This window comes from Loxodonta africana, chromosome 27, assembly GCF_030014295.1.
Source record: "Loxodonta africana isolate mLoxAfr1 chromosome 27, mLoxAfr1.hap2, whole genome shotgun sequence".
Lineage (NCBI taxonomy): Eukaryota > Metazoa > Chordata > Mammalia > Proboscidea > Elephantidae > Loxodonta > Loxodonta africana.
The window spans coordinates 5,234,551-5,306,639 of NC_087368.1; the positions used below are offsets into that span (position 1 = coordinate 5,234,551).

The following is a 72,089-nucleotide window of genomic DNA, read 5'->3' on the forward strand; positions in this document are numbered from 1 at the left end:
CAAAGAAGACATTAAGGCAGCTAACAGATACATCAGGAAATGCTCACAGTCATTAGCCATTAGAGAAATCCAAATCAAAACTACAATGAGATACCATCTCACCCAAACAATGCTGGCATTAATCCAAAAAATACAAAATGATAAATGTACGAGAGCTTGTGGAGAGACTGGAACACTTATACACTGCTGATGGGAATGTAAAATGGTACCACCACTTTGGAAATTGAGTTGGCGCTTGCTTAAAAAGCTAGAAATAGAACTACCATACAATCCAGCAATCCCACATCTTGGAATCTATCTTAGAGAAATAAAAGCCCTCATATGAACAGATACATGCACACGCATGTTCACTGCAGCACTGTTTATAACAGCAAAAAAGGGAAGCAACCAAGGTGCCCATCCACGGATGAATAGATAAATGATGGTATATTCACAAAACGGAATACTACACAATGGTTAATAACAATGATGAATCCGTGAAACATCTATAGTACGAAGGAATCTGGAAGGCATTATGCTGAGTGAAATTAGTCAGCTGCAAAAGGACGAATATTGTACAAGACCACTATTATAAGAATTCAAGAAAAAATTTAAACACAGAAGAAAATACTCTTTCATGCTTACGTGCGTGAGGAGGGAGGGAATGGGTATTCACTAATTAGATAGCAGACAAGAACTATTTTAGGTGAAGGGAAAGACAGTACACAATACAGGAGAGCTCAGCACAACTGGACTAAACTAAAAGAAAGGAAGTTTCCTGAACACAACTGAACACTTTGAAGGCCAGAGTAGCAGGGGTGGAGGTTTGAGGACCATGCTTTCAGGGGACATCCAGGTCATTTGCATAACAAAATATTCTGCATCCCACATTGGTGAGTGGCATCTGGGGTCTTAGATGCTAGCAGGCAGCCATCTAAGATGCATCAATTGCTCTCAACCCACCTGGAGCAAGGGAAAATGAAGAATAACAAAGACATAACGTAAAGAGGAGCCCAAGAGACAGAAAGGGCCACATAAACCAGAGACTACATCAGTCTGAGACCAGAAGAGCTAGACAGTGCCCAGCGACAACCGATGACCACCCTGACAGGGAACACAATAGAGAATCCCTGATGGAGCAGGAGAACAGTGGGATGCAGACCTCAAATTCTTATAAAAAGACTAGGCTTAATGATCTGACTGAGACTAGAGGTAACCTGCAAGTCATGATCCCCCGACCCTTTGTTACCCCAAGACTGGTACCATTCCCAAAGCCAATTCTTCAGACAGGGATTGGACTGCACAATAAGACAGAAAATGATACTGGTGAGGACTGAGACTTTTGGCTCAAGCAGACACATGAGACTATATGCGCAACTGCTGTTTAGAGATGAGATGAGAAAGCAGAGGGGTATAAGAGCTGGTTGAATGGACACCAGGAATGCAGGTTGGAGATGAGGAGTGTGCTGTCTCATTAGGGGGAGAGCAGCTAGAAGTACAGAGCAAGGTGTTCATAAGTTTTTGTATGAGAAACTGACTTGATTTGTAGCTTTTCACTTATACCACAATAAATAATAAGAAATATTTTTTTACCCAGAAATGGAGCTACCATATGACCGAGAAATTCCACTGCTAGGTATATACCTGAAAGGCTTGAAAGCAAAGACTCAGATAGGGATTTGTACAAGAATGTCCATTGCAGCCTATTCACAACAGTCAAAAGGTGGAAACAACCTAAATGCCCATCTACAAATGAATGCGTAAACAAAATGTGGTACATACATACAATGGAATACTATCATCCAGTAGGAGAAATAAAGTCTTGATACATGTGATAGTATGCTGAGTGAAATAAACCAATCATAAAAGGAAAAATATTATATGACCTCCATTATATAAAAAGACAAGAAAAGGCAAATGTACAGAGCCCAAAGTTTATTAGTGGTTACCTGAGGCAGGGAAGGAGGAGGAATGGGGTGTTGACGGTGTTGGAAAAATCACATTGATTAAACAAGGGTTGCACAGCTAAGTATTGAAATTGCTGTCAATTATACACCTGTAAAAAGCTGAATTGGCAAAAGTTGTGTGATAGATATATTTATAACTACAAAAAAAAAAAAAAAAAAAGAGGAGCTGTTGAGGCTGCTTATGTATAACCAAACACCTCATGGGATTTGGTTCCTTGGCTTGGAGGTTTACAGTTATGATTTCATGGACCATCCCAGTTAACTGACCTAATAATGTATTTCGTGCTTAGTTTGTTTTGTAGTGACTGAGGTCTTAAAACGCTTGCAGGCAGCTGTCCAAGGCACAATTGGTCTCTATTCACCTGGAGCAATACGGGAAAAAAGAGGGTCAGGAATAAGAGGAGGATATGGAATGTGTAGCTAATTGCCTCCATGAACAACCGCCTCCTTTGCCATAAGACCAGAAGAACTGGATGGTGTCTGTCTACCATTACTAAACATTTTGATCAAAAAGTCCATAGAAGAATCCTGATTGCAGAACTTCAAATTCTCATGGAATCCATACTTGCTGGACCATACAGACTAGATTAACCACTGAAACTATTGCCCTGAAAGGATTTTTAAACATTAAACCAAAAATATTCCCTGAAGTCATCTCAAAATCAGCCAAGAGTATAGCAATATGCTCTTTTAAGAACCATCTATATAGGGTGAGTCTATGTTAATGAGGAAGGAACAACTCAGAAAAGGAGGGTGAGAATGGTTGCACAACATGAAGAATGCAATCAGTGTCACTAAATTGTACATGCAGAAAATGTTGAATTGGTGTATGTTTTGTTCTGTATATTCTCAACAACAAAAAAACTAATAAAATTCAGGAAAAAAAATCTGTTGACCATAAAAAAAAAAAAAAAAGACAAAATGACCAATAAGGCTCTCCATAATTGTCCCCTATTACTCCTCTCTTATCATCTTCCCCTGGCTCACTCTGCTCCGGACTCACTGGTTTCCTTGCTCTTTCTAGAAAACCCCACACACCCTGCTGCATTAGTGCTTTTCAACTTGCTGTTCATTCATCTTGGAGCACTACCCTTCTCCCCATATCTGTGTCTCATTTCCCAATTCCTTCACCTTAACAAGGTCATCTCTCATCACCTATCTAAAACAACAAACCTCATGCCCTGAAACTCCAGGTTCCTCTTACTGGTTTTATTTCTCTCCAGAGTACTTATTGTCCCCAAAATTAAATGAATAAGTAAATGAACATGTTTGTTCATTTATCTATTACCATATTCTCCATTGAGAATTTAAGCTCTATTAGAGCACAGACTTTTTTTTTTTAATCTATTTTGCTTATTGCTGAATTTTCAGTGGGCAGAATGGTTTCTGAACTATAGTAGTCACATATATGACCAAAATAACACACCTGTTGAGTGAAAGAATGCACAAAGGAACCATTGGGCCATAGTCAATTCATAGCCAAGCACCATTTAAGTAGGGGAAGGGAGACAAGTGGATAGCTTAGGGGACTGAATACACTCATCTTCCCTGACTACTCCTGGGTCCACAAGTTGTGTCTGGAAACTCTCCTGGGTACAGATTGACTGACAGCAAGACTTGAGAGTCTTGGGTCACCATCTATTTCCATTCCAGGGGATACAATCTTGCCGTATGAAAAGTACAAGTTGTGGTTCCAGAAGGTTTAGTTTTAAAATTCATTAATTATTTGGAAGGTTTGAGAAAGTAACTTAACTACATCGAGTCTCAGTTTCCTCATCTGTAAAACAAGAGAACATATCAGCTATTTTCCATATGGGATGCAATGAAGATTAAAAGAGGTAACATGAAAACAACGTTCTGTAAACTGTTAAAAAAAAAAAAAGCAATAAATATAGATTGTGATGGTAGAAGAGAACAATACTGATTTGGACGTACTTAGCAACTTAGGATTGGAGGAAGATTCATTAACAACCTAAGACATGCAGATGACACAACCTTGCTTGCTGAAAGAGGACTTGAAGCACTTACTGATAAAGATCAAAGACCGCAGCCTTTAGTACGGATTACACTTCAACATGAAGAAAACAAAAATCCTGACAACTGGACCAATAAACAACATCACGATAAACGGAGAAAAGATTGAAGTTGTCAAGGACATCATTCTACTTGGATCCACAATCAACATCCATGGAAATGGCAGTAAAGAAATCAGATGACACATTGCATTTGGCAAATGTCTGCAAGTATTTCTTTGAAGTGTTAGAAAGCAAAGATGTCACTTTAACAACTAAGGTGCGCCTGACTCAAGCCATGATGTTTTCAATTGCCTCATATGCCCATGAAAGTTGGACAATAATTAAGGAAGACTGAAGAAGAATTGGTACATTTGAATTATACTGTTAGTGAAGAATATTGAAAATACCATGAATTGCGGAAGCACAAACAAATCTGTCTTACAAGGAGTACAGAGAGAATGCTCAATAGAAGCAAGGTTGGTGAGACTTTGTCTCACATAATTTGGACATGTTATCAGGAGGGACCTGTCCGTGGAGAAGGGCAACATAAAGTAAAGGGTCAGCGAAAAAGAGGAAAACCCTTGGCAAGATGGATTGACACAGTGGCTGCAACAATGGGCTTAAGCATAACACCGACTGTGAGGATGGCGCAGGACCTGCCAGTGTTTCGTTCTGTTGTACACAGGGTTGCTATGAGTCAGGATCAACTCAGTGGCACCTAAAAACAACAGCAACCAACAGGGTCATTGTAATTACAATTACATTGTAATTGACGGATACCTGATTAGTCATACAAACACACAAAATATTTGTTGGTTGCTGCTATTAGCCTTGTTGGCCTAAAAGGAGAATGATGATTTTTTAGTACTCACAAGTGGTGAGTACTTTTTATGCATTATTTCATTTTATTCTAATAAAAAACTCTTGTGAGGTAAATATTACAACAACTATTTTAAAAGCGATAAGTGGCTTACAGAGGAGGTGGGGGCCAAGACGGCTGACTAGGTAGAAGCTACCTCGGATCCCTCTTGTAACAAAGCCTCGCAAAAACAAGTGAATCGATCACATACATGACAATCTACGAACCCTGACCATCAAACACAGATCTAAAGAGTTGACCTGAGTGACAGAGACTGACAACGAACAACCACAGGGAAGCAACAACTCCTTTCGGAGCCTGCAGCCAGCGTCCCAGTCAGGAAACTTTGGCGCCGGGCTTTGGACTGGGCGCAGGGGACCTGAGCACGGCATCCTGAGGCAGCGCAAACACGGGACGCGGCACTAGCCCCCAGAAGTGACCTCGGGGGAAGCCCAGCCAGTGCACACAGGCAGCGCAGCCACGTGGCTGACAGGAGGAGAAGCCACCAGTAGGCATCGACTGGTTTTGGAGCCTGGAGTGCGGCGTCCCAGCCAGGGAACATTGGCGCTGGGCTTTGGACTGGGAGCGGAGGAACTGACCATGGCTTCTGAGACAGTGCAAGCACAGGACACGGGCCTGACCCTCGGGGGCAATCTCTACCCACCCAGCACACACAGTCAACATGCCCCTTGGGAATCTCAGATAAAACAGTAATCCCAAGCAAAATAAGTAACTTTGTCTATATTCCGGGGTGCTACTCTCTCCTATTTACCTGAACCCTCCCCTCCCCTCCCCTTCCCAGGCGGCTTCATTAACATTTGAAATTTCCTGAGCCAGAGAGTGAAGTGTGCTGCGGTTTTTGTTTGTTTCTTTCTTTTTCTTCTAGTCTTTTCCTAACCCGTTCTCCTGGCCTGAGAGAAGCAGCTACAAAAAAACACAGGGACCAAAAATCCTTCCCTAATTGGACTAAAGACACATAACCAGCTCCAGCCAAACATATGTGATCCACAGTCTTGGGCTTTCATCCCTACAGGGAACAAGGTGGCTAGTATAATGCAAAGGCAATTCTGATAGGGATCTGACTGTAATTGTTTTAGCCCATTACTGGAAAGACAAGTTTCCCAGGTCTAATATCTTTACCTTTGAACAGAGCCCTCACTTACCCACAACAGGGAACTGAGGGCTGAAGCTCCCCCAAGACCACCTAGCCTCCTGCCTTAGGGGTCTAAGGAGGGTGATACCTACCAATCTGTAGAGGTGCATGCATTGGGGGCCTAAGGTACAGCTGCAGAGCCCACCCACTAAAGTGCATTAGGAATAGAGACACACCTACCTCACTGGCACTTGGGGGAAGACTGTCAGTATCCTTTCCCCACTGGAGTGTGAAACCCTGCTGCGACTAGAATCTGGTGCACACAAATATCACCACTACTTCTCTAGGTGGATAGGTGACAGTCTGCACCAAACACTTGATGAACCAAAATCAGATTCTACTCAAGAATAGTGAATGGACTCTTAGGCTTATATATCTGGTAACAGCCCAAACCAGCTGGAACTAGGACATAAGTGATTCAAGGGCGACAAGAATCAAAACAGAACAATCTAGTAGCCCATCTACTTATATTGAAAGAAAACAAAAGAGACTGGAACGAGAGAGCGGGCTGACTCATTAGGGGGACAGTAAGGGGGAGTATGGAGTAAGGTGTATACAAGCTTATATGTGACAGACTGACTAGATTTGTAAACTTTCACTTAAAGCACAATAAAAATTATTAAAAAAAAAAAAAAGTGATGAGTGATGTTCAGAGAGGTTAACTGCCAAAACTCAGATGGTCATGTAACTAGTAAGTACATTTCCAAAATTCCAAGCCATTCTCTGACTTTTAAAGTTAGGCCTCTCTTTACCCATGATATTTAAACATGTTCAAGACAGGTTGCTCCACATGAAATGTGCAGGGAAGGGTAGCACCATAGAAAGTGAAAAGTTTAATTTAAATTCATAGAAGGTAGGAAATGCCTGATATAAAAGACGACATGCTGCGTGATTCCATTCCTATGAAATTCTACAGCAGACAAAAATAAGCTATGGTAATTATCTTGTGGGGAGGGGGAGTAGAATTAACTCGAAAGGGGCAAATTGAAATTACTGATGTGACAGAAATAGCCTTATTTTCATAGTGGGTTACATGCTGTTTACATTTTTCAAAGCTCATCAGACTGTATACTGATGATCTGTGCATTTTACTGTACCTAAGTCATAATTCCATTTGAAAAGTTTAAGCTCATAGAAATAGAGATGAATTGTAGACTTGGGAACCAAATGAAACATAGTAACGCTAGAATGATATCACCACGATGGTAAAGGAAAAAGCTCCAAGCTCCTGACTACCAAGTAAACACAAAAAGCAAGTAGAATCTGTCAGAATTAACCTTGTCAGAACTCTGGTACACAGTCAGAGGCGCATGGCAATCAAACGAACACTGAATCAAGAAGGGGGTAACGTCAAGAAAATGGTAGGAAAATTGTGTGGCTTTCTGTTACTGGCCTGTGCCTCTCCCCTGCCCTGGCTCAGTAGCCAGCTTGAAGGGGCAACCCATATTTTCAGCTTGGGACTCTGGTCCTGGATTCTGAAAGGAGTAAACCAAACCTCATGCACAAAGTACTATGTTTGTCTGTTTGAACCTGTCAGTGGCTACCTAAAGGGCTGAAGCAAAACGCATGTCTCTGTATCATCTATCTTAGACGTAGTACAGGTGGAGGAGTAGCGGGCTCACTGAAAGTCCTGGGCTAAGAGAGGAAGATTCAGACACACATTCGAAAGCTGTGGGGTAAGGTCAGGGGCCAAAAAGAGAGCTTCTTTGGGAAGCTGGGGCATTCAGAAACACCCAGGTATACTGAGGAATTTAAAAAGACATACGAACGCCTAGGTTAAGATGCTCACCCAGAAAAGACCTGAGAACACCTTTAACGTTCACTTGGGGTTGATCTCTAGGTCAGCGTAAACCTTCCTAAGTATTGACGGAGTGTTGCAGGACAGACCCAATCTGCAAAGACCACAGAGGACTTTTCCTCTCATTGCTTACCTTTTCTTTGCTTCTTTTTCCTGTTTTCTTTCATTTTTTTTCTTTTTCTTTTCAACTCCTAGTGTTCATGGAAGTCTCAGTCAGAACAATAGCTGAGCATAACCTAAAGAAACAGAGACTTCAGTGAACACACATATCAAGTAATTCAGACTTTGCAAAAATTATTTCTGAAAGTCACTAAACCAATGGACTTCAACAACAAAACAAAGAGAGAGACAGAGAGGAATGGAGGAAGAAAGGAAAGTCCGGTAGAAGGGGGAGAATCTCATTTCAAGAGTTAAAATATTACTCAAATATCTGATTCTCAATTAAAAAAATCACAACGTATACAGAGAAACAAGGGAGAATGGTCCATTCAAAGGAACAAAGTGACAGAAATCATCCCCAAGAAAGCCAAGTTACTGGACTTACTAGATAAAGACTTTTAAACAACTGTTTTAAATATGCTCAAAGAGCTAAAAGAAAATACAAAGAACTAAAGGAAATCAGAAAAACAATCTATAAACAAAGCGAGAATATCACTAGAAATATAAATTATATATATACACAAAACAGAAGCAAACAGAAAAGTACAATAACTGAAATGAAAAATTCACTAGAGGGGCAGATTTGAGCTGGCAGAAGGAAGAATCAGTGAACCTGAAGATAGGACAACTGAAATAATTCGATCTGAGAAACCGATAGAAAAAAGAATTTCAAAACAATGTACACAGTCTAACAGACCTGTAGGACACCATCATGCAGAAAATATACACATTATGGAAATCCCAGAATGAGGAGAAAGTAAGAAAGGGACAGAAAGAATATTTGAAGAAATAATGGCTGAAAACTTACCAAATTTGATGAAAGTCATGAATCTATGCATGCAAGAAGCTCAATGAACTCCAAGGATAAACCTAAAGAGATCCACAGTGAGACACATTATAATCAAGCTGATGAACACCAAAGATAAAGAGTTCTGAAAGCAGTAAGAGAGAAGCAAATCATCCCATGAAAAGAATCCTCAAAAAGATTAAGTATCAATTTCTCCTCAGAAACCATGAAGGCCAGAAAGCAGTGGGGTGACATACTTGTAACGATGAAAGAAAAAAAAAAACTGCCAACTAATAATTCTGTATCTGACAAAACTGTCCTTCAAAACTGAGGGCAAAAAATAGAATATTCCCAGAGAAACAAAACCTAAGGAAGTAGGAAATGACCCAAGATGGCAGCTTAGTCACACACACCATGCTGTCCCCCTACAGCACAGAACCAAGAAACCAAGTGAAACAGATAAAGATGATGTCATGGATAGAACTGTGTCCCCCCAAAATATCTCTGACCTTGGCTAGGCCATGATTTCCAGTATAGTGTGATTGTCTACCATTTTGTCATTTCATGATATTTTTCTATGTGTTGTAAATCCTATCACTATGATGTAATGAGATGGAGTAGAGGCAGTTATACTGATGAGATCTGCAAGATTAGATAGAGTCTTAAGCCAATCTATTTTGAGATATGAGAGAGAGGAGCGAGCAGAGAGACATGGGAACCTCACACCACCATGAATGCAGTGCTAGGAACAGGGTGTGTCCTTTGGATATGACATTTCTGCACTCAGATGCTCCCAGACCAAGGGAAGACTGATGACAAGGACCTTCCTCCAGAGCTGACAAAGACAGAAAGCCTTCCCCTGGACCTGGCGCAATGAATTCAGACTTCTGACCTACTGGACTTGGACAGAACAAACTTCTCTTTGTTAAAGCCATCCACTAGTGGTATTTCTATTACAGTAGCACTAGATGACTAAGACAGATGACAATCTGGGAACCCAGAACAGCAAATGAGTCAAACACCGAAGGAAAGGAGAACTGAATGAAAACAGCAAACAAGACGTAGAGACTGTAGACGTCCTGCCAGACAGCCCAGCACCATGTGGCCATCTTAAGATAAAGTGAGTTACATTCCTGGGTGAGGAGCTCAGGAAGGCAACTTCACAGAACCCCCATTAAGAGATAGAGATACTGTGTAGACAAACGTGGAACAAAACGAGGTGAGCAAAACATGAACCATATCTAAGGAAGCAAAGTGCAGGAAGGCAGGCGAGAGCCCTAGGGATCCAGGCAAACACAGAGTAGAGACTCACCTAGAAAACAGGGCAGAAGTACTCACAAGCAGCAGTTTCTGGTTATTAGGGCAGCTGGCACTGCCAGAGTGGAGGATCCTTGAAGTGGCAACTAGAGATCCCTCACATGACCAGACTCTGAACAGCCCACTCCTAGCATCTGGTCAGAGCTGGTCCTGATCACTGGTTGCACTCTGTGGGGAGTGCCTCAGCTCCCTCTCTATGCTCCCCGCTTCCCTCCCAGTTCCCAGGAGTGTGCCTCTCTTCCCTTCGCCACTTGGCAATCCACATAACACAACCCCGTGCTCTCAGACTTGCAACCCGAGGTTTTCATCTGCCCCGTCCATTCTCATGCCAACTTCCACACCTGGCAATCCACAGCACACAGTCGTACACTGTCGGACCTGCAACCAGAGGCTCATGCACGCTCCATCCACCCCTGCGCTACCCAGCCCACCACTCCCACCACCAGACTGGCAATCGGAGGAGTAAAACTCCCCTCTCCGGCCCACCATTCCACCCACCTGGCGCAAGTTCCTGTGCTACCTACCCAGTGACACGTGACCCATGCACTCTCAACCCAACCACTGGGAAACCAGCAGTGCACACACATAGTGCCCAACCCAGAGATCAGTAAGAATGCTCCCTACACCCATGCTCCAGTAACCAGCTGGAAAGACACATCACCTCAGCAGCAATGGCAATATATCCTGACAGGTGCCAACTAAACCTCTGCCAAATGATGATCAGGAGATCCTAGTGCCCTCAGCCTACATCTCACCATCTGCAATGCCACACATCCCACATCCAAAGAGTTCTTGCAGGCTGTCTACACTTGTGCTGAAACCCCTTGATACCCTAACACCTAATGAGATAGCAATTTGTGCATGTACAGTGGGCCTACCCCATCTATTTGGGTAGCACTCTCTCATGGTGGATGTGCAAACATCCTGCCCTGACCTCCAGAAAACACACTAACTCTATCACTAACCCAGAAGGATCCCATGGTCCCATAAGTGCTATGGAAGGATCCTGAACACCCAACACTTGTCACCAAATATCAGGAGAAGAACCAGCTCTCCCACCTCCACTCAATCCAGTAAGGGAAGACAAACGAGCCTACCCAAAGAAGATTCACACATGAGTCTGACCCACCATACCCCATAGTGAGAAGAAATCATGCTCAGCCAAAATATACCACCAAAGTAACAATAAGCCAGAACCACAAAATAAATAATACAAAGGAATAAAGGCATTCTAAAGAGAAAGAAAAGAAACAAGGCTCTGGATACATCAAAACAAAACAAATTAGCATGCATCAGGAGCAAGGTAGAATGAAGAAAACTAAAGACACAAGGGAGAGATTAATCCAAAGGACTAATGGACCAAAACTACCACAGCCTCCACCAGATTGAGTCCAGTGTAACTAGATGGTGCCTGGCTACCACCACTGACTGCTCTGACAGGGATCACAGTAGAGGGCCCCGGACAGAGATGGAGAAAAATGTAGAACAAAATTCTAACTCACATAAAAAGACCAGACTTATTGGCTTGACAGACTACAGAAACCCAAAGAGTATGGCCCCCGACCACACTTTTAGCTCAGTAATGAAGTCACTCCTGAGGCTCACCCTTCAGCCAAAGATTCAACAAGCCCATAAAACAAAAGACTAAAGGGGCACACTAGCCCAGGGGCAAGGATGAGAAGGCAGGTGGGGACAGGAAAGCTGGTAACAGGGAACCCAAGGTCAAGGAAGGAAGAGTGTTGACATGTTTTGGGGTTGATATCCAATGTCACAAAACAGTATGTATACCAACTATTTAGTGAGAAGCTAGTTTGTACTGTAAACCCTCATCTAAAGTATAATAAAAAAATATCAGCACAAAACATACAATCAAGAAAGAAATATATAAATAAATTAACACCTTAATACCTCAGAGATAGTAGACAATAACAAATCATAGGAAGAAACAGGATAAGACAGTTCAAACAAGTGAGCAAAATAAAGGAGCAGAAAACCTTACTGAGGAAGAAACAGTAATAGAACCACCTGATGAGGGATTCAAAAGACATATATAGGACCATCAAAGAGATCAAGGAAAACACAGACAAAACCCTAGAAGAATTCAGGAAAACAATACAAGAACAAAATCACAAGATAGACAATTAGAAACCATACAAAAACAACAACTAGAAATTCAGAAGATTAACAATAAAATATCAGAAGTAAATAATGCAATGGAGCACACAGAAGTAGAATTTCATCAATGAGAGAAGGAACCAGCAAAATAGAGAACAAATTCCTTGTTACTAAGTTGTTTGAGGAACAATCACAAAAAAGAATGACAAAAAATGAAGAAAGCTTAAAAGTTATATGGGACACTATCAAGAATAATAATTTACACATAATAGAAATTCCAGAAGAGGAAGAGAAAAAAAAAAGTATAGAGAGAATTTTCAAAGATTTATTGCCAGAAAATTTCCCTAATGTCATCAAAGACAAGAAGGTTTCCATCCAAGAAGCTCAACAAACCCCATACAGGATAAACCAAACAAACCAAACTCAGCGCCGTTGAGTCAATGCCAGACCCCACAAAAAGTCACTAAGACATATCACAATCAAACTTTTCAAAACCAAAGAAAGAATTCTAAGAGCAGCTCAACAAAAACAAAATATCACCTACAAGGGGGCACCAATAAGACTAAGCACTGATTTCTCAGCAGAAAACATGCAGCAAGAAGGTAATGGGATGACATATATAAAGCACTCAAAGAAAAGAACTGCCAACCAAGAATCTTATATTCAGCAAAACTGTCTTTCAAATAGAATGACAAAACTAGAACATTTTCAGATAAAAGAAAAATAAGGGAATTTGTAAAAATCAGACCAACCTTTCAAAAAAACATTAAAGGGAGTCCTTAACACAGAGAACCAACAATATCAGAGAACAATCTGAAACTAAGACACATAACAACATCACACAGATACCAACACAGATAAAGAATTCTCAAAAGTAAAATAAAGTGCAAAACTGAAAACAGGGTACCAGAGCTGTCAGTCTGTAAACAATGACAACTTCTAAACAAAAAGGGGGAATAAATGGAGAGGAAGTCAAGGTGGTATCAAGCTATAACAGACTGTTTTAAACTTAGGAAGATACAGGTAAATTTCAGAGTAACCACAGGCAAAATTAATAAATCTACTCACCAAACAAAAAGAAAATCAAAAAGAATCAGTAAGCACAAAGTCAACAACAATTGAGGTTATGGAAAGAAAATCCATAAACAGAAAGAACTTAGCAAAAAAATTTAAGTGGAACAAAGAAATCATTAACACCACCAAAAAAAAAAAAAAAAAGGCATAACAAAATAACAGTAAATTCATACCTATCAATAATCACACACAAAAGAGACAGAGAGTAGCAGAATGGATTAAAAAAAATCCATGATCCATCAATATGTTGCCTACAACAGACACACTTCAGACATGAGGACATAAATGGTTAAAAATCAAAGGATGGAAAAAAAATCAAACAAATAGTAACCAAAAGAGAGTAGGAGTGGCAATAATAATCTCTGATAAAACAGACTTAAAGTCAACATCCATTATAAGAGACAGAAGGGCATCATTAACTATTAAAGGGTTCATCCACCAAAAGGACATAATCATAATAAATATTTATGTACCTAATAACAGAGCTCCAAAATACATAAAGCAAACTCCAACAGAATTGGAGTTCTACAATAGTAAAACAGAAAGTTCTACAACAGTAGTAGAAAACTTTAACACATCACTTTCGATGAAGGACAGAACAACTTGAAAGAAACTCAACAAAGATACAGCAGGTCTAACCAACAGACTGGGAAAAAGTTTTTGGCTACGAAAAATCCGATCAGCACCTCATCTCTAAAATCTACACGATACAGCAAAAACTCAACAACAAAAAGACAAATAACCCAATTAAAAAATGGGCAAAGGACATGAACAGGCTCTTCACCAAAGACATTCAGGGGCTAACAGATACATGAGGAAATGCTCACGATCATCAGCTATTACAGAAATGTAAATCAAAACTACAATGAGGTACCATCTCACCCAAACAAGGCTACTGTTAATCCAAAAAACACAAAATAATAAATGTTAAAGAAAATGTAGAGAGACTGGAACACTTATACACTGCTAGTGGGAACGTAAAATGGTACTACTTTGGAAATCAATTTGGCGCTTCCTTAGAAAGCTAGACATAGAACTACCAAATGATCCAGCAATCCCACTCCTTGGAATATATACTTGAGAAATAAGAGCCTTCACATAAACAGTATATACACATCCATGTTCACTGAGGCACCGTTTACAGCAGGAAAAAAGATGGAAGCAACCGAGGTGCCCATTAACGGATGAATGGATAAATAATGGTATATTCCCATAATGGAGTACTACCTAACAATGAAGAACAATGAAGAATCCATGAAGTATCTCATAACATGGAGGAATCTGGAAGGCATAATGCTGAGTGAAATCAGTCAGTTACCAAAGGACAAACATTATATGAGACCACTATTGTAAGAACTCAGGAAAAAGCTTAAACATGGAAGAAAATATTATTTTTATGGTTATGAGAGTGGGGAGGAACTGAGAGGGGTATTCACTAATTAGATAGTAGACAAGAACCATTTTAGGCGAAGGGAAAGATAACACACAATACAGGGGAGCTCAGCACAACTGGACTAAACAAAAAGCTAAGAACTTTCCTGAATACAACCAAACACTTCAAAGGCCAGAGTAGCAGGACTGGGGTCTGGGAACCATGACTTCAGGGAACATCTAGGTCAATTGGTATAACAAAGTATATTAAGAAAAAGTTCTGCATTTCACTTTGGTGGGTGGCATCTGGGGTCATAAATGCTAGCAAGCAGCCACCTAAGAGCATCAGTTGGTCTCAGAAAGGGCCACATAAACCAGACACTGCATCAGCCTGAGACCAGAAGAACCAGATGATGCCCAGCTACCACCGACGACTGCCCTGGCAGGGGGCACAAAAGAAAATCCCTGATGGAGCAGGAGGACAGTGGGATGCAGACCTCAAATTCTCCTCAAAAGACGACTTAATGCTCTGACTGAGACTACAGGGACCCAGGAGGTCATGGTCCCTGGAACCTCTGTCAGCCCAAGACTGGATCTATTCCAAAAGCCAACTCTTCAGACATGGATGGGACTGGACTATAAGACACAAAGTGATACTGGTGAGAAGTGACCTTCTTGACTCAAGTAGACACATGAGACTATGTGGGCAGCTCCTGTCCAGAGATGAGATGAGAAAGCAGAAAGGGATAGAAGCTGGTTGAATGGACACAGGGAAAACAGGGTGGAGAGGAGGAGTGCGCTGTCTCATTAGGGGGAGAGCAGCTAGGAGTACATAGCAAGATATGCAGAGTTCTTGTATGAGAGACTGACTTGATTTGTAAACTTTCATTTCAACCACAATAAACTTTAAAAAAAAAAAGATACAGAAGATCTAAATTAACACAATCAATCAACTCGACCTTCTAGATATATACAGAACACACCACCCAACAGCAGCACAGTACACATTCTTCTCCAACGCGCATGTATCATTCTCCAGAATAGGCCACATTTTAGGCCACAAACCAAGCCTCAATAAATTAAAAAACATCAAAGTACAGGTATGTACCACTTAATGTCCACAATACATTCTGTGAAATATGACATTACGTGATTAGGACGTTGTGTGAACACCACAGTATATACAGGAGAGAGGTACACAGGATGGTCACCAGCCACACCAAGGGAATGTGCAAAAATTTGGCTCTGTCGTAGTCGGTCCTGCATGGCTACTAGCCCGTCTCCAGGAGCCGCACCTGGCCCCCAACCTGCTGTGGCACGCACTTGCTGTCCAGCCAGCTGCCAGCTCCATTCCCTTCATTCCTCCCTGCCTTCCCCATCCCCCATAATGGCTTTAAACTCTTCCAGTCCTGCCCACCCTCCTTTACATCATATCTCCACATGCCTTTCCTATTCTTTCTCCTACCACCCCCTCGAGCCAAATAATTAGGTGACCAACCACAATGGGAGGAGCTGCAGCCTCAGGCCTGAGCTTCAAGTGTAGGGCGCCCAGGCTGACTGGAGCTGTGGCCTCAGCAGGGCATACCCCTCAGCAGCTCTGGCAGCATCACCCTGCCTGAGGTGAATATAGCAGGACAGGCAGCCACACATGGGCACCGAAACCCTCTGCCCCTCTGCCCCCGGGGCCAGGGCAGATGTGGGACCCAGACAGCTAGTGAGAGAGGGATCAGATTCCCAGCAAAGTACATCTGCTACATCCTGTTCTGTGATTGGGATTTCTAAACTCTATTATAACTTTATGGAACCACAGACATGTATGCACTTGGATATTACCCGAAAGAATGTTAACTGATGTATACCTGTAATGCAGAACATCTTCTTTGATCATAACGCTATAAAACTAGAAATCAATAATAGAAAGAACAGTAAAAAAAAAATACATGGAAACTGACTAACAACTTACTTAAAAACTATTGGGTAATAGAAGAAATTAAAAATGAAATTGAAAAATTCTTAAAATCCAATGAGAAAGAGGTGGAGCCAACATGAAGCTATAGACAGAAGCGCCATGCCATCCTTCTGCAGCAAAGACCAGAAAAACTAAGTAAAACAGATACGAATGTCAATCCTGGAAGCCGAAGCATCAAATGAAAGAATAAAGAACTCAATCAAGCACCAAATGGAATAAGAAACTGACAGAGAACAAAGAGAACTACAGAGTGGAGGTCCCCTACCAGCTAAGGCAGCACGCATTTCCCATCTTGGACCACAGCCACAAAGGAACACAAACGAGGAGTACAAGAAGGGAATTTCACAGAGCTCCCAACAGGAGACAGAGCACCCAGTAACCAGGGATACATGCTTTCCCACCCTCACCCTTTTCCCCTGTATGTGGCCTCCACTGCTTTCCAATGGGCCATGGTTACTCAGCTGGAGAGACACCAGCTCACTGCTGGCTGATTTGCCATCTTGGAACTTAGCCACCAAGGACTGCAGATAAGGAGGACGGGAAGGCAAACTTCATGGTGCTCCCAACAGGAAACAGAGTACCCAATAACTGGGGGTACACATTTTCCCAACTCCCACCCTTGTTCCCTCGACACAGCCTCCAATAAAAAAAGAATAATATAAAATAAGAAGAGAGAAAAAAAAAAGTGACCAATAAAAGTTCTTTCTAGTGGAACAGGGAAAGCTATTGATAGCTAGGAGAATCATGCTCCCCTTTGCCTGCTTTCTTCTTTCTGATGCTCCCTCTAAGGAGTAAAGAGCAAATATTTTAGAGGCAGTCCACTCAATTATGTGGGAGACAGACCCACGGCACTTTATATACCAGGCAGATGCCAACACAAGGTAGAAAGTTCACCAGGATACAACTACAGACTGAAACTCTCCCCAGAGTACAGAAGTCCAAAACTCAATTCTGTTTTCAACGACTTGACGTATTCACTTAACTAGAACACACCATCACTACAAGTGGGGGTTTCCAGCCTGCATGAGTCAAACAGGGGTCATTACAGGCTGAAACAGTGCTGGCCAATAGAACTTTCTGTGGTGATGAACACGCTCTACATCTGTGCTCTCCAATAAGGCAGCACTAAGCACATGTGGCTACTAAGCACTTGAAAGGTGGCTAGTTCAACTGAATAACTAAGTTTTTTTTTTAATTGTAATTAATTTAAGTATAAATAGCCACCTGTGGCCTGTGGCTATTGTACTGGACAGCATAGTTAAAGGCTTAGACCATGCCCTGGGAAAATGATCCCAAAGTATATCACAAGACAGTCTTACTCATCCTCCGACTACCTCATAAAGCACTTCCTTAACCCTTGCCCTCCATACACATGCAGACACTACGCATAAAATTTCAGCATCTCACGCATGACTAGACCAGCACTCTCAAATTTTAGCACACTTAAGAATCATGGAGGGCTTGTTAAAACACAGATTATTGAGCTCCAACCCCAAGTTTCTGATTCAGGAGGTCTGGGTTGAGCCCCTATCATTTACATCTCTAACAAGTTCCCAGGTAATGCTGATACTGCTAGGATCATACTCTGAGTAGTACTAAAATAAAAACTTCAACCATTCAAACACCAACTGTCATAGATTGAATTGTGTCCCCCTCAAAATGTAAGTCAACATGGCTAGGCCAGGATTCCCAGTATTGTATGACTGTCCACCACTTGGTCATCTGATGTAATTTCTTATGCATTGTAAATCCTACCTCTAGAATGTTAATGAGGTGGGATTGGTGGCAGTTATGTTAATGAGGCAGGAGTCAATCTACAAAATTAGTTTTTATTTTAAATCAATCTCTTTGAAGATATAAAAGAGAGAAGTGAGGACAGACACATGGGGACCTCCTAACACCAAAAACACAGACCCAGGAGGGGAGCGCTTCCTTTGGACCCAAGGCCCCTGCACTTAGAAGCTTCTAGGATGGGAAGATTGCTGACAAGGACCTCCCCCGAGAGCTCACACAGAGAAAGAGCCTTCCCCTGGAGCTAGCATCATGAATTTGGACTTCTAGCCTCCTAAACTGTGAAAGAACAAATTTCTCTTTGTTAAAGCCATCCATTTGTGGCATTTCTGTTACAGCAGCATTAGACGACTAAGACACCAACCTATCTACAAGAACAGCTTCTCTCACTGTCCCCTTTCTGCTACACAGAAGTCTCCCTTTCTTCTAGTAAACACTTAACACCTCGGGACCAAGATGGCTGACTAGGTAGAAGCTACCTCGGATCCCTCTTGCAACAAAGACTCAGAAAAACAAGTGAATCGATCACATACGTGACAATCTACAAACCCTGACCATCAAACACAAATCTAAAGAGTTGACCTGAGTGACAGAGACTCAGCCAGTGGAAGCAGGCTGCACACGGATGCAGCTAACCAGAGAACGAGCAATCACAGGGAAGCAGCAACTGTTTTCGGAGCCTGGAGCCACCATCCCAGTCAGAAAACCTTGGCGCCAGGCTTTGGACTGGGCACAGGGGAGCTGAGGACGGCATCCTGAGACGAAACAAACACAGGAAACAGCACTAGCCCCCAGAAGTGACCTCGGGGGAAGCCCAGCCAGTGCACGCAGGCAGCGCAGCGACACGGCTGACAGGAGGAGAAGTCACCAGTAGGCAGCGACTGGTTTTGGTGCCTGAAGTGCGGCGTTCCAGCTGGGGAACCTTGGCGCCGGGCTTTGTACTGGGAGCGGAGGAACTGACCACGGCCTCTCAGACGGCACAAATCACGGGACACAGCCCTAGCCCCAAGAAGTGACCTCAGGGGAAGCCCAGCTAGTGCACGCAGGCAGCGCAGCAGTGCGGCTGACAGGAGGAGAAGTCACCAGTAGGCAGTGACAGGTTTTGGAGCCTGAAGTGCGGCGTCCCAGCCGGGGAACCTTGGAGCTGGGCTTTGGACTGGGAGCGGAGGAACTGACCATGGCTTCTGAGACGGCAATAGCACGGGACACGGGCCTGACCCTCGGGGGCAATCTCGACCCAGCCAGAGCACACAGGCTACACGCCCCTCGGGAATCTCAGAAAAAACAGTCATCACCAAGCAAGGTAAGTAATTTTGTCTATATTCCTGGGTGCTACTCTCTCCTATCTATCTGATCCCTCCCCTCCCCTTCCCAGGCGGCTTCATTAATATGGGAATTTTCTGCGCCAGAGAGTGAAGTACTCTGCGGTTTTTCTTTGTTTGTTTGTTTTTTGTCTTTTCCTAACCCATTCTCCTGGCCTGAAAGAAGCAGTTACAAAAAACCCAGGGACCAAAAATCCTTCCCTGACTTCCCAAAATTGGACTGAAAATACAGAACCAGCTCCAGCCAAGCATATGAGATCCACAGTCTTGGGCTTTCATCCCTACAGGCCACAAGGTGGCTATTATAATGCAAAGGCAAGTCTGATAGGGACCTGACTGTAATTGTTTTAGCGGAACACTGGAAAGACAGATTGCCCAGGTCTGATATCTCTACCTATTAAACACAGGCCTCACTGACCCACAACCGAAAACTGAGGGCTGAAGCTTCACCCAAACCACCTAGCCTCTTGCCATAGGAGTCTGAGGATAGTGACACCTAACAATCTGTAGAGGTACATGCATTGGGTGCCTAAGGTACAGCTGTAGAGCCCACCCACCAAAGTACTTTAGGAATAGAGCACACCTACCTCACTGGCACCTGGGGGAACCCTGTCAGCATCCTGCCCCCACTGGAGTGTGACCCCCTGCTGCTATTAGAATCTGGTGCACACAACTATCATCACTACTCCTCCATTGAATAGGTGACAGTCTACACCACACACTTGGTGACCGAAAATCAGATTCTACCCAAGAATAGTGAATGGACTCTTAGGCTTATATACCTGGTAACAGCCCAAGCCAGCTGGTAACAGGACATAAGTGATTCAAAGGCTACAACAATCAAGACAGCACAATCTAGTAGCTCATCTACGTATATTGAAAGAAAACAAAACAAGATAAGACCCAGTGAGCAAACACAAAATAAATCATTACAATATCTTATAGATGTCTCAGAGACAGCAGTCAATATCAAATCACATGATTACCTCTACAACTCCCCAAATTAAAGAATCAAAATCTTGCCCAAATGAAGATACAATCCTGGAATTGCCAGATGCAGAATATAAAAAACTAATTTACACAATGCTTCAAGACATCACGGGTGACCTCAAAAATGAAATAAGGCAATCTACACAAAAAGCCAAGGAACACACTGATAAAGCAGTTGAAGAAATCAAAAAGATTATTCAAGAACATAGTGGAAACATTAATAAGCTGCAAGAATCCATAGAGAGACGGCATTCAGAAATCCAAAAGACTAACAGTAGAATTACAGAATTAGACAACTCAATAGGAAGTTAGAGGAGCGGAATCGAGCAATTGGAATGTAGAGTGCGGGAGCTGGAGGATAAGGCAATGGACACCAATATAAACAAAAATCACATAAAAGAATTAAAAAAAAATGAAGGAACCCTAAGAATCATGTGGGACTCTATCAAGAAGAATAACTTGCGTGTGATTGGAGTTCCAGAACAGGGAGGGATAACAGAAAATACAGAGAGAATAGTTGAAGATCTGTTGCCAGAAAACTTCCCTGACATCATCAAAAACGAAAGGATATCTATCCAAGATGTTCATCGAACCCCATTTAAGATTGATCCAAAAAGAAAATCACCAAGACGTATTATCATCAAACTTGCCAAAACCAAAGATAAAGGGAAAATTTTAAAAGCAGCCAGGGATAAAAGAAAGGTCTCCTACAAAGGAGAATCAATAAGAATAAGTTCAGACTACTCAGCAGAAACCATACAGGCAAGAAGGCATTGGGATGACATATATAGAGCACTGAAGGAGAAAAACTGCCAGCCAAGGATCATATATTCAGCAAAACTCTCTCTCAAATATGAAGGTGAAATTAAAACATTTACAGATAAACACAAGCTTAGAGAATTTGCAAAACCCAAACCACAGCTACAAGAAATATTAAAGGAAATTGTTTGGTCACAAAATCAATAATATCAGATACCAACACAAGGTCACAGAACAGAACATCCTGATATCAACTCAAATAGGGAAATCACAAAAACAAATTACGATTAATTTTAAAAAGAAAAAAATGCTCAAAACAGGGAATCACTGAAGTCATCATGTAAAAGATCACAATAATCAAAAAGAGGGACTAAATACAGGAGGCATAGAACTGCCATACGGAGAGGAAAACAAGGCGATATAGGACGATACAAGTTAGGTTTTTACTTAGAAAAATACGGGTAAATGTTAAGGTAACCACAAAGAGGAATAACAATTCCATAACTGAAAATAAAAACCAAGAAAAACATAACGACTCAACCAACATAAATTCAACTACTATGATAACGAGGAACACACATTTTACAAAGAAAAACATCTCAGCACAAAAAAGTAAGTGGAAAAGTGAAATTGTCAATAACACACACAAAGAGGCATCAAAATGACTGCAATAAACACATACTTAACTATAATTATGCTGAATGTAAATGGACTAAATGCACCAATGAAGAGACAGAGAGTCTCAGACTGGATAAAGAAACACGATCCATCTATATCCTGCCTACAAGAAACACACCTTAGACTTAGAGACACAAACAAGCTAAAACTCAAAGGATGGAAAAAAATATATCAAGCAAACAACAAGCAAAAAAGAGCAGGAATAGCAACATTAATTTCTGACAAAATACACTTTAAAGTTAAATCCACCACAAAGGATAAAGGATACTACATAATGATTAAAGGGACAACTGACCAGGAAGATAGAACCATATTAAATATTTATGCACCCAATGACAGAGCTGCAAGATACATAAAACAAACTTTAACAAAACTGAAAAGTGAGATAGACACCTCCACAATTATAGCAAGAGATTTCAACACACCACTTTCCGAGAAGGACAGGACTTCCCTCCGATAGGAACCTCAATAGAGACACGGAAGACCTAATTGCTACAATCAACCAACTTGACCTCATAGACTTATACAGAACACTCCATCCAACAGCTGCAAAGTATACTTTTTTTCTAGTGCACATGGAACACTCTCTAGAATAGATGACATATTAGGTCATAAAACAAACCTTTGCAGAGTCCAAAACATCGAAATATTATAAAGCATCTTCTCAGACTACAAGGTCATAAAAGTGGAAATCAATAACAGAAAAATCAGGGAAAAGAAATCAAATACTTGGAAATTGAACAATACCCTACTCAAAAAAGACTGGCTTATAGAAAACATTAAGGAGGGAATAAAGAAATTCATAGAATGCAATGAGAATGAAAACACTTCCTATCAAAACCTCTGGGACACAGCAAAAGCAGGGCTCAGAGGTCAATTTATATCGATAAATGCACACATACATAAAGAAGAAAGAGCCAAAATCAGAGAACTGTCCCTACAACTTGAACAAATAGAAAGTGAGCAACAAAAGAATCCATCACGCACCAGAAGAGAACAAATAATAAAAATTAGAGCTGAACTAAATGAAATAGAGAACAGAAAAACAATTGAAAGAATTAACAAAGCCAAAAGCTGGTTCTTTGAAAAAATTAACAAAATTCATAAACCATTGGCCAGACTGACTAAGGAAATACAGGAAAGGACACAAATAATCCAAATAAGAAACGAGATGGACAACATCACAACACACCCAACTGAAATTAAAAGAATCATATCAGATTATTACGAAAAATGGTACTTTAACAAATTTGCAAACCTAGAAGAAATGGATGAATTCCTACAAAAACACTACTTACTTAAACTAACACAATCAGAAGTAGAACAACTAAATAGACCCATAACAAAAAAAGAGTTTGAAACGGTAATCAAAAAACTCCCAATAAAAAAAAGCCCTGGCCCGGATGGCTTTACTGCAGAGTTCTACCAAACATTCAGAGAAGACTTAACACCACTACTACTAAAGGTATTTCAAAGCATAGAAAATCATGGAATACTACCTAACTCATTCTATGAAGCCACCATATCCCTGATACCAAAACCAGGTAAAGACATCACAAAAAAAGAAAATTACAAACCTATATCCCTAATGAACATAGATGCAAAAATCCTCAACAAAATTCTAGCCAATGGAATTCAACAGCATATTAAAAAAATAATCAACCACGACCAAGTGGGATTTATACCAGGTATGCAAGGTTGGTTTAATATTAGAAAAACCATTAATGTAATCTACCATATAAAAAAAACAAAAGACAAAAACCACATGATCTTATCAATTGATGCAGAAAAGGCATTTGACAAAGTCCAAAACCCATTCATGATAACAACTCACAGCAAAACAGGAATTGAAGGAAAATTCCTCAACATAATAAAGGGCATCTACACAAAGTCAACAGCCAACATCATTCTAAATGGAGAGAGCCTGAAAGCATTTCCCTCGAGAACAGGAACCAGACAAGGATGCCCTTCATCACCGCTCTTATTCAACATTGTGCTAGAGGTCCTACCCAGAGCTATTAGGCTAGAAGAACAAATACAGGGCATGAGGATTGGCAAGGAGGAAGTAAAATTACCTCTGTTTCCAGACGACATGATCTTATACACAGAAAACCCTAAGGAATCCTCCAGAAAACTACTGAAACTAATAGAAGAGTTTGGCAGAGTCTCAGGTTATAACATAAACATACAAAAATCACTTGGATTCCTCTACATCAACAAAAAGAACATCGAAGAGGAAATCACCAAATCAATACCATTCACAGTAGCCCCCAAGAAGATAAAAGACTTAGGAATAAATCTTACCAAAGATGTAAAAGACCTATACAAACAGAACTACAAAGTACTACTGCAAGAAACTAAAAAGGACCTGCTTAAGTGGAAAAACATACCTTGCTCATGGATAGGAAGACTTAACATAGTAAAAATGTCTTTTCTACCAAAAGCCATCTATACTTCCGATCCAAATTCCAATGACCTTTTTTAATGTAATGGAGAAACAAATCACCAACTTCATACGGAAGGGAAACAAGCCTCGGATAAGTAAAGCATTACTGAAGAAGAAGAAGAAAGTGGGAGGCCTCACACGATCTGATTTTAGAACCTATTATACAGCCACAGTAGTCAAAACAGCCTGGTACTGGTACAACAGGCACATAGACCAATGGAACAGAATTGAGAACCCAGATATAAATCCATCCACATATGAGCAGCTGATATTTGACAAAGGTCCAGTGTCAGTTAATTGGGGAAAAGAGAGTCTTTTTAACAAACGGTGCTGGCATAGCTGGATATCCATTTGCAAAAAAATGAAACAGGACCCATACCTCACACCATGCACAAAAACTAACTCCAAGTGGATCAAAGATCTAAACATAAAGACTAAAACGATAAAGATCATGGAAAAAAAACTAGGGACAACCGTAGGAGCCCTAATTCAAGGCATAAACAGAATACAAAACATTACCAAAAATGACGAAGAGAAACCAGATAACTGGGAGCTCCTAAAAATCAAACACTTATGCTCATGGAAAGACTTCACCAAAAGAGTAAAAAGACCACCTACAGATTAGGAAAGAATTTAAAGCTATGACATCTCCGACCAGTGCCTGATCTCTAAAATCTATATGATTCTGTCAAAACTCCACCACAAAAAGAAAAACAACCCAATCAAAAAGTGGGCAAAGGATATGAACACGCACTTCACTAAAGAAGGTATTCAGGCAGCTAACAGATACATGAGAAAAATGCTCTTGATCATTAGCCATTAGAAAAATGCAAATTAAAACTATAATGAGATTCCATCTTACTCCAACAAGTCTGGCATTGATCCAAAAAACACAAAATGATAAATGTTGGAGGGGCTGCAGGGAGATTGGAACTCTTATACAGTGCTGGTGGGAATGTAAATTGGTACAACCACTTTGGAAATCTATCTGGCATTTTCTTAAAAAGTTAGAAATAGAACTACCATACAACCCAGAAATCCCACTCCTCAGAAGAGCCTTTACACGAACAGATATATGCACACCCATGTTTATTGCAGCTCCGTTTACAATAGCAAAAAGCTGGAAGCAACCAAGGTGTCCATCCACAGATGAATGGTTAAATAAATTATGGTATATTCACACAATGGAATACTACGCATCGATAAAGAACAGTGACGAATCTGTGAAACATTTCATAACATGGAGGAATCTGGAAGGCATTATGCCGAGTGAAATTAGTCAGATGCAAAAGGACAAATATTGTATAAGACCGCTATTCTAAGATCTTGAGAAATAGTATAAACTGAGAAGAACACATTCTTTTCTGGTTACAAGAGGGGGGAGGGAGGGAGTGTGGGACAGGGTTATTTACTGATTAGTTAGTAGATAAAAACTACTTTAGGTGAACGGAAAGACAATACTCAATATAGGGAAGGTCAGCTCAACTGGACTGGACCAAAAGCAAAGAAGTTTCCGGGATAAACTGAATGCTTCGAAGGTCAGTGGAGCAAAGGCGGGGGTTTGGGGACTATGGCTTAACGGGACTTCTAAGTCAATTGGCAAAATAAATTCTATTATGAAAACATTCTGCATCCCACTTTGAAGTGTGGCATCTGGGGTCTTAAATGCTAACAAGCGGCCATCTAAGATGCATCAATTGGTCTCAACCCACGTGGATCAAAGGAGAACGAAAAACACCAAGGTCACACGATAACTATGAGCCCAAGAGACAGAAAAGGCCACATGAACTAGAGACTTTGATCATCCTGAAACCAGAAGAACTGGATGGTGCCTGGCCAACCAATGACTGCCCTGACAGGGAGCACAACAGAGAACCCATGTGGGAGCAGGAGAACAGTGGGATGCAGACCCCAAATTCTCATAAAAAGACCACACTTAATGGTCTGACCGAGACTAGAAGAATCTCGGCAGTCATGGTCCCCAAACCGTCTATTGGCCCAGGGCACGAACCATTCCCGAAGACAACTGATCAGACATGGAAGGGACTGGACAATGGATTGGAGAGAGATGCTGATGAAGAGTGAGCTACTTGTATCAGGTAAAAAAACTTGAGACTGTGTTGGCATGTCCTCTCTGGAGGGGAGATGGGAGGGTAGAGAGGGTTAGAAACTGGCAAAAAAGTCACGAAAGGCAAGACTGGAGGGAGGGAGCGGGCTGACTCATTAGGGGGAGAGTAAATGGGAGTATGTAGTAAGGTGTATATATGTTTATGTGTGACAGACTGACTTGATTTGTAAACTTTCACTTAAAGCACAATAAAAATTATTTTTTAAAAAAAACTTAACACCTAGTACTATAAATGCAGGGCAGACAGAAGATGAAAAAACAAGGCTACCTGTCTAAGAAGGCTTCTCCACGTATTAGATCCAATACCTGTCCACGTCTGTCATAAACTTTGCAAGTGTGTCTAACACTACAGAGACCAAAAACACAGCAAGGGTGAATGCTAGCCTGCCAGGATGGTTTACATCTAATTCCTGCACTGCCCGTCTTACAGTCAAGTTGGTGCTTTCTATCAAAATAACGTAGATCACTCAGGTCTAGGTTAGGATTACAGCCTTTTTCACCTTTTCAACACACAGTTCTGAAGAGTAATAAAAGAACACACGGATCATAGTAAAGCATTCATGAAAAGCCTATGTGAAGACAACGTTTTTCCATATTCCAAAAGAGAGGAGACAGAAACCTAAAGGCTCTAGAACAAAGAGACTTTTCCAAAAAGTCTCTGGTCTTCATTAATCACCTGCAACAACTCTTCTGGATCAGCAGTCATGTGAAAAGATATTTTGATTTTTGGGGTTACTTCTCTGTGTCCTCTGGTCCAATTATACATGAGTCACTTTCACGTTACTAGATAGCCCCACAGAGTGCACTTTCCTGACTGCTCTTCTGAGCAGCCTCCTTCCTGCCTCCTCCACCCTCCCCTTTCTTTCCTCTCCAAAAGAAAGCCTTCATCCAGAATACACTGTCACAATAAACTAGCACAGGATGCCTTCAAATAAACTCAGATGCCACTACTGTTCACCATTTCCCACACCACGAAGCCTTTACCCTTCTCCAAATTCCCACTGCCCCTCACTTACTGCCATCACAAAGATTAAGAGTGATCTTTGGGTCTTGGAAATGTGGGGAGATAGGTATTGTTTCTGAGCACTTACACAACCCCCTAGTTGCCAGGCAGTTCTATGCACATTACTTCCTTACACTGTGTCTACAGGTAGGGAAACTGAGGCACGATGAGGTTAAATCATTAAAATACACTCCCAGAGAAACTCAAAGCAAGATTAAATTCCTATCTCCCACTGTAGTCACTCTCACCTGGGGTTCTTTTGGTGCCCCTCCCCCCTCATGCAGACATCTGCCATGTCTGGAGACATTTTTGATTGTCACAATTCGGGAGGGGGGCAGTGCTACTGGCATCCAGTGAGCAGAGGCCAGTGATGCTGCTAAACATCCTACAACAACTCCCTCTCCCCCTCCCCCCCACAACAAACAAGAACTGTCTGGATCAAAATGTCAACTACATTGACCTAATCTCTAGGACTACGTTCTTTGGCCCCTAATTGATAGTTAAAGAATGGCTTACTGTACAATTTTATCATTCTACAGCATTTACACATGCCAGTCAAGTGCTATATCTGACATGTTATACTTTAAAAGAAAAAAAATGCTTTTTAGTTACTCTTAAAAAAAAAATTTTTTTTTTTTAAAACAGAGGATAAAGGGACCCATAGAGGAACATGAGTAGGGCTCACAAAGCCCAACTCTCTTCCTTTATTGAGAAAACCTGGCAAAGACCAGCTCCTTTCCTTAGCAACCTCCATCCCCTGAGCTGTGGTCTGCCTGTGCCTGGCTGCTCACCTGGAGTCTTCAGTTGCTGACATGCTCTCGCAGCTGCCTTTTCTCTGCTTTGCTCATCCCCACACACATGCATCACTCCACAGCAGTAATGATGCACATTGATGGGAATCTCCAGAGATCTACAGCCCCTAGTTGTCTCTTCTGCTCAGTAAATTACATTCATTACCAAGCCATGTGAGGCATCTAAGGACATCAGCCTTTCTGGCTGCCCTCTCTCTGAGGCTGGGCAATGGGACATTATCTAGTAAGGGCTCCAAATTACTAACGTAAGCTGAAAACAACACTCCAACCAGTTTTTAACCTGAATACAATTTTTCTTTTTTAATTTTTCACTCCCTGTCCCTCTTTCCTAACCATCCTTGGCTCTGCCTAGATTTCTATTAGTTGTAATTTTCTCTTCAAGGAGTCTACTTTCAGTTGTTCAAGCTGGAGAAGCTGGAGAGCTCAAAAAGAGATGTGGTATCTTTTCTACTCCTTCTTCCAAGACTTCCACCTGGACTCTCAGAAGGGGACACCAAACAGTGACTTTGTCCTTCTGGCCTCAAAACTCTTCAGCACAAATGAGAGCTCAAAGGCAGCCTTGGTCATAATGCTCCCAATGCCAATGCCTGATTCACTGTTGTTAGGTGCCATCAGATTCCCAGGTCTTTCTCCCAGCTGGTGTGTGGGTTTGAACTGCCAACCTTATGGTTAGCAGCCAAGTGCTTAACCTTTGCGCCACCAGGGCTCCTTGCCTGATTCACTAGGAACTGTAAATAGATGAGTAAATGGACATGTGACTGCCACTGATGAAGGATAAAGTGGAACTGGCAGAACCACGTGCTTTGCTGAAGCTATTATCCACCAAACCTGGAATCCTCAACTCTCTGGCACGCTGTTTCCTTTATAGAAAAAGTAATTAACAAAAGAACAGCTAAGGAAAGTCATCCACGGAGAAGAAGGATGGTGGTTGAGGGAATGTGAGCTGGCAGAGCTAACAACCTGATATGGTACAGGAAAAGGGCAATCAGACCTGGTTCCATTCTCGACAACACGCCTCAGGGAGGCCCAACAACCCTTCCCTGGTTCTAGGAAAATCATGTCTCATGTCAATAAATCCCTAATGATGCCTGAGATATTTCCACCCACATAATGAATTCCATCCTATCACCCAAAACCTAATGGTTTTCTCTTCACAATTATTCATAAGCATGGTGTCTATGAGTTGAATCAACAGAGGCTTTGGGAACCTTTCACAGGCAGGGTAACCCATTGCACTAACTCCAAGAGGCTAGAGAGACAAGAACCCCTATGACCTGGCAAAGTCAGAGTAACAGTGGCAGCCACTGCCTTTGCCTTACCCTGAAGTAGACAGTGTGACAGCCTTCAAATACATCTTCACAATCCATCAGCTCTGGTGCTTTTCACCACTCACTCGCTTCTGCATGCTGGACCACGATCAATCAATCACCAACTGCCAGAGACAAAAAAAGGAATGAATGCATTAGGCCAACAGACCCACGACTTCAATTACTAAGGCACTCCTCGAGTGTATTTGTTAAAGTTGGCTAAGTGCTGAAGAAATAGACCCAAACACAGATAATGGTTCAAGCTCAAAATAAAAGTTTACTCCTAGCTCCTGTACACATACTGGACAGGTGAAAGGTCTGTCACTGAGGTGGGCCTCCTCAATGCAGTGATCCAGGGACCCAGGCTGACAACTGTCTTGCCATCTCTGAAACAATTTCTAAGGTTGCTCTGGGGTTAGGCTGGGCCAAGATGGTGGAGTAGTCTGATGCTTCCGGGATCCCTCTTACAACAAAGACCTGAAAAAAACAAGTGAAACAGTTATATATATCACAAGGTAGGATCCCTGAACACCAAAGGCAAAGTTCAGAAGTCAGACTGAGTGGCAGGGGGACGGAGAGATGGCTCAGAAGCTACAAGGAGTTGCTAGACATGACTTGGCAGGAACCAGTGCCCCTCGTGCACAATCCCCCAGAGCAACTGCAGCAGGGCTCGTGGTGGCATTCAGGACATGGTTTCCTCAGGGAGAGACAGCCAACCGCACAGTTTACTCACACCTCCCAAACCACAGAAGAACAGCTCTCTCGGCAAAAGCTAAGTACTTGCGTTTATTTTACCGTGTCCCCAAGCCACCAAGCCAGCTTCAGTGGCCATTGATTTCCCTGGGCCTGAGATAGGTCCTGATGCACACCCTGAGCCATTCTCCCGGCCTTGGGGGAAAAGATAATTTGCCAGCTCCACTAAGCTGGGGAGCTCAGAACAGAAGCGGCTCCTGTCCAGGCACAAATGGTCCGTGAACTTTGAATACCTTTAACCCCTGCATGGAGCTGTGTGGGCCCATTTCAGATTAGGCCCTTGTTGGTAGACTGCAACGGTGCATCTGCTTGAGATCTGACTTTAACAGTCTCAGCTGTGTGGTGGAGAGGTGGGTTTTTGATGTTTGACAACTCTTTGCCTCTTAAACAGGGTCTTCACCTACCTACATCAGGGGCCTGAGGACTGGTGGCTCCACCCATGTCACCTAGCCACCCACGACAGGGGTCCAAGGGTAAGTCATTCCTACCAGTCCTTACAACCAAAAGCATTCGGTGCCCGTGGTCCAGCTGCAGAACCCACCGAACTCTGCGTTCTAGGGAACAGGGACACTCTTTCCTCACAGACACTCAGGGGATGGCTGACAGCCCCCTGCCTTGTTCAGAGCATGACCCCCTTCTGCAACCAGATACCTGTGCCTACACCAATCTCCCCTTCCCCTCAAAGACCAAGGTTGTTCTGGGGACTTCACTCCTTTCAAGCCAGCTAGGAGTGGAAAACACAATGGAGGAGCTGCATGGGAGTTATCTTGTTGAGTTTGTCTCTTTTCCCTAGAAATCGATCTCAGTACCTCCCACTTCCACTCACATTATGCGGGCTGGAGCTATCCACACAGACTGCTGGGCAGCCAGGAATCTCTGTTGTACAAGGCTGACTCCAGCCCAACCAGGAAGACGGCATTACGTTTGTTGTTTTCGTTAGGTGCCGTCAATTCTGACTCACAGAGACCCTGTGTACAACAGAATGAAACACTGCCTGGTCCTGTGCCATCCTCACAATCATTGCTGTGTTTGAGCCCACTGTTTCAGTCACTGTGTCAATCCATCTCATTGAGGGCTTTCCTCTTTTTTGGTGACCCTCTATTTTTCCAAGCATGATGTTCTTCAGGGGCTCAACCCTCCTGATCATATGTCCAAAGCATGTGAGATGAAGTTTTGCTATCCTCACTTCTAATCAGCATTCTGGCTGCATTAGGTTTAGAGCAAGAAATTTGGGATAAGACACAAGCACAGTAACCTTGCCTTAGTTACTTAACAACTCTGAGTCTTGATTTCCTCACCTGTAAAATACCCTGCCTTCCTCTGAGGGTCATTGCTCTTATTGTTGTTAGGTACTGTTTGCATCCCTGCTTTCAATTCTTTGGGCCATATGCTTAGGATTGGAACTGCTGGCTCATATGATAGTTCTGCATTGAACCTTTTTGAGGAACCACCAAACTGTTTTCCACAGCAACTATGGCATTTTGCATTCCCACCAGTAATGAACGAGGGTTCCATTTCTCCACATCCTTGCAAACACCTGTTATTTTCCTCTTTTTTTTTTTTTATTATAGCCATTCTAGTGGGGGTGAGGTGGTATGTCTTTGTGGTTTTGATTTGCATCTTTTTTTAATGACTAACAATGTTGAGGTAGCACCAGCAGAATTTTAGGATTCGTCATCGGTAGTAAAAACAAGCTCATCAGTTCATTTGAAGAGAGACAGAAATAAACCTCCAATAAGCTGAGCATAGAATACGAACTGAAAGAGGAAGCAGGTGACTGGCATACTGGCACCAAAGGCAGTGTACTCTACCTGGGTCAGGGTCAAAGCTGAAGTCCTCATTATACACTGTAACCTCCCCTTCACTGGAAACAGCACCCATCTCCCTCAAACATCATGTCTACAAAATTCACCTCAAAGAACAGCCATCTAGTTATTTCAGAAAAGAGAATGGATGAATGAACCCTGGCTCGTGAGGTCAATAAAACCAATGTTCAAGTTTTGGGTTGTGAATACAATCTCAAAAGGACAGAATTTAAGAAAATCCATACTTATTAGAAAGTTCCAAGTTTTAGAAGAAACTGATTTCAGAATAACTTTGACATGCCTTCTGTGCCAGCCCTGAAGTATACTGACTAATTAACCAATATTATTTTTACTAATACTCTCATCCCTACCTTCAAGGTTTATAATTACTGGATATTGATCAGGTTTAAAAGTCACATGTATGTTTCCAGAATCCCACCCATGTGTGTAGACTAGGTTTACATGCAACGAATTAGAAACTATGAAGTTATGGGGAATTTTAATTGAATCATGATTTCAACTTCAAGTTCAATTAATCAACTTATGCAACCCAAAATTCAAAACCTGTATTATGATGCTTAATTGTTAGGTTACATCCCACCTTCTCCCCCACTACACACGCAAAAACACACACACACACACACCCCTAGCAAAGTAACCACAACCATCCCTCAGTCTCCACAAAACCCATTATTTCAACCTTACGTAAACAATTTGGCTTTCACAATTATTTTCTTTGAGCTTCTCTTTGACTGAGATCTCACAAAGCCTCTCAAGATCCTGTAGACTAGAGGCTACACACTGCTAGTTTGCCAGCTCCATTATTTCACCTCCTCCAGGAATTCCCAGAGACAGCAGTGCCACCTGCTGGTAGGGAAGGCACAATCTGCTTTCTGGAAGCCTATGGGTGACAGGAATGGCAGCCTAGACTTCTGTCTTTAGGAGCCTTTCTTTTCTAGAGCACATCATAAGCATAAGCTACCATCTGAGATGTGTAACCTCCACAGGAGCCTCCACTGTGACTGGCAGGTCGTCTGGAAGCCCTGTAAAGCAAAGCCAGGCTGGCCAACGATGAGGCACTTCTGCCTGGAAATGCCTCCTCGATCTTGCAAATGCAAGAGCCTCACTGAATTCAACATTTCCTGGTTGTCCTTTTCCCCCACTGTTTCAGTATCAGATAACAGCACTCCCAGCCCCTACCTGTAGCTATGCTATCTAGCTCTACCTTACATCCTAAGGAAGGTGCTCAGACCCCTTCCAATGTGAAGGCTCTTACATGTACACAATATGACACAGATCCTTCTCAAAGGACACTACTGCTTAGGCATGCAGGTCGGACTCTTATCTTTCATTCTCTCTCCATCCTCCCCGTGCCTAACCCAGGGGACAGAAAGGACAGGAAGGAAATGATTTTGTTATTGTTTTGAAAGTAACACTAGTGAGCTTTCATTGATTCAGAGAGTAAACCCTTGTGCTATAGGTCACTGATACATGCTGCGTCCCTCAAGATGCACTCAGCCTGCCGATCTTCCTGGTTTCCCTTCCTTAACCTGATGAGTGTTTTTCAACCTTTTCACAGCCCCTTCCATAGGTGAACGTTAAGAACTGCACGCCTTTTGTGTAGTTTTCACAGGCAGTCCCCAGTTACAAACGTCTCACTAACATGCAATCTGTAGTTACAATCTAATCCCCATAAAGCCTATTTATATTAAAAATTTGAGGTATATACAATGGCTCGTAATAATAAACAGGTGCTACTTTGCAAAGAGCATTAAAACACTCTTATTATCACCATATTATCATGTTAAAGATATTTTAGTGTACCTGGGAATGATTCTTTAATGTTTTTTATGTCTACAAAAGGAACACTACGTGCTAAGACAAACATTTGGTTAACTAACATTAGATACAAACCGTACCTAACTGCTCCGGCTTATGTACAAATTCAACTTAAAGACAGATTTAGGAACGGAGCTCCTTCTTAATCCGGGGACTGCCTGCATGACAAAAATGACATTTTTTTTTTTTAGATCTCAAAGCATATACTTTTTCAAGTTATACCACCTCTCTCAACCTTCAGAATTCCTTCCCTCACCATCACCAATACCAACTTAAAAATTTTAGACAAAATTTGAAGTTATTACCAATAATTTGCTTTGTGTTCCAAACTATTAGCCGACAACCTATATTTCACTTTACTAGGGACAGTTGTTCCCAGCGAGCTTGAGCTTCGCTGCAACTTCTTTTACTTCCATTCACCTCAGAGTTCTCATCTCTCTAACAGATCCAAGTGCTCCCTTTTCAATTTTTTTTTTAATTTGCCAAGCTAACTGATTGCCTATCAAGTATAGACATTTTGCCAGTATGCAAGGGTGGGTTAGCCAGTAAGCAAGGTGTACAACAGGGTTAATTGTGTTTACTCACGAATCAGTAGTGAACAATTTCACAGGGGTTTCATCACATCTTTGATGTGGTGAAAAACAGGGAAAATTTTGACTACAGATTAGTAGGTAGGCACAAGTAAACCCGTGTGTACCTTGCTTATTGGATAAACCATCTCTGGAGTATGTCTTACATGTTTGAAAATCACAGTGTTTCCTAAAGAAACAAATTTGTAGGGAGAAGAGGAATAAAAGGGCTTGGAAAAGGTATCAGTGTGTCTCCAAGGAATCAGGTAAATATAGATCTTTGTCAATCTCATGCCAGAATAAATTCTAAGTGGATTACATTCAAACTCCAGAATACAGTAAAACTAACACTAGTGAACCACTGGAAAACTGAAGGGACCTTATATGTTTCACTATAAGGATGTACACTATGCCCTTCCTATTGCAGGTCTGCGGAAATGGAGAAGAGAGGTAGGGGATACCCTGCAGTTTTAATCTGCTCTGAAACTCCTGCACACACCTCCCCTTTTCAAAGCCTAGTTTACAGGAGATATTCCCTCCCCGCACATCCCTCTTCTGCCAGCCAAATGGTCTTCTTCAAACACACACTTTTCAAAGAACTGAAGAAGTCTGAAGAGGCTTAATTTAGACCCTGCCGTCCTCTCACAACAGCCCAGTAACATGCAGAAAATAACTAATTTCCCTCTTCAACAGCCCCTAAAAAACCTCAGTTTACAGCGACCCCCCCCCCCCCCACACACACACACAAAATCCTGTCTTCTTGAACAAGAATCTCAGTGTGCTGATCTGGACTGCAGTTCACTGCATGCATTTCCTTCCTCACGATTTACCAGTCACCAGTTAAGCGTCTCATTTAGACCTGCTCTGCCAGCGCTCAGCTGCTTAGAACATTTTTACCCCTGTAACGAATCTCTGGGTTCCTTCAGGCCCCTCAGAGCGCCCAACTGCGGGGAACCTGGGCCCTTCAGCCCACTCAGAGCGCCCAGCTGCGGGGAACCTGGGCCCTTCAGTCCACTCAGGGAGCCCAACTGCGGGGAACCCGGGCCCTTCAGCCCACTCAGAGCACCCAACTGCTGGGAACCTGGGCCCTTCAGTCCACTCACAGCGCCCAACTGCGGGGAACCTGGGCCCTTCAGCCCACTCAGAGCGCCCAACTGCGGGGAACCTGGGCCCTTCAGCCCACTCAGAGCGCCCAGCTGCGGGGAACCTGGGCCCTTCAGTCCACTCAGGGAGCCCAACTGCGGGGAACCCGGGCCCTTCAGCCCACTCAGAGCACCCAACTGCTGGGAACCTGGGCCCTTCAGTCCACTCACAGCGCCCAACTGCGGGGAACCTGGGCCCTTCAGCCCACTCAGAGCGCCCACCTGCGGGGAACCTTGGCCCTTCAGCCCACTCAGAGCGCCCAACTGCGGGGAACCTGGGCCCTTCAGCCCACTCAGAGCGCCCACCTGCGGGGAACCTGGGCCCTTCAGTCCACTCAGAGCGCCCAACTGCGAGGAACCTGGGCCCTTCAGCCCACTCAGAGCGCCCAACTGCGGGGAACCTGCGCCCTTCAGCCCACTCAGAGCGCCCAACTGCGGGGAACCTGGGTCCTTCAGCCCACTCAGAGCGCCCAACTGCGGGGAACCTGGGCCCTGCAGCCCACTCAGAGCGCCCACCTGCGGGGAACCTGGGCCCTTCAGCCCACTCAGAGCGCCCACCTGCGGGGAACCTGGGCCCTTCAGTCCACTCAGAGCGCCCAACTGCGAGGAACCTGGGCCCTTCAGCCCACTCAGAGCGCCCAACTGCGGGGAACCTGGGCCCAGGCCTCACCTGCAGGTCCAGCGGGCAAAGAAGCTTCTCCGGGCCGCACTCGGGCTCGGTCCCCGGGTCACGCTGCCCCCACCCCGCCCGCACCAGGAAAGAGGGTCTACAACCACCTCAGAATCTGGGATCCCGGGGTGGGGGAGTGGCGTGTGAATCCGCGCCCAGCCCCGCCCATCCCGCTCACCCCGCCACGCCCATCCCGCTCGCCCGACGGGGCGAACGGGCGATGGGACCGGCAGCCCCGCGGCGTCGCTCACCTCGGAAGAAATGCTCCGTCTTCCGCCGACGGCTGGGGAATAAGAAAAAAAACAAAAAACAACCCTGCCACTCGCGCACGCGCACTAGGCTCTCACGCCTTCGCCCCTCAGGTCCACGCGCCAGACCCTCCGACCAGGCTCTGGCCCGCCCCGGCCCTGTCCGTCCAGGGCCGCGAGAGCCAATCCACTCGCACGGGAGGCCCAGCGCCAGTCACTTGGCCACAGCAGCCAATCACCAAATGGCCCTTGGCCACCCGCTCCAAAGTCCCTGGGGCTGGGCTGCTACAGCTCTGAGACGGTGCAGGACGTGCGCGGAAGACTGAGTCTTCCAGTTTGGGGACTGATTGATCATTTGCTACATCTTTTAGTTTCTAAAATCCTAATATGAATAGACATGACCTGGGTACCTTGTTAAAATGCAGATTCTGATCCAGTAAGTTTGGGGTAGGGACCTGAGAGTCCACCTTTCTAACTAGCTCCCAGGTGGTGGTGATGATGCGCCTGGTCCCAGGACGACCCTCGAGGAGCAAGATTTTAAGGAAATCTGTCAGAAAGCGTCGGTTTTACACCTGCCCCATGTTATTTTCAAGTTTTGAGACCTCTTCCTCCAGTGATGCAGAGCATTCCAGTGACTGTCTAAGCAGGGGGTGTCCTGGTGACGCTCATGGTTTGGGCACACCGGCTGAGGGAAAAAACCCGCGAACCAAACCCACTGCTGTGGTGTCGATTTGGACTCATAGGACCCTACAGGACAGAGAAGAACTGTCCCATAGGGTTTCCAAGGCTGTAAATCTTTAGGGAAGCAGACTGCTTTCTCCCAGGAGCAGCTGGTGGATTGGAACCCCTGACCTTTCACCGCTGTGCTGTGTTTAATTCCCACACCAACCACCCACCCTTAGGCTAAGGGACAACAACCTATGCCAACTTGGGGTTAGGGTATGGAAAGTAGAAATGCAGAGTGTATGACCCTTGGAAATAACAGGACTGTGTTCTGAAATATTGGGCATGTGTTTCTGAGTGGCAGCTGGACCAGACTCTGGCATAAAGTCCCCCCCTACTTTTTGTAATTTACAGTCTGTCATACAACTACAAGGGCAAGTTCAGGAAGGGCACTTGGAGTATAGGAAAAACATGCAGGGACCTGATGCTTGCAGTGTAAGCTAGAGTGGTTGTACACTAACCCGCCTTAAAACCCACTGCCGTCGAGTCGACTCTGATTCATAGCGACCCTATAGGACAAGGTAGGACTGCCCTGTGGAGTTTCCAAGGAGCACCTGGTGGATTCGAACTGCTGGCCTTTTGGTTAGCAGCCATAGCAAACCTGCCTTAGAAGTCTTAAAAATTTTCCCAGATGCTCTTCTGTAATTCCAGAGTCAGGACGTCAAGAAGCCCATTGCCTCTAATATCTCTCAAACTTGACCTGAACTTAGTGTACAGACTGGCCATCTAGAAGCTTTGTGGTTCAGCATAGCCAAGCTCTTATTACCCAGTGTTGTACTGATGTGGCTCAAGAGTCTAAGTGCTAAATTGTCTAAAGCCTTCAGACCAGGTGGTGTGATATTCCACCACATTGCTTCAAGCAGTTCTCTCTCACTATTCTTCAAGGGGACTAAACTGCCACTTAGAGAGAACTTCATCCTTGTCAGTGTGTCTTAGTGCTGGAAGTGAAGCCCAGTGAGTAACCTTGGACATTGTTCATCACATTGCTCAGTATCAGGCCAGACATAGCACAAAATTCAGAGTTTCTGGGAGCACATTAAGTAAAGTATAGCACCGGTTCTGGTTACAGCAGGAATAAACAGATGTCCAAGCAAGAAAAACACATTTGAAGTCTCAAAGAAAATCTCCTTTGCTGTCTTCTAAGGTCGCTATGAGTCGGAATCAACTTGATGGCAATGAGTTTGGTTTGGGTTGGTTTTAGCATTAAACTGGAGGAGTCCTGGCGGCTCAGTGGTAAAGTGGTCGACTGTTAACCAAAAGCTTAGTGGTTTAAATCCACCAGCCGTTTCATGGGAGAAAGATGTGGTGACCTGCTTCTGTGAAGATTACAACCTTGGGAACCCTGTGGGGCAGTTCTACTCTGTCGTATAGGGTTGCTATGAGTCACAATCAACTCAGTGGCAATCGGTTTGATTTTGGGTTTATCATTAAATCAGTGGATCTCACGCGTGGCTGTACAGTAAACGTTTTTGAGGGTATAGATTTTGGGCCCCTGTGCCCAGAGATTCTGATTGGGGTGAGGCGTGGAACCTGCGTAGCTATAGGTTTAAAAAGCTCCGCAGGTGATTTGCTATCCAGCATGTGTGAGAACACCTGCATAAGTTCCTAGATCAATGGAGTCATTCCTTCCCAAGGAACAGTCAGCTCTGCAACACAGAACACTAATGACGTGAAGACTGTGAAAACAGAGGGCATTTTGCACACAATATGTGAGAATAGATAAGAAAGGCCAAAAATAACTCACAGGAAATAAATACACCAAGGACAGTTCAGCGGTACAAACTGAAAAGCCAGGTCCATAACTCAGTTTCATTCCAGTTGATGAGCTAAATATTTCAAAAAGAACCTGTTATCTTTGTTAACCATGCCAAGCTGACCAGCTCTCTAGTGATGTCTTCACTTATTCTCTGCCGCTCTTACCAAAAGCAAATTCCTAGTTGAACATCATTAACAGTTATTCTCTGAGGCTTTTCCCAAAGTGTGTAACAGAGTCACCAGGGGTACTTGTTAAAATGCAGATTCCCAGGACCCACCCCAGAGCCTCCTGTTACCTCTCTCATGTAACGATCCTGAAGTCAGTATTGGTTAAATGGGAGTCCAAACTGGACCTCCTGATAGAAAGCACCTACACACAGGCAAGGCCTCAAGTAGAAGACCTATGCTATTAGTTTGCCATGCTGGCTAAATAAAGGAGGGCCATTCCATTTTATAAAACTCCAGGAGATTCTCAGTTCTCTTTACTGGGATTGTATGAAGTTCTGTCATCACTATTATTATTATTTTTCATAAGACATCGGGATGCTGTTGTTGCACAGAGTTTTTCTACGGAATGATGTGTAATGCAGTGGAGCTTGACTCAGTTTTTAACTCAATTAGTGAGGTCCCCTCAGAACGCTCTGCTAACAACAGCCATCTTTTTCTAAAGTGACTTTATTTGTGACACCAAAAATACGGAAGCCCAATGCATGAGCCTTCAAACTAGCTTCTTTCTAGCTCTGACGCTTTAAAAAATATATTTCACAGCATCTAAATGGGGGAAGAATGTTTTTTGCCTTGTAAACTTGTAGCTCTATCTATTGGGTAAAATAAGGACAGATTTCACTGATATTTAACTAGCATGAAGAATGTGAACTTTTAACTAGGAAAAAAAACATTTGTTTTTCTCTTTACACGTGTCATGATTATAAAGAGAGGGAACAGGAAGCAAAGAGATGCTTACCTGAGGATATGAATTTGTAAAAAGGACATCCAGGCCCTCATTCATTTTCTGTTTCTCGGTCGACTTGCCTCACATACATAACTTGACTATTCTGTCTCAGGAAATGGCTATGTTAGGATGTGATATAAACCCCGAGTGATCGCAAGCACTATTCTTCCCCCCCAGAAATTGCTGAACAAGAGATTTGGGTATATTTGAAAAGAAAAGAAAGAGATAAGATAAAACACCCCACCAATTTGCCAAGTCCCCAGAAATCCGCCCATTGGTCTGTTGTGAGCAAAACCTCTGTAGACTCCTTTATAATTGCTAATTACACTTTTATCTCTCTAGCAATAAACAGCTTCTCTAAATGCAATTGATTTCATTCACAAAGACTCACAGGTTATCCAAAAATTTACTCTCTAACATTTTATACCTATGTGTCTGTCTTTTGGAAATGCTGGTGGCGTAGAGGTTAAGTGCTATGACCGCTGACCAAAAGGTCTGCAGTTCAAATCCACCAGAGGCTCTTTGGAAACTCTATAGGGCAGCGTTTCTATGAGTCAGAATCAACTTGACACCAAAGAGGTTTAGTTGTGTTTTAATAACTGTTGCTTTTTTTTTTTTGTCATCCAGTGTAATCCTGTACAGATTTAGATTTAACCTAATACACAAGGCACAGCTTAAAGTGATTTTATTCATGGTCTCTATAGGTTGTTACTTTAAAAAAAAATATTTCAGACTTAAGGAATGTGTAGGTAATATGCGATATAGCCTTCTATAGCTCCCCCTTCAACTCATGAGAGAAACGTTATAAATACAGTCAAAACTCCATAAACCACTCCCCAGAAGTTTATTTTTTAGAAGGAGAGTTCACAATAAGCTGCTTAGCCACAAAGGAAAGAGAATGGCTTATGTCAGGAAACATCATGTTGTATACATGTAATAAACAACATAAATATAAATGGACAAAGTTCTTACTGAACAAAATGTTTGGAAATTCCAAACTGGTATAAGAGCATGATAACAGACCTGGAGATTCCACGTGGTCCACCCAACCCTTGTGTTTTACAGTTACAGATTTGGAGCTGGAAAGCAGGTCACCTTTGGAGGGCAGCACAGGAAATTAGGAGCAGACATAAGGTGAGGGATCAGATCTCATTCATTCAACAAACACACTCCATGAGCCCTGTCTTTCAGCTCATTTTAGAAGAGAAGTAAGCCATCACAGTTCAAGATTAAAAAGTGTTGTATTGCAAGTGAGGCACACATCATGGCAAGAAAGCAAATAGGACCACCACTTCTGATTGATGGAAACAGGGAAGAATTTTTGCAAGAAGTAATGCCTTAACTGAATTCCAAAGAACTAGTAAGAGCTTCCAGCCAAGGGTATTCCCGGCCTGGGGAACAGGCCATATAAAAAGCACGGAAGCATGGAACACTGGGGAAGAGAAAATAGTTTAACTAGGTCTGAGAGGAGAACAGGGTGAAATGATGATTGAAAGGTGATGTTGTTGTAGTTAGGTGCTGTCAAGTCAATTATGACTCATAGCGACCCTAGGTACAACAGAAAGAACATTGCCCAGTCCTGTGTCACCCTCACAATCATTGTTATGCTTGAGCTCACTGTTGCAGCCACTGTGTCAATCCATCTCATTGAGGGGCTTCCTCTTTCTCCCTGATATTCTACTTTACCAAACGTGATATCCTCCAGGGACTGGTCCCTCCTGATAACATGTCCAAAATAAGCGAGACAAAGTCTCGCCATCCTTGCTTCTACGGAGCATTCTGGCTGTATTTCTTTCAAGGCACATTTATTCCTTCTTCTGGCAGCCTGTGGTATATTCAATATTCCTCGCCAACACCATAATTCAAAGGCATCAGTTCTCCTTCGGTCTTTCTTACTCATTGTCCAGCTTTCACATATGAAGTGATTGGAAACACCATGGCTTGGGTCAGGCATACCCTAGTCCTTAAGGACTTTAAAGTGACATCTTTGCTTTTTGACACTTTAAAGAGATCTCTTGCAGCAGATTTTCCCAGTGCAATGCATCTTTTGATTTTTTGACTGCTGCTTCGGTAGACGTTGATTGTGGATCCAAATAAAATGAAATCCTTGACAACTTCAGTCTTCTCTTCCTTTATCGTGATGTTGCTTATTGGTCCACTTGTGAGGATTTTTGTTTTCTTCCTGTTGAGGTATAAATCATACTAAAGGCTGTGGTCTTCATCAGTAAGTGCTTCAAGTCCTCTCACTTTCAGCAAGCAACGTTGTGTCATCTGTATATGGCAGGATGTTAATGAGTCTTCCTCCAATACTGATTCCCTGTTCTTCTTCGTATAGTCCAGCTTCTCAGATTATTTACTTAGCATACAGATTAAATAAATATGGTGAAAGGATACAACCCTGACACACACCTTTCTTGATTTTAAATCATGCAGTACCCACTTGTACTGTTCTAAAGGCTGCCTCTTGCTTTATGTACAGGTTTCTCATGAGCACGATTAAGTGTTCTGGAATGCCCACTCTTGGCAATGTTATCCATAAATTGTTGTGATCCACACAGTCTAATGCCTTTGCATAGTCAATAAAATACAGGTAAACGTTGTTCTAGTATTTTCTGCTTTCGGCCAAGGTCCATCTGACATCATTCCACATCCCCTTCTGAATCCAGTTTGAATTTCTGGCAGCTCCCTGGCAATGTACTGCTGCAACCATTTTTGAGTTATCTTCAGCAAAATTTTACTTATTACAATATTAATGATATTGTTCAATAATTTCTGCATTCTGTTGGATCACCTTTCTTTGGAATGGGCATGAATATGGATCTCTTCCAGTCGGTTGGCCAGGTAGCTGTTGCCAAATTTCTTGGTAGAAATGAGTGGGTGCTTCCAGCATTGTATCTGCTTGTTGAAACATTTCTATTGATTTCCCCTCAACTCCTGGAGCCTTGTTTTTCACCAATGCCTTCAGTGCAGCTTGGACATCTTCCTTCAGTACCATTGGTTCTCGATCATATGCTACCTCCTGAAATAGTTGAATTTTGACCAGTTATTTTTGGTACACTGATTTTGTTTATTCCTTCCATCATCTTTTGATGCTTCCTGCTTGTTCAGTTTTTTACCTGTAGAATGCTTCAATATTGCACCTTGAGGCTTGAATTTTTTCTTCAATTCTTTCACCTTGAGAAGTGCCGAGCTTATGCTTCCCTTTTGGTTTTCTAACTCCAGGTCTTGCACATTTCATTATAAACTTTACTTTGTCTTCTTGGATGCCATTTGAAATCTTCTGTTCAGCTCTTTTACTCATCATTTCTTCCATTTCCTTTAGCTACACGATGTTCATGAGTAAGTTTCAGAGTCTCTTCTGACATCCATTTTGGTCTTTTTGTTTTTTGTCTTTTTAAGGATCTTTTGCTGTCTTCATGTATGATGTCCTTTATGCATGATCCTACAACTTATCTGCTCTTCATTCATTAGTGTTCAATGCATCAAATCTGTTCTGGAGATGGTCTCTAAATTCAGGTTGGCTAAAAAAAAAAATTTTTTTTTTTTTTTTTTTTATACTCAAGGGTGTACTTTGGCTCTTGTGGACTTGTTTTAATTTTCTTCACCTTCAACTTGAACTTGCATATGAGTAATTGATGGCCTGCTCTGCAGTCAGCCCCAGCCTTGTGCTGACTGGTGATACTGAATGTCTCAGTTGTCTCCACATACGTAGATTCCACATATGTCGATTTTATTCCTTTGTATTCCATCTGGCAAGGTCTACGTGTGTAGTCATCATTTATGTTGCTGAGAGAAGGTATTTGCAATGAATAGTTTACTGGTCTTGCAAAATTCTATCATGCAATCTCCCACATAGTTTCTATCACCAAGGCCATATTTTTCAACTACTAATCCTTCATCTGTGTTTCCAACTTTCTCCTTCCAATCACCAGTAATTACCAATGCATCTTGATTGCATATTTGATCAATTTCAGGCCGCAGAATTGGTAAAAATCTTCAATTTCTTCACCTCTGTCATTAGTGGTCGGTGTGTAAATTTGAATAATAGTTGCATTAATTGATGTTCCTTGTTGTTGTTGTTAGGCGCTGTCGAGTCAGTTCCAACTCATAGCAACCCTATGCACAACAGAATGAAACACTGCCTGGTCCTAAGCATCCTTAACAATCATTCTTATGCTTGAGCTCATTGTTGCAGCCACTCCGTCAATCCACCTTGTTGAGGGTCTTCCTCTTTTCCAATGACCCTGTACTCTGCCAAGTATGATGCCCTTCTCCAGGGACTGATCCCTCCTGACAACATGTCCAAAGTATGTAAGATGCAGTCTCGCCATCCTTGCTTCTAAGGAGCATTCTGGCTGTACTTCTTCCAAGACAGATTTGTTCATTCTTTTGGCAGTCCGCGGTATATTCAATATTCTTCGCCAACACCACAATTCGAAGGCGTCAATTCTTCTTCAGTCTTCCTTATTCATTGTCCAGCTTTCACGTGCATACGATGCGATTGAAAATACCATGGCTTGGGTCAGGCGCACCTTAGTCTTCAAGGTGACACCTTTGCTTTTCAACAATTGAAAGAGGTCCCTTGCAGCAGATTTACCCAATTCAATGCGTCTTTTGATTTCTTGACTGGTGCGTCCATGACTATTGATGGTGGATCCAAGTAAAATGAAATCCTTGACAACTTCAATCTTTTCTCTGTTTATCATGATATTGCTCATTGGATCAGTTCTGAGGATTGTTTTTCTTTATGTTGAGGTGCAATCCATACTGAAGGCTGTGGTCTTTGATTTTCATTAGTAAGTGCTTCAAGTCCTCTTCACTTTCAGCAAGCCAGATTGTGTCATCTGCATAATGCAGGTTGTTAATGAGCCTTCCTCCAATCCTGATGCCTGTTCATCTTCATATAGTCCACCTTCTCGTATTATTTGCTCAGTGTACAGATTGAATAGGCATGATGAAACAATACAACCCTGACGCACACCTTTCCTGACTTTAAACCGATCAGTATCCTCTTGTTCTGTCTGAACAACTGCCTCTTGATCTATGTAAAGATTCCTCATGAGCACAATTAAGTGCTCGGGAATTCCTATTCTTCGCAATGTTATCCATAATTTGTTATGATCCACACAGTCGAATGCCTTTGCATAGTCAATAAAACACAGGTAAACATCCGTCTGGTATTCTCTGCATTCAGCCAGGATCCATCTGCCATCAGCAATGATATTCCTGGTTCTACGTCCTCTTCTGAAACCGGTCTGAATTTCTCGCAGTTCCCTGTTGATGTACTGCTGCAGCTGTTTTTGAATGATCTTCAGCAAAATTTTGCTTGTGTGTGATACTAATGATATTGTTCTATAATTTCCACATTCGGTTGGATCACCTTTGTTGGGAATAGGCATAAATATGGATCTCTTCCAATCAGTTGGCCAGGAAGCTGTCTTCCATATTTCTTGGCATAGATGAGTGAGCACCTCCAGTGCTGCATCTGTTTGCTGAAACATCTCCATTGATATTCCATCAATTCCTGGAGCCTTGTTTTTCGCCAATGACTTGAGAGCAGCTTGGACTTCTTCCTTCGGTACCATCGGTTCCTGACATATGCCACCTCTTGAAATAGTTCAATATCGCCTAATTCTTTTTGGTATACTGACTCTGTGTGTTCCTTCCATCTTCTTTTGATGCTTCCTGCGTCGTTTAATATTTTCCCCATGGAATCTTTCACTGTTGCAACTCGAGACTTGAATTTTTTCTTCAGTTCTTTCAGCTTGAGAAAGGCCGAGCGTGTTCTTCCCTTTTGGTTTTCCATCTCCAGCTCTTTGCACATGTTCTTATAATACTTTACTTTGTCTTCTCGAGAGCCCCTTTGAAATCTTCTGTTCAGTTCTTTTACTTCATCAATTCTTCCTTTTGCTTTAGCTGCTCGACGCTCAAGAGCAAGTTTCAGAGTCTCCTCTGATATCCACCTTGGTCTTTTCTTTCCTTCTTGTTTTCTCAGTGACCTCTTGCTTTCTCCATGGTTGATGTCCTTGATGTCATTCCACAACTCACCTGGTCTTTGGTCATTAGTGTTCAATGCGTCAAATCTATTCTTGAGATGGTCTCTAAATTCAGGTGGGATATACTCAAGGTCATATTTTGGTTCTCGTGGGCTTGCTCTGATTTTCTTCACTTTCAGCTTGAACTTGCATATGAGCAATTGATGGCCTGTTCCACAGTCAGCCCCTGGCCTTGTTCTGACTGATGATATTGACCTTTTCCATCGTCTCTTCCACAAAAAAAAAAAAAAATTTTTTTTTTTCTTTATGTAGTCAATTTGATTTCTGTGTGTTCCATCTGGAAAGGTCCATGTGTATAGTCACCATTTATGTTGGTGAAGGAAAATGTTTGCAATGAAGAAGTCGCTGGTCTTGCAAAATTCTATCATTCGATCTCCTACATTTTTCACACATTGTTCATCACAAAGGCCATATTTTCCAACTACTGATCCTTCTTCTTTGTTTCCATCTTTCGCATTCCAATCACCAGTAATTATCAAAGCATCCTGTTTGCATGTTCAATCAATTTCAGACTGCAGCAGCTGATAAAAATCTTCTATTTTTTCATCTTTGGCCCTAGTGGTTGGTACGTACATTTGAATAATAGTCGCATTAACCAGTCTTCCTTGTAGGCATTTGGATATTATCCTATCACTGACAGCGTTGTACTTCAGGATAGATCTTGAAACATTCTTTCTGACAGTGAATGCAATACCATTCCTCTTCAAGTTGTCATTGCCAGCACAGTAGACTATATGATTGTCCAATTCAAAATGGCCAATACCAGTCCATTTCAGTTCACTAATGCCTAGGGTATCGATGTTTATGCATTCCATTTCATTTTTGATAATTTCCGATTTTTCTAGATTCGTACTTCATACATTCCAGGTTCCGATTATTAACGGATGTTTGCAGCTGTTTCTTCTCATTTTGATTCATGCCACATCAGCAAATGAAGGCCCCAAAAGCTTTACTCCATCCACATCATTAAGGTCCACTCTACTTTGAGGAGGCAGCCCTTCCCCAGTCATCTTCTGAGTGCCTTCCAACCTGGGGAGCTCATCTTCCAGCACTATATCAGACAATGTTCCACTGCTATTCATAAGGTTTTCACTGGCTAATTCTTTTCACAAGTAGACTGCAGGGTCCTTCTTCCTAGTCTGTCTTAGTCTGGAAGCTCAGCTGAAACCTGTCCTCCATGGGTTACCCTACTGGTGTCTGAATACCAGTGGCTAGCTTCCAGCATCACAGCAACACAGACATGTGGGGGCTACCTCATTTAGTCCCTCTTTATTGATTATTGTCATCTTTCACATAGTGACATCACTGATTCCCTGTTTTCAGCTTTTTTTCATCTTAATTTTTGTGCTTTCCCTATCTGAGTTGATGTCTGAATGCTCTGTTCTGTGTCCTAGTACTCTGTTGATATCTAACATTATTGATTTTCTAACTAGAGAATTCCCTTTATTATTTCTTGTAGTTTTGCTTTGGTTTTTGCACATTCCCTAAGCTTGTGTTTATCTGGAAATGATTTCATTTCACCTTCATATTTGAGAGACAGTTTTGCTGGATATATGATTCTTGGCTGGCAATTTTTCTCCTTCGATGCTCCATATATGTCCTCCCACTGCATTCTTGCCTACATTGTGTCTGCCGAGTAGTCCGAACTTATTCTTATTCATTCTCCTTTCTAGATGATGATGTTGCTTATCCCTGGCTGCTCTTAAAATTTTCTCATTATCTTTGGTTTTGGCAAGAATGATGATAATATGTCTTGGTGACTTTCTTTTGGGACCTACAGTGTATGGGGTTCTAGGATAGATATCCTTTCATCTTTCACTCTGTCAGGGAAGTTTTCTGCCAACACACCTTCAACAATTCCCTCTGTATTTTCTCTTATCCCTCCCTGTTCTTGTATGCAAATCACTCACAAGTTATTCTTCTTGATAGAGTCTGACGTGATTCTGCATTCCACCTCCTCAATTCTGTTACTCTGACTTCCTATTGTGTTGTCTAATTCTATAATTTTATTGTTAATCTTGTCAATTTCTGAATGCTGTCTCTATGGATTCTTGCAGCTTATTAATTTTTCATAATGTTCTTGAATAATCTTAATTTCTAAACTGCTTTATCTGTGTGTTCCTTGGCTTTTCTGTACATTGCCTGATGTCTTCATGTGTTCTGTATGTTAACCTTGTGTATTCTACATCTGGCAATTCCAGGAATACATCTTCCTCCGGGAGAGTCCTTGATTCTCTGTTTTTGGGAGTTTGCTGAAGCCATCACAGTCTGCTTCTTTACGTGATTTCATATCAACTGCTGTCTCCGAGCCATCTGTTTTGTAATAATTTATTTTATGTTTTCTCACTGTGTCCTAGCTTCTTGCTTTCTTTTGTTTCAAATGTACCCAAATAGGCTACTAGAGTGTGCTAACTTGATTATTGGAGCCTTTTTATTTTTGAAGCACTAATGTCCTGTTACCAGATGGTTAGAGCTGTTACCAGGTATATAAGCCTAAGAGTCCATTCACTATTCTTGGGTGGATTCAGCTCAGGTGTCCTGACAGTCGGTCACCTAGTGTGTGGTGTAGGCTCTCACCTACTATCTTAGAGGGGTAGTGATAATGGTTGTATGCACTGGTTTCTGGTAGCAGCAGGGGGTCACACTCTGAGGATGGCAGGGTGCTGACAGTCTTCCCCCAAGTGGCAGTGAGGAAGGAGAGTCTCTGTTCTCTAGAGTGCTCTGGTGGGTGGGCTCTTTAGCTGTACCTTAGGCACCCAGTGCTTATCCCTGTAAAGACTGGTAGGTACCACTATCCTCAGACCCCTTTCATGAGTGGCTAGGTGGCATGGGTGGAGCCTCAGCCCTCAGGTCCCTGCTGTGGGTAGGTGAGGGCTCTGTTTAATAGGCAGAGTGGTTTCAGACCTCCAAAACCTGCCTCTCCACCACACAGCTGAAACCATTACAGTCAGATCTCTAACAGATTTGCCCATGCATTATAATAGCCACCTGGATCCATGTAGGGGTGAAAGCCAAAGTCTGTGGATCACTTATGCCTGGACTGGAGCCACTTCTGCTCTGAGCTTCCAGTTTAGGGGAGTTGAGAAAGTATTTTCCCCATGTTTGTTAATTGGCTCCATCTCCCAGGCCTGGAGAATGGCTCAGAGAGGGTGCGACAGGTTCTATCTCAGGCCCAGGGAATTCACCAGCTAATGAAGCCTGCAAGGGCAGAGGCGGGAGGGATCAGATAGATAGGACAGAGTACTTTCAGAAGAAAGAGCTATTAGATCCATGTGGTAAATTAGACAAAATCATCTATCTTGTACCGAGAGTGCTCTTTTATCACAGATTCCAGGATGCGTGTAGCCTGTGTGCACTGGCTGGTACCCACCAAGATTGCCCCAGGGGGTTAGGGCTGCATTCCGTGCTTGCCTTCTTCCGCTAAAGCAGCTGTGTCCTAAACTCCACAGCCAGATCAGCAGCTGTCACATCAGGGGATCGGGGTGCTGGCACTTCATTTGCCTTTTTTCACTGAAGCAGCTACTTCTAAAATGCTGTGGCCAGCCCTGCTGTAGACACACCACAGAGTCAGGGGTGTGCCACTTAGCTTGCATTCTTTTGCTGAATCTGCCGTGTCTCAGGAAACCACCATCAGCCCTGCGACACTTGCACTGGAGAACGGTGCCGAGGAATCGGAGCTGAGGTGCTGTGTGGGCTCGGCAATTCGTCACTGCTTCTGCACTCTCTCTTGCTCCTCTGTCACTCAGATCGATTCCTTACTTCTGGGCTTGATCCTCAGGGTTTGTACATTGTCATATATATAATCGATTCACTTGTTTTCTCGGGTCTTTTTTGCAAGAGGGTTCAGGGGAAGCTTCTGACTAGTTAGCCATCCTGGCCCCGCCTCCTGAATCTGAATTTGAGACACCACAAACAGGGGAACCAGCCCTAGCTCCCAGAATTGACCTCGGGGGAAGCCCAGCCAGTGAACGCAGGCAGCGCAGCAACGCAGCTGACAGGAGAAGTCACCAGGAGGCAGTGACTGGTTTGGGAGCCTGGAGTGCGGCATCCCAGCCTGGGAACCTTGGCACTGGGCTTTGGACTGGGAGAGGAGGAACTGTCCACAGCTTCTGAGACAGCACAAACACAGGACGCAGGCCTGACCCTCGGGGGCAATCTCGACCCAGCCAACGCACACAGGCTACACACCCCTCGGGAATCTCAGATAAAACAGTCATCCCCAAGCAATATAAGTAACTTTATCTATATTCCAGGGTGCTACCCTCTCCTATTTTTCTGATCCCTCCCCTCCCCTTCCCAAGCAGCTTCATTAACATTGGAATTTTCTGAGCCAGAGAGTGAAGTGCTCTGCCGTTTTTTTATCTTTTGGTCTTTTCCTAACCCATCCTCCTGGCCAGACAGAAGCAGCAACAAAAAACCGAGGGACCAAAAGTCCTTCCCTGACTTCCCGAAATTGGACTAAAAATACAGACCCAGCTCCAGCCAAGCATATGAGATCCACAGTCTTGGGCTTTCATCCCTACAGGCCACAAGGTGCCTATTATAATGCAAAGGCAAATCTGATAGTGATCTGACTGTAATTGTTTTAGTGGATTACTGGAAAAGCAAGTTTCCCAGGTCTGATATCTCTGCATATTAAACAGAGCCCTCACTGACCCACATCGGGGACCTGAGGGCTGAAGCTCCCCCCAGACCACCTAGCCTCTTGCCTTAGGGGTCTGAGGATGGTGACACCTACCCATCTGTAGAGGTGCATGCATTGGGTCCCTAAGGTACATCTGCAGAGCCCACCCACCAAAGTGCTTTAGGAAGAGAGACACACCTACCTCACTGGCACTGGGGGGAAGCCTGTCAGCATCCTGCCCCCCATGGAGTGTGACCCCGTCCTGCCACTAGAATCTGGTGCACGCAACTATCACCACTACTCCTCTAGGTGGATAGGTGACAATCTGCACCAAACACTTGGTGACCCAAAATCAGATTCTACTCAAGAATAGTGAATGGACTCTTAGGCTTCTATATCTGGTAACAGCCCAAACCAGCTGGTAACAGGACATAAGTGATTCAAGGGCTACAATAATCAAGACAGTGCAATCTAGTAGCCCATCTACGTATATTGAAAGAAAACAAAACAAGACTCAGAGAACAGATATAAAATAAATCATTACAATTTCTTATAGATGGCTCAGAGATAGCAGTCGATATCAAACCACACAAAGAAGCAGACCATGATTGTTTCCACAACTCCCCAAACTAAAGAATCAAAATCTTTCCCAAATGCAGATACACTCCTGGAATTGCCAGATGCAGAATATAAAAAACTAATTTACAAAATGCTTCAAGACATCAGGGGTGACCTCATAAATGAAATAAGGAAATCTACAGAAAAAGACAAGGAAGACACTGATAAAGCAGTTGAAGAAATCAAAAAGATTATTCAAGAACATAGTGGAAACATTAATGAGCTGCAAGAATCCATAGAGAGACAGCATTCAGAAATCCAAAAGATTAACAATAAAATTACAGAATTAGACAACGCAAAAGGAAGTCAGAGGAGCAGACTCGAGCAATTGGAATGCAGAGTGGGAGATCTGGAGGACCAGGGAATTGACACCAATATAGCTGAAAAAAAATCAGACAAAAGAATATAAAAAAATAAAGAATCCCTAAGAATTATGTGGGACTGTACCAGGAAGAATAACTTGCGTGTGGTTGGAGTTCCAGAACAGGGAGGAATAACAGAAAACACAGAGAGAACAGCTGAATATCTGTTGGCAGAAAACTTCCCTGACATCAAGAAAGACGAAAGAATACCTATCCAAGATGCTCATCAAACCCCATTTAAGATTGATCCAAAAAGAAAATCGCCAAGACGTATTATCATCAAACTTACCAAAACCAAAGATAAAGAGAAAATTTTAAAAGCAGCCAGGGATAAAAGAAAGGTCTCCTACAAAGGAGAATCAATAAAAATAAGTTCCGACAATTCAGCAGAAACCATACAGGCAAGAAGGCAATGGGATGACTTATATAGAGAACTGAAGGAGAAAAACTGCCAGCCAAGGATCATATATCCAGCAAAACTCTCTCTCAAATATGAAGGTGAAATTAAGACATTTACAGATAAACACAAGCTTAGAGAATTTACAAAAACCAAACCACAGCTACAAGAAATACTAAAGGAAATTGTTTGGTCACAAAATCAATAATATCAGATACCAACACAACACAAGGTCACAGAACAGAACATCCTGATATCAACTCAAATAGGGAAATCACAAAAACAAATTAAGATTAATTTTAAAAAGAAAAAAATGCTCAAAACAGGGAATCATTGAAGTCATTATGTAAAAGATCACAATAATCAAAAAGAGGGACTAAATACAGGAGGCACAGAACTGCCATATGGAGAGGAAAACAAGGCGATATAGGACGATACAAGTTAGGTTTTTACTTAGAAAAATAGGGGTAGATATTAAGGTAACCACAAAGAGGTCTAACAATTCCATAACTCAAAATAAAAACCAAGAAAAACATAACAACTCAACCAACATAAATTCAACTACTATGAAAATGAGAAACATACAATTTACAAAGAAAAACGTCTCAGCACAAAAAAGCAAATGGAAAAAGGAAATTGTCAACAACACACAAAAAAAGGGATCAAAATGACAGCACTAAACACATAGAAACACATACTTATCTAAAATTACGCTGAATGCAAATGGACTAAATGCACCAATAAAGAGACAGAGAGTCTCAGACTGGATAAAGAAACACAATCCGTCTATATGCTGCCTACAAAAGACACACTTTACACATAGAGACACGAACAAACTAAAACTCAAAGGATGGAAAAAAATATATCAAGCAAACAACAAGCAAAAAAGAGCAGGAATAGCAATATTAATTTCTGACAAAATACACTTTAAAGTTAAATCCACCACAAAGGATAAAGAAGGACTCTACATAATGATTAAAGGGACAATTGACCAGGAAGACATAACCATATTAAATATTTATGCACCCAATGACACGGCGGCAAGATACATAAAGAAAACTTTAACAGAACTGAAAAGTGAGATAAACACCTCCACAATTACAGTAGGAGACTTCAACACACCACTTTCCAAGAAGGATAGGACTTCCAGTAAGAAGCTAAATAGAGACACGGAAGACCTACTTGCTACAATCAACCAAATTGACCTCACAGACTTATACACAACACTCCATTCAACAGCTGCAAAGTATACTTTTTTTTCTAGTGCACACGGTACATTCTCTAGAATAGATCACATATGAGGTCATAAAACAAACCTTTGCAGAATCCAAAACATCGAAATATTACAAAGCATCTACTCAGGCTGCAAGGCCATAAAAGTGGAAATCAATGACAGAAAAATCAGGGAAAGAAATCAAATACTTGGAAACTGAACAATACCCTGCTCAAAAAAAACTGGCTTATAGAAGACATTAAGGAGGGAATAAAGAAATTCATAGAATGCAATGAGAATGAAAACACTTCCTATCCAAACCTCTGGGACACAGCAAAAGCAGTGCTCAGAGGTCAGTTTATATCGATAAATGCACACATACATAAAGAAGAAAGAGCCAAAATCAGAGAACTGTCCCTACAACTTGAACAAATAGAAACCGAGCAACAAAAGAATCCATCAGGCACCAGAAGAAAACAAATAATAAAAATTAGAGCTGAACTAACTGAAATAGAGAACAGAAAAACAATTGAAAGGATTAACAAAGTCAAAAGCTCGTTCTTTGAAAAAATTAACAAAATTGATAAACCATTTGGCAGACTGACTAAAGAAATACAGGAAAGGAAACACATAACCCAAATAAGAAATGAGATGGGCCATGTCACAACAGACCCAACTGAAATTAAAAGAATCATGTCAGATTATTACAAAAATTGTACTCTAACAAATTTGCAAACCTAGAAGAAATGGATGAATTCCTAGAAAAACACTACCTACCTAAACTAACACAATCAGAAGTAGAACAACTAAATAGACCCATAACAAAAAAAGAGATTGAAACGGTAATCAAAAAACTCCCTCCAAAAAAAGCCCTGGCCCAGACGGCTTCACTGCAGAGTTCTACCAAACATTCTGAGAATAGCTAACACCACTACTACTAAAGGTATTTCAAAACATAGAAAATGATGGAATACTACCTAACTCATTCTATGAAGCCACCATATCCAGATAACCAAAACCAGGTAAAGACACCACAAAAAAAGAAAATTACAGACCTATGTCCTTCATGAACATAGATGCAAAAATCCTCAACAAAATTCTAGCCAAGAGAATTCAACAACATATCAAAAAAATAATCCACCATGGCCAAGTGGGATTTATACCAGGTATGCAAGGTTGGTTTAATATTAGGAAAACCATTAATGTAATCCACCATATAAATAAAACAAAAGACAAAAACCACATGATCTTATCAATTCATGCAGAAAAGGCATTTCACAAAGTCCAACACCCATTCATGATAAAAACTCTCAGCAAAACAGGAATTGAAGGAAAATTCCTCAACATAATAAAGGGCATCAATACAAAGCCAACAGCCAATATCACTCTAAATGGAGAGAGCCTGAAAGCATTTCCCTTGAGAACGGGAACCAGACAAGGACGCCCTTTATCACCGCTCTTATTCAACATTGTGCTAGAGGTCCTAGCCAGAGCAATTGGGCCAGACAAAGAAATAAAGGGCATCCGGATTGGCAAGAAAGAAGTAAAATTATCTCTATTTGCAGATGATATGATCTTATACACAGAAAACCCTAAGGAATCCTCCAGAAAACTACTGGTACTAATAGAAGAGTTTGGCAGAGTCTCAGGTTATAACATAAACATACAAAAATCACTTGGATTCCTCTACATCAACAAAAAGAACAACGAAGAGGGAATCACGAAATCAATACCCTTCACAGTAGCCCCCACGAAGATAAAAGACTTAGGAATAAATCTTACCAAAGATGTAAAAGACCTATACAAAGAAAACTACAAATACTAGTGCAAGAAACTAAACGGGACCTACATAAGTGGAAAAACATACCTTGCTCCTGGATAGGAAGACTTAACATAGTAAAAATGCCTATTCTACCAAAAGCCATCTATACATACAATGCACTTCCGATCCAAATTCCAATGACATTTTTTAATGTGATGGAGAAACAAATCACCAGCTTCATTTGGAAGGGAAAGAAGCCCCGGATAAGTAAAGCATTACTGAAAAAAAAGAAGAAAGTGGGAGGCCTCACTTTACCTGATTTCAGAATGTATTACACAGCCACAGTAGTCAAAACTGCCTGGTACTGGTACAAGAACAGGCACATAGACCAATAGAACAGAATGGAGAACCCAGATATAAATCCATCCACATATGAGCAGCTGATAATTTGACAAAGGCCCAGTGTCAGTTAATTGGGGAAAAGAGAGTCTTTTTAACAAATGGTGCTGGCATAACTGGATATCCATTTGCAAAAAAATGAAACAGGACCCATACCTCACACCATGCACAAAAACTGACTCCAAGTGGATCAAAGACTTAACATAAAGACTAAAACGATAAAGATCATGGAAGAAAAAATAGGGACAACGTTAGGAGCCCTAATAATAAAAAATAATACAAGGCATAAATGGAATACAAAACATTACTAAAAATGACAAAGAGAAACCAGATAACTGGGAGCTCCTAAAAATCAAACACCTATGCTCATCTAAAGACTTCACCAAAAGAGTAAAAAGACCACCTACGGATTGGGAAAAAATTTTCAGCTGTGATATCTCCGACCAGCACCTGATCTCTAAAAACTCAACCACAAAAAGACAAACAACCCAATCAAAAAGTGGGCAAAGGATATGAACACGCACTTCACTAAAGAAGATATTCAGGCAGCTAACAGATACATGAGAAAAATGCTCTCGATCATTAGCCATTAGAGAAATGCAAATTAAAACTACGATGAGGTTCCATGTCACTCCAACAAGGCTGGCATTCATCCAAAAAACACAAAATAATAAATCTTGGAGAGGCTGCGGAGAGATTGGAACTCTTATACACTACTGCTGGGAATGTAAAATGGTACAATCACTTTGGAAATCTATCTGGCATTTTCTTCAAAAGTTAGAAATAGAACTACCATACACCCAGAAATCCCACTCCTCAGAATATAACCTAGAGAAATAAGAGCCTTTACACGAACAGATATATCCACACCCGTGTTTATTGCAGCACTGTTTACAATAGCAAAAAGCTGGGAGCAACCAAGGTGTCCATCAACGGATGAATGGGTAAATAAATTACGGTATATTCACAAAATGGAATACTACACATCGATAAAGAACAGTGACGAATCTGTGAAACATTTCATAACATGGAGGAACCTGGAAGGCACTATACTGAGTGAATTTAGTCAGATGCAAAAGGACAAATATTGTATAAGACCACTATTATAAGATCTTGAGAAATAGTACAAACTGAGAAGAACATATACATTTGTGGTTACGAGAGGGGGGAGGGAGGGAGGGTGGGAGAGGGTTATTTGCTGATTAGTTAGTAGATAAGAACTGCTTTAGGTGAAGGGAAGGACAATACTCAACACAGGGAAGGTCAGCTCAACTCGACTAGACCAAAAGCTAAGAAGTTTCCTGGATAAACTGAATGCTTCGAAGGTCAACGGAGCAAGGGTGGGGGTTTGGGACCTATGGCTTAAAGAGACTTCTAAGTCAACTGGCAAAAAAATTCTATTATGAAAACATTCTGCATCCCACTTTGAAGTGTGGCGTCTGGGTTCTTAAATGCTACAAGCGGCCATCTAAGGTGCATCAGTCGGTCTCAACCCATCTCGATGAAAGGAGAATGAAGAACACCAAGGTCACATGATAACTATGAGCCCAGGAGACAGAAAGCACCACATGAACCAGAGACTTACATCATCCTGAGACCAGAAGAACTAGTTGGTGCCTGGCCACAATCGATGACTGCCCTGACAGGGAGCACAACAGAGAACCCCTGAGGGAGCAGGAGGACAGTGGGATGCAGACCCCAAATTCTCATAAAAGGACCAGACTTAATGGTCTGACTGAGACTAGGAGAATCCCGGCAGTCATGGTCCCCAAATCTTCTGTTGGCCCAGGACAGGAACCATTCCCGAAGACAACTCATCAGACATGGAAGGGACTGAACAGTGGGTTGGAGAGAGATGCTGATGAAGAGTGAGCTACTTGTATCAGGTGGACACTTGAGACTATGTTGGCGTCTCCTGTCTGGAGGGGAGATGGGAGGGTAGAGAGGGTTAGAAACTGGCAAAATTGTCACGAAAGGAGAGACTGGAAAGAGGGAGCAGGCTGACTCATTGGCGGAGAGTTAGTGGGAGTATGGAGTATGGAGTAAGCTTGAGTGTGACAGACTGACTTGATTTGTAAACTTTCACTTAAAGCACAATAAAAATTATTAAAAAAGGAAAGTAGTTACCTGCAGAGAATGGTACAGCTTTGCTCCAAAATCCTGCAGATCTGTGCAGTGATTCACCAAAAGGGCCTGTCCTTCAAAAGAAGGATGAAGAAAAAGGCATTGGCCACATCAACGGCTGCATACCAGGTACCAGGAGATGTGTTAATTTGCAGTTCACTCCTCCAAGGAAACTCCTCTTCCAACGGATTGGCTGCTCACATCAGATCACAAAATGGAGGCTGATTACATAATTTCTGCGAAACCCCTGAGAATCATGGCCTAACCAAACTGACACATAACATTAACTATCACAGTGGTGATGAAAATGTTCTGAAGTAGGTACTGATGATGGTTGAATAAGATTGTGTAAGTATATAAAGCCAGTATACTACACACTTAAAAATTATTAAAACAAATTTTATGAGAAATCTACCAGTTAAAATAGCATAAACTATGAAGTATAAAGTGATCTGGGAAAATATTACCACCAAACCAAAGAAATTCCCGCTCAGGTGAGTTGAAGAAAGGGTGTGTTTCTGGAGCTGACGTTCCCTAGCTGTGAATGAGGGGTGGCCGTGGAGGACTTGCAGCAAATGGCTCAACCTCTGGAGACCGAGGCAGAGCTGGAGATGGAGGACCTGGTGCTCTATAGAGCTCTTATGTTGAGCAGGAGCCGGATCGACATCAGCAGGTGATCTGGGAGCCATTCAGGAGGTGGCTACGATTGAACTCTACGCCTCCAGCTGACTGTCCATCTGACGCTGGTGATGGAGCTGGTGACGGAAGAGTTGGTGCACTGTGGAGCTCCAGTGTTAGTGCAGGAGCAGGATCAACATCAGCAGGTAGTCCAGGAGCTGGTTCTGAAAATGACCCATGTGGTCCCTGTCCGCTGGAGCTCACAATCTGTAGGGGAGACATGAAGATGGATAAAAGCATGAAAACAAACACATGCAAAGAAAAAAGCATATTTTATAGAGAAAATAAAGCAGGGTGCTGTGAGACAAGACTGGGCTGTGGTCCAGGAGGCCTCACTAAGGTGACATTTATGTCTGACCAGAATGACAGGAGGCACCAGCCCTGCGCGAGTCTGGGGACAGCGTGCCAGGGAGAAGACAGAGCTGTTGCAGAGACTGGGACACAGACGTGAGTTTGTCCAGAGAAGTGGTTGAAATGCAGCCAGTAGAGCTAGAGGGAGCTGAGGAGGAGAGGAGGCAGGGAGGAGGAGAACAGGTCCAGGACCCATGACCTGGTGGGCTGGTGGAGTTCTCTCTTGCTCTGTGATAACAGAACCCCCAAAATTAATGACTCACAACACACAACAGCACACAGTCTCTGTGGGCCAGGAATCCAGGCATGGCTTACCTGGTGACTTCTCCAAGTTCTCAGGAGCCTCTGGTTGTGGTCTCAACTGAGTCTTGACTGCGGACGATCTGCTCCCTACTCACTTCCATGTTATCAGCAGTACTCCATGAGCTTTTGGACTGGGGGGCCTCACTCCTGTCTGTCTGTTGATCAGGACCCTCCCCAGGTCTTTGTCACATGAGTCTCTCCACGGGCAGGTCATACATCACAGCTGCTGCCTGGAGGGAGAGAGAAAAATAAATGACAGACAGAGATGACTGAGAGAGAAACAGAGAGAGAGGATAAAAGAGAGCCAAGAAACATTGCCCCAAATGGGGTCATTATGAATTGAAATCGACTCAATGGCACTTAACAACAACAACACTCTTGAGAAGTGAGTCCCTGAGTCCAATCCACACTGAGGGGAGGGGGTCACACAGGATGTGGAGACCAGGAGGTAGGATGGTTGGGAGCCATCGTGCAGGCTGCGTATCCGCTAGTCTGAGATGAGGCATTGGGTCAGATTCTAAATAAATGGAAGTTATCGGAGGGTTTTATGCAGAGGGTGACACCATCTGATGTTCATTTAATTCCAAACCCCTCCTGGTGCTGACTGGGAAATGAGGCCAAGAGGGGAAGTGAATTTCCCAAGCTCACACCACCAGAACCCAGCCCTGTTTGGAGATGTACTCCATGCTGCTTCCCACACCTGCTTGAAATTCTTCCATCTCTGAGTTTGTGCATTAGCTACAGGGGCAGATTATCCAATAGGCAAGGTAAGCACGGTGAACACCACATCTTTGATGTGGCAAAACCCATGTGAAATTCTTCACTACAGGTTAGTAAGTAAGCACAAGGAGACCTGTGTTTACCTTGCTTACAAGGTCATCTGCCCGCGTCAGGGATTGTAAATTTGAAAAGAGGCTTTGATTCTGTAGGAAGGTGCTGTGGGGTTGGGAGAAACAGATGCCAGCCATACCCAGAAGCAGAGTATTAGATGTGCTGAAAAAATGTGAAAAGGTGAAACTGTTCATTACACATAATCTGGCAAGCAGGTAAGCCCTGTGCTTACCTTGCCTATTAGATAATCCACCCCTGATTAGTCAGCCCACAGGTTCTACAGGTGTTATCTCACATATACCTGCTGAGGTCCCTGGGAAGAAGATGCCAGAATGATTCCTATTGTGTGGGTAAGGGGACTGAGGAGGCTCTGAGAAACACAAAGACTTGTTCAGTCACAAACTGGTTGACAAGGATGACCTTTGTCTGAACCCAGCTCTGTCAGCTCAAAGCTGGGGCCCTGGCTACACCCAGGCCTTCCCCAGGTTCTGGGGGTGGGGGTGGGGAGGGCTGTGTTGGTGTCACTGTGTACAAGTATGGAGATGGCATGGGGAGAGGTGAGCACTCAGCAGCCCAGGGGAGACATTGGGGAGGTTTTATCTGCCATCAGGCCTAAGTCAGGAGATCCAGGACATGACCTCACTTCCTTGACGACAGAGTACATAGAACTTGGAACCCTGGTAACCAGGGACCCACATTCAAAACACAGCCTGCTACCCAGCTCACTTGAGTGGAGACACTCAAACGAGAAACATGTTTTCTTCTTGTCTCCCATCTTCCCTTGTATCAAATCTTGAGAGACCCAGGAGTTCGACACTTCCACGAAGGCTGAGACATGGTCTCATCCCCCACCCACGACAGCTCAGGCCATTTACCAAAAAGAATCCAAAGGTAACACAGGGTGGCCCAGGGTTGCCAATCCAGGCCAGGCCACCACTGTGACCCCACCTGGGAAGCCCCACACCCCTCCCCAAGGTCATACCACCCCCCAAGCCATGCCAGCCCTTGTCCTCATGGGGTCCCTGGTAATGGGGGCTGGGAGGAAATGTGGACAGAACTGATGAGGCAGAAAGTTGTTGGATGAGGCAGGGTCCATTTGGGAGAGAGGTGGTGGGGGTCAGGGCAGGAGGAGCCATGTGACCGGGGGAGATCTGGGAGGGGAGGAGTAATAATGAGGATGATGAAAATTGGGCTGCTGCTTCAGGACTAGCACACATTGAGGGCAACGCCAAGCTCCATCCCCACGGCCTCTCACCACACTGGGTTCATGGGGCTGAGTCTGACCGTGGCTGGGCCTAGTCCATTAGGTTGGGCGCCTTGGGGAGGCTGGGGGCTGGGGTGGCAAATGGGGAGGCCTCTTTCACTTCCCTGCCCTGACCCCGCTGATCGCACAGAACAGTGGGATGTAAGTCTACCCAGGAGTTCCAGTTCAGACGAGGCCGTAGGGAGGGACTGTCGGAGTCACAGGCTAAGTCAGCACTCTCACCTGGACATTCTCTGAGATCCAGCTCACCCTGAGTGTGGCAGTCAAAGTGCAGCCCTACCTGCTGGCATTGCCTGGGCCACAGCTGCTGTGTGCCAGCCCAGCTTCTGCCAGATCCTGCTGCAGTAATTAGAGGTTGATTCCTCTATCCGTGGACATGGTCACGGCTGGATGGTACACCCCCAGGCCGACCCATCCAGCATGGGAGAACTGGGAGCTCCTCGGAGGCACAAGGGCTTCAGGGGCAGAAACAGAAGGAGGTGGCTCAGAGGGGCTCTTGACGCCTCCCTGGCCGCTGCCGGCACTGTCTCTGCAGAACTCCCCGCAGGAGATCCCCAAGGAAAAGGAGAATGGCATCATCTCCTCGATTTACCCCAAGAAACGGGCGATGAAGGGCTGCCGCAGGTTTTGGGTGAGTGCAGGGGGAGGGGAGTGACGTCCCTACCCAGGGACCCAAGATGACCAAGACACCACCCTGTGGACCTCAGGTTACTCCCAGGACCTTCCCTCTCCAGGGTCCCCAGTCCCCTCACAAGAAAATGATCTTCCCCCCCTCCCCCACTGTCCTCCCTGCCCTGGCCAGCCACAAAGTCACTCTTCCCATAGTTGTAGGAATATCAGAAATGAGGTTTTTATACTGTCTTCACTTCACATAAGCCCATGCATATTTTGCCTGTTGCTGCAGTTTTAGTGTTGAACTTTCAACCCCAGGGTCTCAGGCAGCAGTCGGCTCAGCTCTCCTTGCACAACTTCTCCCACCTTCACACATCATCACACTTGGCAGGCTACTTTTATCCTAAAACGAGGGGCTTAGGCTATGACACATCTTTTTCTACAACCTGCAATCTCAGGGAACACATCACGTGACCCCTTCAGGTCAGGGGCTGTAGCCTGACTCGCTGCAGAATGTTCCAGAAGGGAGGCCTGTCCCCACAGTGACTGAGCCTCTCTCTGCTGCTGGCCCTGGACTGATGCCTTCTGCAGGGCTGCAGGAACGCTTACGTGTGTCCTCACACACTCACCCACCCAGGACAGACTCCCAGGAGTGGCATGCTTAGAGGGGAGGATGCACACATTTCAAGTTAGGATCACTAGAGCCAGAGTCCCCAAAACAGCGGTCGCAGTCCCGTGGCCCAGCAGTTTGTGATGCTGGCCACGTCTCTGCATTGAGCCTGTTCCAGGTATTATGGTTCTCTTCTGTTTTGCCAGTCTGCTGTCAGGGTGGCCAACAGAACTGCAAGGTGGCTCCGAGGCACCTGTTGGCCCTAAGAAGCTGAACCGCCTCTCAGTCCTTTACCGATCATTCACATTTGCACTCCCTGGGCCATCTGTTCAGATCCTCAGGTTTGCGGGGGTCTTTCTCCCATCCCAGGGTCTCTAGGCTCTCAACCTTGTATGCATCTGGGTACGCCATAGCTTCATGTTCTCAAAACCCCCTTTAACGCACAGAAAGAAAAATCCATGTCTTGCCTATCTCATGGGTGTGTCTGCTGTGTGCACTGTCTCCAGCTGGGAGGGAGTGAGCTTGGACCAGACCTTCCCCTCTGAGTCAGGGGCAGAGCAGGCTTCACGTAGCACAGAGGGAACATCATGGAACACTAATGTCGGACAGTTCTGGGCTCTGACCAGGTGACCTCGAGAAGACACTGGATATCACCAAGCCTCTGTTTTCTCATCTCTGGAATGGGGTGTTTCGTGAAGACTCACTGGGATACTGCTCTTCCTTCAGGGAGATAACAATGGTTACTTAGTCAACGAAATCCCTTCAGGTTCCTAATGTTTCTAATCAGCCCCCACCTCCAATTCTGCTTGGAAATCCGAGTCCTGTTTGCTGCTGAAGGCACTCATGTCCCACCTCCTGCCACAGGTCACTGAGGGAGAGGGAGTGCCTGGTCTAAGCTCTGGGCCCCCAACCCTCCTGGTGGTTTATGGGGTTGCCTCTGACAATATGTCCCTCCTCTGTCCCACCTCAGTGTGTCTGTGGTTCAAACGAGGACCTGGATGAGGCCTGGGTGATGAAAACCTTCAAGGCAGGCTCACTGGAGAAGCTGGTGGAGCTCCTGGTGCCCGCTTTCCTAAAGGGTGACTTCTCCTACATCGACATCTTTCTGCGAACCTATACAACCTACGCCACCACCCAGCAGGTCCTAGACCGGCTGCTCCAAAGGTGAGCACTCTGCCCTCCACAGCCCGATGGGGACTCTACTCCCTACCAGCTGTGAGTCTGGAGAATGCCACTTCACCACTCAGAGCCTCAGTTTTCTCCCCTGAGAAGTGGGCTGATAAAGGTCCAATCAGCTAGAATTACTGTCAGGAACACATGGGATAAGCCACAGAAAGTATGTACCCGGAGCCCATCCCTATGGTAAAGGGTGCTGGAGGGGCTGGGATCTTCACATGTTCTCCATCACGAAAAAGCTGTCTGCCTCACTCCTCAATGACTACGTGCCCTTCAGCAAACCTACCTCCCATCTGTAAAGGGGATGTTGAGATTCCATTTAGTGTGTCCTTGTCCTTGGTATCAACAGAACTGGTTTTGGTTTTTGGTTTTGGGTTGTCCTTGGTATAGCCAGAAAAGAGATCCCTGGAGGCTGGAAGAGAGGCTACAGGACTCTCAGATACCTGGGAAGGTGCTGGGTGGGTTCACTCATTCACCAATGATCCGTGAAACCCCTACTATTGCAGACACTGTTCTGGGTATTTAGCATTGTTCAGTGAACAAAGCAGATAGGAAGCCCTGCCCTCCTGGGCCTCCATTCCAGTCCGAGAGTCAGACAGGAACACTAGACATCTTAAGCAAGTAGTGTCCACAGTGCTTTGGATGTGACACCCTCACACCACCTCTAGGTATGGATGTAACCACCCCTATTCTGCTGAGTACGGTGAACCCCAGGAGCAGCTGAAAGGGTGAGTGGACTTTGTGTGGAGAAGGAGGGGCTCTTATCTCTACAAAAGGACGGAGGTTACAGGGGACCTGTGTCTGGATTGGGGTTGGCAGACCCTGGGCCCCATTCATCTAGATTCCACTAGAGGGATGAGTTTAGGGGCGCACCCTGCAGGACGTAAGCAATCATAGAGAGATGGGAGTGGAACCTGGGTGTCCTGGGGAGCAGAGGGGAGGCTGGGGGCTCAGAGAGGCTCCTGAGACAATTCATCCTCCCAAAATTCCTTCACATCACAGGTTGCCCCCTTCTGTATTTGGGGCCCAAAACAGGAAGTGGGGGGGGCGTTGGGGAGTGGAGACAATTGCTCCGAAATCCCCGTCCCCAGTCATGGGTGCTCAGCTGCATGTGGGGCCCCTGTTCCAGGGGAGAACAGTGTTCATGGGAAAAGAGACCCTCACACATGTGCAGACAACCAGGCAGCATGCTGGTGCACACGCTCCAGAGGAGGGGCATTATGGCTTGGACATCTGGGTCAGGGGGCGGACCCTGTGTGTCACCCAGCATCAGATAATCCTGAAGCACTACTGTGTGCCGGGCTGTGAGATGAACATGCAGACACACATTTCTGTGCCCTTAGCGGGTTACTGTCCAGTGGGGAGAGGGCCAGGGGACAGAAATGGATGTAATTCTGGCTCCCCAAGGAGGGAGAGTTGGTCAGACCATGGATGGGGAGCTCCCTGGGACAGCGCTCTGTGCTAGCCCCCTGTCAGTAACCAGGCCTGCCACTGCCAGGATAACCAGAGGGTGTGATGCAGGGTGGTCCTGACCTTTGGAAGGGCAGGGGCAGGCAGAGGGACTGGCCCATTGCAAGGGTGCCCTGGGAGGGCAGCGTGTTGGGAAAAGACAGGCCTCTGACCCTGCTCTTCACCACCCATCCCTAGCGCCATCTCTTTTATCCTGGGCACATGGCTGAAGGAATATTCCGAGGATTTCAATCAGCCCCCAGACTTCCCCTGCCTAAAGCTCGTGCTGGAGTATGTGCAGGTGAACATGCCAGGCTCACATCTGGAGTGCTGTGCCCAACTTCTCTTGGCACAGCTGGATCAAATGGAGGTCACTGAGGCAGAGCCAGAGGGTGAGGAAGACTGGGCATGAGTGCATGTGACCTTGGGAGGGGCACGACGGAAAAACCCCAGGGGTTGGGGTTGAGCCAGAGCTCAGAGTAACTTCAGACCCTCCTCTGGTGGACCACAGTCTGGGAAGACTTTCCGGGGTGGAAAATTTTGGAATGGGCTTCTCTTTGTGGCAGTGGGTGTTTTCCATCACTGGCAAGGCATGAGGAGAGGCAGTCATGTTGGTGAACCTTTCTCCTCTTGCAGCTCCAGGGCCGGGGCCAGCACCAGTGGTAAAAGGAGCTCGAGAGCTATCTTTGCCCCGAGAACCGGCTCCTGGACAATCTCCTGGGGTACATTCGGTTCCTATAGCAGCGCCAAAGTGCCATAGTGCACCGCCTACTATGTCATCGGCTACAGCACTGGCACCAGATGGAGAGCTGGCAGGAGGGGCGGACCCCTCTCCTGGGCCACCTCCAGATATGGCTCCCGGACCACAAGCTGATGTCACTCCTGCTCCTTCTGCTGCTCCAACACCAGAGCTGCAGAGAGCACCAGCTATTCCATCGCCAGCTCCATCGCTGCCGCCAGACCCAGAGCTGCCGGAAGGGTGGGATTCTTATCCTGGGCCACCTCCAGAACCGGCCCCTGTACCAGCTGGTGAGGTTGATCCTGCTCCTGCACCAAAACCAGAGCTCCACAGAGCACCACTGCTTCCATCACCAGCTCCTGCACTGGAACCTGATGAAGAGCCAGATGGAGGCTCAGATTCGTATCCTGGGCCACCTCCAGAACCAGTTCCCGGACCACTGGCTGATGTCAATCCTGCTTCTGCTCCTGTTTCAACACTGGAGCTTGACGTAGCCCAGGTCTTCCCCCAGCTAAATCAGCAGCATCAGGCGGAGAGTCCGATGGAGAGGTGGATTCCCATCGTGAGCCACCTCCAGAACCAGATCCTGGAACACCAGCTGACGTCAATCCAGCTCCTGCTCCAACACAAGACGTCGACAGAGCAACAGCTATTCTGTCACGAGCTTCAGCTCTGGCAGCGGATGGATAGCCCGCTGGAGGTTCACGTTCTTAATCAGGGCCACCGCCTGAGCCAGGCCATGGACCACCTGGTGATGTCGATTCTGATCCTGTACAGACACCGACGCTCAATACAGCACCGCCTATCCCATCACCAGATGGAGAGCCCGCAGAAGAGCTGGATTTTTACCCTGGCCAACTTCCAGAACACACTCAAGGACCGCTTCCTGAGTCAGATCCCGCTCTTGCAGGAACATTGGAGCTGGGTACAACAACAGGTCCTCCATCACCAAGTCGAGCACTGCCACCTGACAGACAGCCTGCTGAAAGATCAGATTCTCTCCCTGGGCCAAGACCATAACCAGCTCCTGGACCGCCTGGTGAGGTCCATCATGCGCCTGGACTAACACTGGGACTCCACAGAGCAGCATCACCAGCTCCAGCACTGGCACCAAATGGGGAGAAAGCTGGAAAATGAGATTCTTATTCTGGGCTACATTCAGAGCTGGCTCCTGGGCCACCGGCTGATGTCAACCCTGCTCCTGTACCTCTATCAACACCAGGGCTGAATATACCACACCGCCGTCCATCTCCATCTCTGGCCCCGGCACCAGGAGAAGAGCCTACTGGAGGGCTCGATTCCCACCCTGGGCCACCTACAGAAATGATTCCTCAACCACGTGCTCCTGCACCAACACCAGAAGTCCTCAGACCACCAGCTATTTCATCACCAGGTCCGGCGATGGCCCTAGACAAAGAGTCAGCTGGAGGGGCAGATCTCCATCCTGGGCCACCTCCAACTGGCTCCCAACAAACAGCTGATAACGATCCTGCTCCTACTCCAACACTGGAGCCCCACAGGCTAATAAATCCTCCACTGCTAGCTCTGCCCCGGGCACCAGAGGCAGAGCCACTTGCCATGCCTCCTCCACAGCAGCTCCTCATTCACAGCCAGGGAACATCAGCCTCAGAACCAGACTTTTTCTTCTTCTCACCTCAGTGGGTGTTTTTTCGCTTTTGTTGTGGTATTTTTCCAGCTCAATTTATACTTTATAGCTTATACTGTATTAACTGGTAGATTTCTTATTAAATAAAGTTTTGTTTTAATAGCTTTAAAGTGTGTCATATAGTGGCTTTACCTACTTTCACAATCCTATTCAACCATCACCAGTATCTATGTCAGAACACTTTCGTCACCACTGTGATGGCTCATGTTACATGTTAACTTAGTTAGGCCATGATTCTCAGGGATTTGGCCGAAATTATGTAATCATCTTCCATTTTGTGATCTGATGTGATCAGCCAATTAGCTGGAAGAGAAGCTTCCTTGGGGATGTGGCCTGAAAATTAATATATCTTCTGGGGTATGCAGCCATTAATCTCCCTGATGCCTTTTTCTCTATCCCTGTTTTAAAGGACCACCAGAAGCAGTTTGCCGTCACTTGGTCAGGCCAGCAATACACCTGCACTAATTTATCTCGGGGGTATATCAATTCTCAAGGTGTATGTCATAATTCAGTCCTCAGGGAGCTTGATTGCTTTTCCTTTCCAGAAGACATCACATTGGTCCATTACATTAATGGCATTATGCTGACTGAACATAGTAAGAAAGAAGTATCAATACTCTAGACTTATTGGTAAGATACTTGCATGCTAACCCAAAAACCAAACACACTGCCATCGAGTCGATTCCGACTCGTAGTGACCCTATAGGACTGATTAGATCTGCCCGATACAGTTTTAAAGGAGCACCTGGTGGATTCGAACTGCAGACCTCTTGGTTAGCAGCTGAAGCACTTAACCACTGTATGCCACCAGAGTTTCCATTGCATGCTAGAGGGTGGAAAATTATTCTGACAAAGTCCATATGCCTACATTTCAGTGAAATTTCTAGGGCTCCGGTGGTGTGGGGGATGTTGAAATATTCCTTGTAAAGTGAAGGATAAGTTGATGTATCTGGCCCTTCCTACAGTAAAGTGGAGGCACAACATTTGTTGGGCCTCTTTGGGTTTCGGAGGCATCATATCCCTCATTTGGGTGTGCTGCTCCAGCCTATTGATCACGTGCTTTGAAAGCTACACCTTTTGAGTAGGGCTCACAACAAGAGAAAGCTCTGCAACAGGTTCAGTCTGACGACCAAGCTGCTCTGCCACGTGGGCCATATGATCTGGCAGAGCCAGTGGTTTTGGAAGTGACAGTGGCAGACAGAGATGGTCTTTGGAGTCCTGTTTAGAGTCTCTGGCAGGCCCCTATTGGTGAATCACAGTGCAGATCCTTAGGATTTGGGAGGAAAGCCCTGCCATCCTCTGCGTTTAACTACCCTCCTTTTGAGAAACAGCTTTTGGCTTGTTACAGGGCCTTAGTAGAGACTGAACACTTAACCGTAGGACGCCAAGTCACAATGCATCCAGAGCTGCCCATCATGAACTGGCTGTTGTCTGACTTACGGAGCCATAAAGCCAGATGTGCACAGCAGCACTCCATCATTACATGGAAGTGGTACACACGATATCAGGCCTGAGCAGGACCTGAAGGCTCAAGTAAGTCGCACAAGGAAATGGCCCAAATGCCCATGGCCTCCACCCCTATTACATTACTTGCCCTTTCCTAGTCTTCATCTATGACCTCATCATCAGTTGATTGAGGAAGAGAAAACTGATGTCTGGTTTACAGGTGTTTCTCTGCATGATATGCAGGCACCATCTCAACATGGAGAGCGGCAGCAAAGCACTACAGCCCCTTTCTGGGACCTCCCTGAAGGACAGTGGTGAGGGAATAGCCTCTCAATGGGCAGAACTTCAATCAGTGAACATGAGTTTTCACTTTACTTGCAAGGATAAATGGCCAGATATGCAGTGGTACACTGATTCATGGGTTGTGGCCAAGAGTTTGACTGGATAGCTAGGGACTTGGAAGGAACATGATTGCAATTTGGAGACAAGGAAGTATGAAGTGGCATGTGACAGACCTCTCTGAACAGGCCAAAGAAGCAAACATATTTGTATCTCATGTGAATGCTCTGACTTACGCAGCGCTCTCTAAAGAAGCAAAACCAGTTAAGTGTATAAATACCTATATATAGAGAGAGATTTATATCAAGAAAATGGCTCACACGGTTTTAGAGGCCACAACACCCCAAGTCTGTGGGTCAGGATACAGGCCTCTCCTGATTCATGTACCCTCAGGTGCTGGTGTACCCACGATAGGAAGGCTGGAGAGCAGGGCTTTTGCTCACAGGCTGTGAAGATCAACAAATCCAAAGAGTGGCAGGCAAGACCACAGGTAAACTGTTAGCTCACGTCCCAAAAACTGGAGGTGAGACGAACAGAAGCCAGCTGCAGATTCCAGAATGACAAAAACCCCCCGAGCCCTGACAGAATGTCTGCACAAACTAGATGCAGGACACAGGCTCAAGGAAACTCCCCTTCAACCAACTGGCTACTCACAGTGTATTGCACCATGGGGGTAATCACATATCAGATCTCAACAGGGAAGTGACCACAACATAACATGACTGCCAAAACTCTGAGAATCATGGCACACCAAGTTAACACATACTCTTAACTATCACAGTTCACCCCTTTCCAACTTTTCACCTCTACACATCTCCTTAAACTATACATAATTTCTGAATAAAGACAATTATAAAGGCATTCTTGTGCTAACATGATACAATGAACACACATACAACCAAAAATGCACTAGCCCTGTTTATATCTAATATTTTATAAGTTGAGAAAACAAAAATATTTGATGCACACATAAAAGCAGAAACACTCGTAACAGTGACACTCCTCATTTCTGCAATTGGTCACATGGCCAAAACTGGTATTTAGAACTACCTTCTTCCACCACCTATTCCATGTTCCCTTTGCTCTAAGCAAGCACCTCAGCTCGTCGTGGCTCTTTCCTGGTCGGGTGACCCAAACCGTCATTCCTAAAGGGTCTGGGTCATTAGTACTCATGTCGTAACTGAATTGCTCTAATTTTCCACTGACATTAATCACAAGGCATGTGTGATGGTTAAGACTGTGTGTGTCAACTTGGCTGGGCCACGATTCTCTGTGTCTTGGCTCTTGTATGATGTTGTGATCACTTCCCTGTTGAAATCTGATATGTGGATTTCAGATATGGAACCCCCATAATGAAACCTTCTGAGCGGTTATCAGTGCAGGTAGGGCCTGTGGTGGCTCACTCCCCACTCAGCCTTTCTCTCTTCACCCTCTGCCATGTACTTCCTTCCTGCTCATCTTGCCAAGGCTCTTGGCTTGCTCTGGATCCTGCAGCTGTCTCTTGTTCATCCGACCTCCAGTTCTTGGGACTTATCTGCTGATCCCGGGATTCATCAACCTTCACAGACTGGGAGTTTAAGAGCCCTGCTCTCTAGCCTGCCAATCTGGGCTTTGCCAGCCCCTACGCCTACATGAATCACAAGAAGCCTCTCTCCTGATTCAGGGACTTGCAAATCTACAATCTCATGAGCTGCTTCCTTGATGTAAATCTCTCTTTCTATACATATTTATACCCTTGACTAGTTTTGCTTCTCTAGAGAACCCAGCCTAAGACAATTGCTACCAAGAGTGGTTCTAGACAAACAAAATTGTACAGATGAGTTTTCTAAACTAATTTTCAAGTCTGGTTCGTTTCAAAGATGTTGATGACTCTGTTCTCAGTAGTAAAGAAGGCACTGCTAATCCATGCCATGAGGCAATTCAAATATGCAAATTATCACCACCAATAGATTAGGTATTGGTGAAAGGCGAGGCTCCGGGTGATCGCATACATGATACCTTTCAACAATTTTCTCATAATGAGAAGTATACAGAAGCTGCTTGGTTGGTCCTACTTTCACCAGACAAACTGGTGAAAGAGATGCGCTCAGGGCTTCAGTGTCAAAGCTCAAGTGCAGCATAAACAATCTCAAAGTGGAAACATTTGTGCTTTGAAAAAAAGCCTTATTTCTTGTAGCAATAACACTGATATTGCCAAAAACCAAACCAGAGTCTTATTGTAAGAGTGGCTGAATTACAATCCTACATCAATTGCCAACCTCAAGAGGTGTCTGAAGTTAAAATGAGGGCACTGATTGGGAAGAAATAAGATCCTGAAACTTGGGATGGGGACATATGGGAAGATCATTAGAAAGCTGGAGACAGTGAGCCCCTAAATTCCATTTAATCACTCCTGTTGGTTGGGTTGCCAATAGAACCACTTCCATCGGAAGAGATTACTTGATGTTTGACTGCTACACCACCCTGCCCAGTAAAAGCATTAGCCCCTCCACTTCCATTTAATGAAATTAGCCCTTCCTCAGCTGCCTCTAAAGAGCCCTTGCCTGAGCCATTGCCTGGGGCATCATCGGAGGCAGATGCTTTACAAGACAATGCTGAATGTTCTCAAAACAATCCCACACTACAGATTCTGGCTTCTAGGCATATAACTAGACTTAAGTCCCAGCGAACCACAAAAGGTGAAGTACAAAGTGTGACCCAGGCGGAAGTATGCTACACTCCAAGAAAAGTACTTGAGTTTTCGAATATGTACAAACAGGAACCTGGGGAATAGGTGTGGGAATGGTTATTAAGGGTGCAGGAAAATGCTCCAAGG

The 72,089-nt window shown here is 43.9% G+C and overlaps 1 long non-coding RNA gene across 1 annotated transcript; it reads right to left on the minus strand.

Moving 5' to 3' along the window:
- Positions 1–7,564: 7,564 nt before the first annotated feature.
- On the minus strand, positions 7,565–30,079 carry LOC135228738 (uncharacterized). Its single transcript, XR_010319539.1, has 3 exons — positions 29,812–30,079; positions 8,739–8,800; positions 7,565–8,007 (listed from the first exon to the last, which is right to left on the minus strand). It is a non-coding gene; the product is annotated as an uncharacterized LOC135228738 (long non-coding RNA).
- Positions 30,080–72,089: the final 42,010 nt, after the last annotated feature.